This window comes from Peromyscus leucopus, chromosome 10 (assembly GCF_004664715.2).
Source record: "Peromyscus leucopus breed LL Stock chromosome 10, UCI_PerLeu_2.1, whole genome shotgun sequence".
Lineage (NCBI taxonomy): Eukaryota > Metazoa > Chordata > Mammalia > Rodentia > Cricetidae > Peromyscus > Peromyscus leucopus.
Window position 1 is genome coordinate 73,823,259 of NC_051071.1, and position 72,089 is coordinate 73,895,347.

The window sequence follows — 72,089 nt, forward strand, 5'->3', positions numbered from 1 at the left end:
TAGTAATTTGAATTATCAGTTTGTATGTGAATATTTAGTCTTTAACTTTTGATATGCATCATAACTATACTCTTCCACTCCAAACACATCTGCTAGGCCTAAACCTTCTTAGCCTTTCAACTTCTGTAGGTTTTATAAGTATCTTATGTAAATAATAACAATAATTTCAAAGTATCTTAAAGAAATGCCATGAGGAAATGCTACCTGAAAAATCTCAATATTAATTCTTGGACTTTATGTGCCCTGATAACAAAGGATAAAAGGCACTTCTCAGTCATTTTCTCAGCTTTAGTTCACAGGGTAAAATGACAACTTATTTGAAAAGTTTTATTATCATGCAAGATTGAAAATTACTGGGGTAAATATAATTAAGCACATTTCCTTATTATATATTCCTCATTATATGTTTGGTGAGTATATGTGTGTGTGTGTATGTGTGTGTGTATGTGTGTGTGTGTGTGTGTGTGTGTGTGTGTGTGGTGTGTGTTCTGAGCCTCTAAAATATCAAAAATCTTCATGAAAGGATACAAGACATACCATACAGAAGGAATATTTGGTTAAATTATGGTTTTCACAGAATATTCCCCAGTAGCATAGAAGATACAATTAGAAATCTAGTTTTCATATCCAAAACTTTCCTTGGTTTTAAAGGGGAGGCTTTCCTCTACCTTGTAGGTCATTTAGACACCAATAGCTGTTTTCTAATTATAACAATAAAAAATGTCTTCACATGTTTGCTCCCTGAGAAACAAAAAATCATACTTTGAGATATTACAGTAAAACCAACTTATAGCATAACCTGACAAAAATCATTTAGAATCTATAAAAGTTCTAATTATAATGAGTCTTGATTGCTTCTATGTAGACATTCACCAAAATTTCTTTATCTCAAGAACTTTCCTAAACTTTATTGCTGCTGATAAATCTTCTCTACAACAAGAATATTTTCCACTTCTACTAATCTGGTGTTGTGTGATTGTCTTACTCCGCAACTTCAGACTTAGGTTTTGGTTTTTTTTTTTTTTTTTTTTTTTGAACAGTGGAAGTGTAACATGTTTGGTGTATACAGTATCTGAAAAGAAAGTTTAAAATACAAGCCTAGTTCCCATCACCTCTAACATGATCTCATGCATGTCACTTGTGTGGGCCCTGCTTTTGCCTTTGGCTTTCTGAAGAGAATACAGAGGCCAGGAAAATCAACAAAACTACTGGAGTCACGATGACAGTCACCTAGCAACACATTACTTAAATAAAAAGAAATCTTGTGATTAAATACCTGACTCCTCACGATTGTGGGAATTTTATAGAAAGTTGGTTGGTACATATGAAATATTATCTATCCTCTCTCTCTCTCTCTCTCTCTCTCTCTCTCTCTCTCTCTCTTTCTCTCTCTCTCTCCTCTATCTATTGCTATTTTCTACTCGTGCACACAGACACATGTGAATACATGCACAAAATTATATATATATATATATATATATATATATATATATATATATATATATATATACTTTATACAAGATGCTAAATATTGAGTTCAATACTGAGGGCACAATGATAACAATTATTGGTGCACAGGGTGTTGAGCAAACTTTTCTCATCATAAATCTCTCATTATATCTCACAGAAATGATATAGATGATTACACAGTATTTCTTCTAAGGCTTTTGGTTTTTTTTCTATTTTAGATTCTCTCTCTGAAGCATATATTTAATTGCTTCTAAATTCCTGCCATCTCACATTAATGTGACGATTTATATCTTCCACAATATGACCAGAAACTACACAGAAATGGGTTTGTACTGTTCTCACCTTTTCTCATGAATGGAGACACAGAATGGTCCATCTCTTCTTTCTTCATAGTGCTGTAATTTGCACTAGGATTCTCCTTCATTACATCGAAAGAGCTGTGATAGAGGATTTTATTTACAATTTCTTCTGGTAGGTCTTTCTCTAGAAACTTTAATAATTTTTTAATTTCACACATTGGATCCTGAAATATTAAAGGGGTAAAATAATTTCAGTTAGATTTGGTCACAAAGAAAGGAATACACTTAATAAGGTTCTGTTTAAGCTTAACTAGTGGGACAGATATTTTAGGGGTTTTATGTAACTTTTAATGCATAAGACAAAACTCAAGCAATTATATTTATATTTTTTAAGAAGCAACTAAACTATTTGAAGACATGAGTGGGAATACACATTTTTATTTCAAAAGTATTATTGTCTTTGAATGGATAACACTAGCAGGATGGGGATTTGTATTAATTAGTACTGTAAGCCAGAACTAGAGTTCAAAATAAATTAGCCAAGTTTATAGACTAAGAAGAAAAGAGAGTAAGAGACAAAGAAGTTAAATTTTGGGTTTCTTAAAAATAAACTGAAATTTCTCCTTACTTCTTTCATATCTTCGTAAAACAGATAAAGGATACGGTAATCTTTTCTTTTCTCCCACCAGCCCTTCACATGATCATACCAGGAACCAAAACCCACTAAAGTTAAAGATAAAATGTAAAATTAAAAACTATTTACATGGAAATAGGAACTAGGTAATTATTGCTTTAAGTCGTGATTATCCGTCCAGATACAGTGATTTTTGTAGTTTAAGAAAAGGGGCCGTAAGAATAAGACAAAATCCATATGCTGACATGCCCATATTTCATATTTGATAATGAAAGTGTACTTAAAGAAAAGGTCCCTACAGAAGTAAGAAAATTAGTTCTTGACCAATGTCCTTACAGATAAAGGGGTTAAGACAGACCCACCAAGATGGAATGCCATGGAGGGAATAGGGTGAAGATACAGGCCTGCACAGTTTAAGGGGAAAGTCTATAGAAAAAAAAAAAAAAAAACACTGACAGCATTTTCTACTTGGATTTGTAGATTCTAAAAATGTAAAATAAAAATCTGTCATCTAAGCCATTCAATGTGATATTTTATGGGACTTTTTATAAACTAATATATCATTTGATAAATATAACTAAGACCACAAAAATAAGGGTGTAGACTCTGAACGTTTCAAACTGTGAAGTGATGTGGACGTTCACAGGAGAGGGAATAGTGAAGAAAGAAGATTACATAAAGGGGGGGGTCACAAAAGCCCTGTGGAAGACAGAGTGCGTTTCGTTCTAAGAAGCCTTTGGGCTTTGGCAGGGATAATGTCATTGACACCATGAGCAAATAACACTTCAAGCAATAAAGTGTGTTAAGTCGATGCCAGATGTCACCTACACACATTTGCTTCCAAGAGGGGTTTTATATGGGGACATGTTTATTGAGAATTTTTTCCTACAGTTACTATCATGAGTATGAAAGAAAGAGACTGTGTAACAGATTCTAAAGGGACAGCTGCTCAGGAGTTTTGAATGGCAAAGAAGAGATTCCAAAGAATAGACATACAATTAAAATAATCCAGCATAGACACTGAGATTTGAAAGAACTTAAATAAATTGCCAGTAGTCATTGACCACTAATGAAATGATGAAACCAAGGACCAGAAACATATATACCAGAAATTATCCAATAGTCCCCTCAAAGAAAAAAGGGCCTTGTATTCTTTCTCTTTAGTCTCCCTAACGTATTAGTAGATGGTTTTGTAAACATTAATTTTATAATAAACAAGATTTAGATTTTAAAATTTATGTTGCCTTGAAAAAAAATCTCTATTAGTTTTGAAAACATAATTAAAAGAACAGTTGGACTCACCTTGCCCAGCCATGAATTTATCAAGGAACTCCTCCCAGGTGCCAGGCTCTGGGTGCATTTTTGCCATTTGGTAGAAATAATAGTAAGAAACAGCCACGTCTTTGGCATTCCGTGCCACATAGACCATCTGTAGGGGCACAAACAGAAGGTTGGAATTTATTTTTGTAATTTAATAGTTTTTAACTATTGCTTACATTATCAGGATATTCATTTATCCTTTATAGTTCTCCAATCACGATATTTGTGGAATTATGCCCAACATAGTACATTCACAACTGTATATTGTTTTAATACCCAAAAGCTCATCTCCCATTTCTGACACATCTGCATCTTCTTTACCCTTTTAAAAGATTGTCTTTTCGAACATGAAAAATAACTACAATAAGAACTAGAGCATTCATTTCTACCCCTATGTTGTACTCTCTTTGGCGTGAGAAGGTACTCTGCAGGCTACAGAAAGAGAAACCTGGTCAGCAACCCAGTAACAAAAACCCTCTACCTATAATCTGTCCTGCCTACAGGATGTACTGGGGCAATGGTGATGCAGAACTTGTGCCAACCAATGTTGAAGCTCATGCCCTACACTTTCTGGATGGTCAAGAACCCTAGATTGAGTAGACCAGAGATGTAGGGTAGAACCAAACACAACTGGACAAAAGTAAATAAAATATAAATGAAACGATTCCTAATGATGTTCTGCTATACTCATATATTGGTTCCTTGTCTAGTTGTCATCAGAGAGGCTTTTGCCAGTGGCAGATTGGGAGCAAGTGTGCAGACCCACAGCCATACATTATCAGAGAGAGAGTCTAAATTACAGGTCTTCATCGGTCCCTCCCCTCAGAGATCAGGAACCCCATGGAAGAGTGGAAGGAAAGATTGATTGTAGGAGTCAGAGTGGATGGAGGACACCAGGAGAACATGGCCCACTGAATCAACTACACAGAGCTCATATGGGCTCACAGAGACTGAGGTGGTATGCACAGGGCTTGCATGGGTCTACATCAGGTTCTCTGCATATATGCTATGGCTGTTAGTTTGGTGTTTTGTGAGAATCCTAACTGTGGGTGCCAATGAGCCTCTGACACTTTTTGCCTGCTCTTGGTACTCATTTTCTCCTATTGGGTTGCCATGTTCAGCCTCGATATGAGGGCTTTTGCCTTGTATTTTTGTATCTTGTGTTGTCCTGTTTTGACTGTTGTCTCTTGGAGGTCTGCTCTTTTCTGGGTATGAAATGGAGGGAGAATGGATCTTGGGGAAAGGGGAGGTGAAGGGAGCCTAGGAGGAATGGAGCAAGGGGAATCTGTGATGGATATGTATTGTATAAGAGATGAATCTACTTTTAAATAAAAAAGTAAATAAAAGAAAGTTTGGAAAATACTAGACTATCAAATTAGGCAAGTAGCTTATATATTCTTAAATTTAGAACATTTACTTAAATTGGTAATTTAAATAAATTAAAACTACACAAAGGGATAGGAGAGAGCCAAGAGAGGGTAAGGATAACAGTATTCAGAATGCATATATACAAGCATGGAATTGTCAAGTACCAAAATTAATAAAATGAAATAAAAAATTTTAAGCTGCAAAATATCTAAATTTTCACTGAAGAAAAATCATTACTAGGTAAATTTGGAGCCAGAAAAGATTAAAATCACTTATGCCATAAACCAAAGCTATGTAACAATATGTGTGGGATTAATTTTTTAATGTATCAAATTTTAAAGTCTGGATGAATGAAGGATTATTGCCCAACTAAAATTACTTTGGGGATGACAAGATAGCTCAAAGGGTAAAGACACATTCAAGACTGATAACTTAATTTTAATCCCTAGACTCCACATGATGAAGGAGGTAACTGAGTCCCACGAGTTGTCTTTTGACCTCCTTGAGGTAGGGAGGGAGAGAGGGAGGGAGGGAGGGAGGGAGGGAAGGAGGGAGAGAGGGAGAGAGGTGAGAGAGATGAGAGAAGGAATATGAGAGAGAGAGAGAGAGAGAGAGAGAGAGAGAGAGAGAGAGAGAGAGAGAGAGAGAGAGAGAGAGAGAGAGAGATGAGAGATGAGAGAAGGAATATGAGAGATGTGCCATGAGTCCTGGAGAACTCATTTTGTGGAGCGCATCTACTGACATACATGGGTCCTCCCCCTCATAGAAAGCAAAATTTAACACATTTGAAGCTTAGCCGTGCATGGAGTGAACACGTGTCCTAGGAAAATGAGTGCAGGAAGAATGAATAGAGGAAGAGACCTTCGTGTAGCCAGGATTAGATTTTGCATCTCACTCCAATGATGAAAAAATAGGAACTTTCATATCCCTAAATCAAAGACAGTGGCCTTGATAAGCTAGGAAATGGATGAGGATAAGGAGTAGACTGAAAGAGGTTTTTCAAGAGATGTAGTGTAGTTTTACTTCTAAATGTATTGAGGAAAACATTAAGCCCTGTAAACATTACTAGTTGTTTCTTACCTCACTATCAGGTGACTATGTCAATTAGCCCAAAGCATCCAGCAATAACATCCAGTTAAGCAATAACATCAGTAGCCTTTTTGCAGAATGTATTTGACTTATTTAGTGTAGAGAAGATGCTTTGAGGATGTTCCCACAAACTCCTGAAAGCAAACCATACCTCCTTCTGGCACTTTTATTCATTTTCCCCACTGAAATTTCTGTTTATCTATCTCTGTCTCTTTGTCTGTCTGTCTCTCTCTCTCTGTCTCTCTCTCTGTCTCTCTCTCTCTGTGTGAGTGAGTATGTGCGTGTGTGTGTGTGTGTGTGTGTGTGTGTGTGTGTGTGTGTGTAGTGAGAAAAAAGAAGCCATTATGTAAATGGTGCAGAAGAGATAACTCAGTGAAGCTATCCAAGTAGTCAATAGCCATAATAAAGGTCTTAACCTAATTAGTCAATAAGAAAGCAAAAAGAAATCCCTGAGTATCCACTGATGTGAATCAAATGAAATGTTTTACCTATATTTCATCGTAATGAAGACATGGAGCAACCTAGTTAACACTGTTCATCAAGACTCCAAATACTATTTTAAAATATCTACTAAACAAGTGAAAGGCATGCATAGTTTCAATAATTCTATCCCTAATCATGCATCCAAGAGAAGGTGTGCATACATAAACAAAAAGACAGAAAATATGCACAACATTATATCTGTTGCTGACAACTGGCAGGAACTCAACTATCTATCAGTAGTGCTATTCATAAGAAAGCTGTGAAGTGGTCACTTGTATATGATACTGTATGTTACTGGTCCTCAGACTTTAAAATTTGGACTTTTGTTCTTCATTCACATAATTTATGATACAAATAAAATCTGAATAAAATCTAAGAATTGCATGTATAGAGAGCTGATTAACCTCTTTCTGTAATACAACAGAACACATAAACTTATACAATAGGAATAGCTTTCACATGTATCTTGAGAGAAATGACAATTAATTGCATATTAAACACAGTTTGTAATTACAGAAAAACCAGGCAAAGTTACTTATGGTGAAAACACAGAAGTTACTAATGGAAGTTTGTTGGAACCGAACTTTTGGGGTGATGCAATACTTTGACTGGGTTTCCCAGGTATGCTTATTTCCTAAAAAATCATGAAGCTGTTTATTTAGTGTGCTGGACTTTTCTCCCCAAATGTTATGCTTGAAAAATTTATTAAAATAAAATCATGAAATGTATGAATGTATATAATTATATATCATTTATAATTAGTAAAATAATATGTATGTATTATACTAGATTGCTTATAGACTTATCATCTGCACATAATATTCAATTATAAATATTGATTGACTGGTTCATTTATATAATTACATATAACTGTCAATTCCTATAAGTTTCAATGAATCTGTTCTGGTATTATTTGAATATCAATTATTTAAAAATAATTGAATGGCAGGTAAAATGATTAAGAATGAAAGAAAAATCTGACAGTGATTCAAGAGTAGTGTCAACCCCTTTTTCATAATTGGTGACCAGTATTGTCATATTGACCCTTGACTATAACTGCCATTCTATTGTTTTGTAATGACTCATCCAGCATTCACAGTAACTTATCTTATAGTTAAAAACACACAGACACACCAATAACACTATACACACTGAGCAGGTTGTATATGTTGAGGAATATATATGTGTATTTTATATGTATGTATACACACATATATGTCATGCACACACATACAAATGTCAGCAATTAAAGGAAAAAAGCCTTGAATTTTAATGACAGCAAAAGGGAAGAATATATGGGTGGGGTGAGAGGGAGGAAATGGGAAGTGGAAATGATGTGATTATATTCTAACCTCAAAAAACAAAAATGAAAAGCTAGGGGGATTATTTTTCACTTGCTACCTTGCAGTCATTTTTCCAAAATGAGGAAGGAAGAAGTTGAACAGGTAGATGAGTTTTCACCAACCGAGGAGACGGCATGCTTTCCAACAGTTCAATACCTACAAGCATACCCATTAACAATCTGCATTATAAGTGTGGAATCACATGGCTTCTTTGCAATTCATCCTAAGACTTCCGAATCATTTAATGGCTCAGTAAGTTTTTTTTTTCTTTTTTCTGTTTTGTAGGCTATAAGGCTCAATAGATTCCTATGTTCCTAAAATCTCAAAGAATACAAACCATAGAAAGTCATGGCTAACTGACCTATTTTATCCTCTGTAAGTACAATAGTAAGTATAATTATCTTCACATTTGTCTATAAAAACAGTTCCTCATTTGAAATATCTTGATGGAGTAGAAAGAGCAGTTATTAAACAGTCTCTAGGTTTTCTCTTCACCCTTTTATCTTGCTTATAGCATGAAAATATTTCAAAGTCCTTGTCAATCTCTCTCATATTCACATTCTATGATAGAATTATGTCATAATATTCATTTCTATTTTTTCAAGATTTAAAATAAAAAAGCAATGTATTCCCATATTTTTATTGAGTTTATAATTATTATATTAATAATATACATATATGTTTAAACTAACTAGTCACATAATTTTGTTGGATTAAATATTGAATTTCCTTGATATAATATGATACACTAGTTAAATAACAAAGACTTCCATATAGTAAGAGATTGAAGCTAGATCAAGATCTCTACATATGTAGATGTTATCTTTGAGGAAATAGGGCCTTACCAAATTCTAACTCCTCTAGACACCGATTTCATAGTGCTTGTTCTTTGCGTATTATTGTTGCCCTTGACTCCTTCACATATACAAAGAACAAGGTAGATTTATTCCTATAATGAAAGGGAATTTTCAGAAAAATAATACCATTTGACAATCCAGGAATTATAAGCTCCATGAAAGGCACTCGCTTATAGATTGCATCCCGTTTACACTTCTCTGCATCCCCGTTGTTATAGATCAAATCCAGTATTTCGCTGATCCAGGTTGTCCCTAAGGAGAAAATGGAAGAAATTAAACATCTTGGTTGAAAATAACATGAGAAACTCAAGAGAGGCAGAGGTGTTTTGTAATATCTGAAATAAGCAAGCAAACAAACAATATGTGGTTTTTATTTCCACTTCTATTTTTTCTCTTACTCCTTCCCAGGAAATGTTCTTCTTTGTTTGTTTGTTTGTTTGTTTGGGGGTTTTGTGGGTTTTTTCTTTTGTTTTTTTGGTTTTTGTTTTGTTTTGTTTTTGTTTTTTTCAAGACATGGTTTCTCTGTGTAGCCCTGGCTGTTCTGAAACTCACTCTGTAGATCAGGCTGGCCTCAAAGTTAGAGATCCACCTGCCTCTGCCTCCCAAGTGCTGGGATCAAAGGCGTGCACCACTACACATGACAGGAAATGCTCTCACCTATCAGGGATGCAGACATATTTATTAAATGAAATCTAACTTTAAAAGCCTCAAAAAGTAAATAAACAAAGGTGTGTACGAAACAGTGAACAAGTAATGATAGCACAGTCCCTTCCCCTCCCCAATACTCCTTGGTTAAAATGGTTTGATTTAAATCAAAAAATTCTAAAATACATTTGAGTTGGATTTTGAGTAGAATGGGCAGAGAAAATAGCCAACTTTGTTATTATAGCTTTGAATTGAAGAGACTATCAGATAACGATGATCAACATATAGTGGAGGTGTGAAAAAATACAAAGAACGTTTGCCTGTAACAATCAAGATGCTATATACAATAGGACCCATTTGAGCTCAGAATAGTGATTCACTCTGAATAATATGATATAGTGTCTCACAAGTCCTTTGAAAAAAGCGCCTATGTCACGTGAGAACATGGTCTGCTCAATTGCCTATATCCTTTGATTATCAGGTGAGTGAGGAATTTCTATTGAAAGAATATAACAAGGAAGAAAAAATACCTTTTTAGCTGTTCGTATAATAGTAACTGAAACACTGAAATGTATTATTTAATTAATCTGTGTGGATAACATTTTAATGAATGAAACATGAATGTTTACATTTTTGGATTGTTTCCAGACACTAGAAATGATATACATGTAAGGCAATGTCACAATCAAACCCAATATTTTGTCTGATAACTTGGGAAATTAATTAAAATAAAAGTAAATGAGAGAGAATGAGAAACATTTGGCCCAAACCACCTTGTTTTCCATACCTACAATGTCTTATGGTACATTTGTTCACTTCTAAAGACCCTGGAATCATGTGGGTTTTGTGTGATTTTGTTAGATCAGAATATCTTAAATTCTACTTTGTTTGTCTGTCTGTTTGTTTGTTTGTCTGTTTGTTTGTTTGTTTGTTTTTCCCATTAGGGAATATAAAGGAGAGTTGATATTAGAGTATTTATTAGGTAGGAAGTTGGACTGACTGTGGATCCAAGTAAATTCATAGGATACTTACTGGAATTTCAGAAATGGACATGAATCTATCTAATCTGAGGCAATATTGTCCCAGCTAACCACAATACTCCTTTAACATGTTAGAAAAACTCAGCTTGAATTAGACAAGTATCTGCAGGCAAGAAAGTTCCCGAGTGTATGGATCATTATCTAACTGCCTAGAGTGAATAAATTAAAAGTTCTTACCAGATTTGGGATAGGTGGAGATCAAAAGATCATCAGGCCGGGCCTCAAATGACTCCACTTGGGACCACTGCTCAGCAATGCTCCAGAAGAGAGGGACACCTTGAACATCCACTAGCTCCCTCCTGAAGATATCCAGCTTCTGATCCATTGGGAGAGACTAGATTTTAACAATGGTTAGCATCAATCAGCTTTAAAATGTTACTAATTCCCACCGGCAGCCCGGGTCTGAGCTGATGTCTGTGGTTCCTGTCACCACCAACGGCTGTGCTTATGGATGTTGGGATTCTGGACAGCTGAGACCATGTTGGTGTCCAAGGGCCTTGCTGTTGCCTGGGCCATACTGATCTGGGTGTCCTGTGCTGCCACCGGGCCATAGTGATGTCCAGGCCTGAGCTGCTGCCGAAGGAAATGTCTTGGTCTGTGTTGCTGCCCCGGCTGGGGTCTGTGATGATGTCCTTGGCTCAAGTAGCCACCAGAGTCATAGGAGCCATTTAAAGGCAATGCTGAGCCAGTCCTGCCCCTCACTGGACTGGAGATGGTTGTCCCTGCCCCTCACCAGACACTACAGCATGAGAGCTCACCCTTCCCCCCATGGAAGAGCTGCCCCACACACACTCAGAAGAGAGGGCCTCATCCCTTACAATAAGCATGGGAAAGTTGGCCATGATGGCATGGGTCTAGGAGATCTGGCTCTGCCCCTCACCTGAGGGGGCGTGGTCCAGACAAACTAGCTCAGCTACCACCCACACCCACATCTTAGGCCTTGGGTTGGCCCACCCTAACATCTACCCTATCTATGACCGGCTGGAGTACATGAAGGAACTGGTCCTGCTAAATGATAACTGTAGGATCTTTGTGATTCAGAGCAACAGCAGGATATCCAAGATGAGTTTTGGTGAGGGTTCAGCAATGATGGTGTGCCAAAGGCCAGAGGCCTTGAACCAGACCAATGACTCATTGCAATGATTATTTTGTGGCTGGGACTGATTAGACAAAAGGGTACACTGTGTGACACACTGTTGCACCCAATGCCACTATGATGAATGAAGAGGTGTTAGAAAGATGGAAGTGAGAGATGGGTTTTTTTGTTTGTTTTGTTTTGTTTTTAATTGATTTTGGGGGGTTATCTTTTGGGAGGGGGATGCAGCAGGGGTTAGAGGAGGATATGGAGCTACCAGGAGGTAAACAGAATTGGCTTGTATGATGTGAAATTTCTAAAGAATCAATAAAGAATTATGTTATTAAAAATGTTACTAATGTAATAGTAATATGATTTCTCAAACTTCAGAGACATGAACTCAGTTCATGTGTGTTATGATCAAGAGAAGAAAAGAAATTGAACAAATAGAGTCTTGTGCATTTATTTCCATTTATTCTATTCATACACAACATAATGTTACCATACTTCATTTGTGTATCAATACCATGTGCCAATGTCAAGATGCATGGTAAAGTTACTACATTTCAATTTAGGAGAAGACTGTAAGTCATGAGGCTATCAGTTCACTGCAAGTTCTGAAATGGCAAAGCCCTCCTTATAACAAAAATCAAACACAGCCTAAATTATAATGCCCTTCCTTTAAATTTCTTTTTTATGAATTTTCAAAATTCTTTTTACATACCAACCACAGTTTCCCCTCCCTTCCATCCCCTCCACACCACCCCCATCCACTCCTCAGAAAAGGTAAGGCCTCCCATGGGGAGTCAGCTAAGCCTGGCACATCAAGTTGAGGCAGGACCAAGCCTCTCCCACAGTGCATCAAAGCTGAGTAACGCATCCCACCATAGGGAATGGGCTCCTAACATCTTTAAATTTCAAGGTAAACTGGTAAGTTATTTTAATTATATATGGCAGGCTACAAATTAAGAGAAAATGTATGTGTGAGGTGTGGACAAGATTTAGCAGAGGAAATAGAAAGCATAAGTAAGACACAAATGGGCATGCCGAAATGCATGAGAAAAAACTCACGAGGTCTCATCCCTGCACAAAGATCTATAGCCAAGTGAGTAAAGCTGGGAGTGAGAGGTGGCCCTTTCTTGGGAAGAGCACACTGTTTGTCTAATGCCAAATGGTTACCCCTGAAAACATACCATGCAAGTATTATATGACTCAACCAGTTATATTTAAGAATATATATGTATATGTCAATTATTATATGCATGCAATAACAATTGAGGAAAAGAGAGCCATTGTTTTGAAAGACAGTAGAGAAGGGTTTAAGTGAGGGTGTAAAAGTAGGAGAAGGAAAAAGTGTTGCAATTAAAATAAAATATCAAAAATAACAACAAAAGGATAAAAAAAGAAATAAGCTTGAAGTTAGACAACTCTTGAGTATACATACATACATATCTTCCACTAAAATCCCTTGAAACACTTGTCATGATGACCCCAGTTTATTTTATATTTTCAGCAAGGTTATAGATAAAGGCACTTCTGTTTGTCTCTTACCTGTTATGGGTAAGGAGAGAACTTAAAATATCCCATCAATTGTACTTCAGAATCTACCTGCCTTTGCGTTTAGCTTGAACTGAAGGATTCTTTTACTTCCTCTAAAAATGTAGCTTTAAAGTTTTTGCAAAACTGAGACTTTGTATGAAGCTGTTAAGAAGATTCCCACTAATAAGTATCAACTACTTGCCAACACAATTCAAAGCCAGATAGATGTCATTGATCAAAATAAGCAGGCAAAAAAAAAACCCAGCTCTCTCTCTGTATCTGTAAATTTTACATGAGCAGAATCAACCACCTGTGCATTGCAAATGTTTACAGATAGTTTCCTTCTATTATATCATAAAAATATGATATAGCAACTGTGTGCATAACATTTATATATTAGGCATTATAAGTAATATAGACATGGTTCAAACTTTTGACAGGATATAAGTAAGATGTATGCAACTATTGGGCCATTATGTAAAGAACCTTAGCATCTGAACATTTTGAATCTTGGGATCTGGGAACCAATTTGTGTTGAATATTAAGAGACTTACACCCAGATTGTGTTTGAATTACAATTTTTTATCCTCTTTGTGCCTTCAAATTCTCTCAAATCCATCCCTAACTGACATCAACTGGATATATTTTTTTAAGGCACGTGGTGCAAAGTGTTGAACAGTTTGTTTCCAATTAAACATTTTACAATATGAGATTTCATAAAATGATTCAAGCTTATGCAAAACAACTCCAATTTATAACACACACAACATAAATTTTTGTGTTGGCACCTGGGTTGTGTTTCCCATCAACACTATCTTCTCTCCCTACCAACAAATAAGGCTTGGAAAACAAGGCATAGCTTTAGTGTTGGGAGCTGTGCAGCCTCATTTCGGAATCAGCATACAAATGTCCAATGGGTCTCCATGAGGCAAGACCATGGAAGATGGTCTCTAACTTGGCAAGGGCCAGTGAACTATGGGGCAGCGCAGGACTTTGCTGAATCCATAGAGCTTGCAGGCTCTTTTCTCTCTCGCTATATTGTTGATTCTTTGGGTGGTTTTCAGTTTTACTTTGTCAGTCACAGAGGCAACAGCCATAATTTTCCCTGGAAATTCTGTGCTTTCTCAAATGTTTTCTCCTTAGAATCAGCAGAGGACTAATGCTCCTCAAATTTCTTATCTGGAATTATTAATTACAACCCCTCATCCTGGGAGCTTCTCTAACTCAATTGAGATAGGTAGGTACATATGAGAAAGCAACATTTGGAACATTAGCCATGTCTCACAGTTCGGGAAAGGAAAGTAAGGCATGAGTACAGAGGAAAAAAGCCTTAGGAGTACAAATAGTACCAACTGTTTAGAGAAAGTTTCCTGGACACCACGCATATAGAATCAATGATAGGATCTAGTATGATCCAATGTGGAAAACGCATTGGGGAAAATGTTGAATGGATAGATCCATCTTTACCATACACAGGAGCTTATATTGTTGAGAGACGTATGGTATAGTGAGATGGGGAAACAGTGCCTTATCAAAGTATGCCTTTTACAGAGAGATTGAGAGATGGACCGTCTTGTAGAAAAAGGATCTGTATAAAAAATATATCTTGCCAGCATGAAAGAATTGCTTAGGTTTGATATTGTTGACCTTAAAGCACTGTACCCATGTCTATTACTTTTTAACTTTGTAACTACAAGTAGCTGCTGACTGACATAAGTACTAAAAAAGCAGGGTGTGTCTGGCTAAGTATTTAGTTAAGCCTTGCAAAAATGCTGAACTTTATGTCCAGAATAAGGTTATGTAGGGAATGAAAAAATACATTTGGGAAAACACAAAATTGAACAATGGGGGCTTTTATAATGACTATGATGTATTTCTCAAAATATGATGTATCTTAAAAGCCAAAAATAGGAGCCAATATTAAAGCTGTTCATGTAATCTTAGCAAAAACAAACAAACAAACAAAAAACACTGTTAAAGTAAAAATAAAGATGGCTTGAGCTGTTTGGGGCGCGAGTGCAATCCACTTGGTGGTCAGAATTTTTCCTTGTGCTGATGTCCCTTTCCCATCTTAGGACCTGAACCTGAGCCGAGGCTGAACCCCAGCACTATGATGTTTTTAAAAATCATAATCTGATTGCTTTCAGTGTCCCAGTTGTTTTCCCTTGCTATTTCCAAGTTATTCACAGCTTACTCTATGCCCAAGAAATAGAGTCATATGCCAATTAAAATAGGGGACAGTTTGAGTGACTCATTAGTTGATTTTGTCACTGTGAAAGAAGTATTAGCGTGCACTTACCCAAACTAAGACAGCTGCAAGCAATGTCCTTGGGAAAGCAAGTACAGTCACTTTGGAAATCAGTCTGGAAGTTTCCCCAGAGGACTGGAAACAGAACCGTCATATGACCCAGCTATACTACAAAGGACATTTATTCAATATCCTACCACAGAGACATTGCATATCTGCATTTGTTGCTGCTCTAGTCACAATAGCTGGGAAATTGAATCAATCTAGGTTTTCATCAGCAGATGGATGAACGAGAAAATGTGGCACATATACACAATGATATATTACTCAGCAATATAGAAAAATGAAATTTGCAGGGAAGGGGATGCAAATGGAAAAAAAAATTATGTTGAGTAATGCCACTTAGGCCCAGAAAGGAAAAACTAAGTTCTCTTTCATAAGTGGATCCTAACTTCAAATGTTTTGTTTTGAGTGCTTAATTTGGAGCACATGAGGAAACCAGAAATCTAGAAATAAACAAATAAAAAGGAGTTTGAAAAGATTTACTCTGCATGGCGAACAATGTTGCTCTCAGAAAACAAGTTATTAAATGAAAAATTGCAGTGCAAGGCATAGGATTTCTACCTATGTTCTGTTGGTCACATAGGTCTCAGACATCTCCAGACAACACGAGTACTACCCTTGTTTTTGGTCACTCACCATAGAAGCATGGCAAGGCCTTATTCCTGAAGATAGCACACATGTGTATTATAGGATATAGAGAATTCAGTCTCAACTGACTGGGAACAGTTACTCCTTACTGGTTAGTTTTTTTTGAGGCCAGAAGGGGCTACACAGGCTTTTGGGGAAGAAAAGACATTTATGGTCTTACCTAGCATGGTACCTTGAATGCTACAATAATGACCTGCCAGGCAAGCTGTATCATTGGTGCAATGGTGGGATGACTGTATTGGGGTAACTGATTGCTTCAGATTAGATTTGAGGTCTGTGCCACAAGGAAGAATCTCACACACAGTACTGTAACTCTGGTTCAAAAGGCCATAGCAGAAGAGGTCACAGGCCCCAGGATAGAACCTGATACTATTAATTGGGTAAATGGCCATGTTTTCAAAGTTCTTCCTAATTATTTGTTTACACCCATAGACTGAGGCTGCACTCAGTTGTGGTCAGAAGTCAGTGGAGAGAGAGTCATAACTGATTAAAGTGCTAAGACTAATAGACTGAGTACTCAGCCCTCAAATGAGACATCTATATCAACTCTCTCCCCTCTAGACTCAGGGAACATCACTGAAAAGAAGGCAGAACAAATGTAATAGCCAGAGGATTGAGAGGAGTGCTAAACATTCTTAGGTCTTTGAAATTTTATGTATAAATTTAAGATTACACATTTGAAATATCTATTCCTTAAAAACTCACAGCCAACATAGTCTCGGAAGAAATACAGTCAAATTTGGCTTACCTTTAAGTCCTGAGAGGTTTAAATGAATTGGCCCAGATGAAGAGTCAGAGCCAAAAAAATCATTAAAAGAATGATGCCTCTGGATAGCACACAACTTAATATGAGAAAGAAATTAAGTTGTTGTAAGCTCAGGAAATGTTGAGCGATGTTGGTTTCCCTAAGGCCACTTCTGTGTTTACTTACCTAAAAATGTCCCTTGAATATAACTTCCCCAGGGGGGTAATTAAAAGGCTTTAGAAACATCTCAATGTTTTGTACATTGATAACAGTCACTACTACTCAGTTATTAACTATGGTTTGTGGACTTTCCAACCTACTGCTGAATTAAAATAATCAGTAGTAAAGCGGAAGATATTTTGTGCCTTAGACATTAAAGTGAATATCAAACTCATGACAATCAATACATTATTCTCCTAGAAAGTGATGTCTTGATAGTTAACAAATCCTTTGTACGAAACAAGAATTTATCAGTCAGTGTTTCTATACAGTGGAAAACCTAAAATAATGATAGAGATAGTATGGCTAAGTCTCTCTGAGAATGACGTTATGAAACTGGAGGAGGCAGTTGTTTCTGGTTCTTCCATAAACCAATAGTATTTTCCTGAGATACATTTTTTTCATATTCCTGATCTATATTACTTGTCAAAACAGGAACTATTAAAAAATGGTCACTCCAATTTGTTTTATTTCTAACTTTACACTTAGTTAAGCTAATGTTCTTTGAATAACAGATTACATGCTTTTATAAATCATAGAAGCAGAAACAAGAAAACCATGAATACATAATCAGAATTCTCTTACATTTTTAAAAAATTTCTTCAGAGTGCAAATAATTAAAATGCTAGCTAGCTAAGTTATAACAACTCAGCAATAACATTTATGAAAGTTAGTTTATATAAATTTAAGCAGTCCGATTCCTAATTTTCTGAGAAACCGCCATACTGATTTCCCACCAAGTTTACATTCCCACCAACAGTGGAGGAGTTTTCCCTTTGCTCCACATCCTCTCCAACATTGGTTGTCATTGGTATTTTTGATCGTAGCCATTCTAACAGGTGTAAGGTGGTATCTCAGAGTAGTTTTGATTTGCATTTCTCTGATAATTAAGGATGTTGAGCATTTCTTTAAATGTCTTTCAGCCATTTGTAGTTCTTGTTTTGTGAATTCTCTGTTTAGCTCTTTAGCCCATTTTTTAATTGAACTATTCAGTACTTTGATGTCTAGTTTCTTGTGTTCTTTATATATTGTGGAGATCAATCCTCTGTCAGATGTGGGGTTGGTGAAGATCTTTTCCCAGAAAGACAGTCATGATATGTACTCACTCATAGGTGGATTCTAGATATAAAAAAAAAAGAACAATCAAACCACAACCCATAGAACCATAGAGGCTATATATATAGCATGGAGGTCCCTAGGACGACTGTGGCTTATAATAAATTTCACTTTTACTCAATTATTGAAAAAAATAGCCAAATGAAATGAATGGAAACACATGAACTATGAACCAAAGGTTGAGGGGCCCCCAGCTGGATCAGGCCCTCTGAATAGGTGAGACAATTGATTGGCTTGATCAGTTTGGGAGGCAACTAGGCAGTGGGACCAAGTCCTGTGCTCATTGCATGAGTTGGCTGTTTGAAACCTGGAGCTTATGCAGGGACACTTGCCTCAGTCTGGGAGGAAGGGACTGGACCTGCCTGGACTGAATCTACAAGGTTGATCGCAGTCCTCGGGGGAGGACTTGTCCTGGAGGAGGTGGGAATGGGGGGTAGGCTGGGGGTAAGGGAAGGGGGGGAAGGGGGAGAATAGGGGAACCCATGGCTGATATGTAGAACTGAATGGTATTGTAAAATAAAATAAAATAAAATATATATATAAAAAATTAAAAAAATAAAAAAATTAAACAGTCATCACCCTGAATTTATGTAACATTTAACATTTCATCACTGTGTAAAAATGACACAATTATCCTGCTATGACAATTGTTTTTTATATGTAAGAACAAATCCATGTTTCTTTCTACTATATTTTACAAAAATATCTTAATTAAAATTATAATCACTAAATTTCCATCAGAGAAATGGAGTTACAAAATACTATGAAATCATCTTACTCTAATTATATTGGCTATTTTCACACACACAAAAAAAAATAATGCCAGAGAGGATATATAGGAAAAAATGCACTCATATACTTAGGGTTCTATAGGAAATATAAATTAATATATTCATTATGGAAAATATGAAAGGCTCCCTTTAAAAACTAAAAGATAATGTTTACATATGATTTACTGGATGTATATCCCAAGGAGAAAAATCAACATGTTAAAGAGCTACCTGCCTTGACATGTTTGGCAGTAGTTAAAATACGGACTCAACCTAGATAGTCAACAAAGAATAAGGAAAATTGTGTGTATGGGCATGTGTGTATACAAAAGAATATCACTAATCTTTACAAAATAATAAAATACTATCAGTTGTAGGGAATGAACAGAATAGAATTGATGAGTATGGAATAGTTGTAACAGGAGATTGGAAAGCTGGTAGACACAAGTAATATAAGATATTTGAATAACAGGTATTAAAACACAGAGAGAATTAAGTCCAGGTGTTCTACATCCCAATGGGCCATAATATCTTATTGCATATTTCACAAAATCTAAAAACCCAAAGAGTAGTAAGGAAAAAGAAAATGTTATCTCTGTAATTGGATCATGGCACAAACCATGCAGGTATCAAAATAGCACATGCCATTTTATTTCTGTGAATAATTAATACATATTTCATTAATAATGAGACAATAATTGAAACATGTTATCAGATTTAATTGGAATAAAGCACCAAGATACATCAAGGCAAGAGCTAGAATAAAACTATTTTTTTCATGAAACAACACAGTCTACAGTTTGAATATATCTTATCTCCATTTACTATTTTTTCTGTCAAATACTGGCATTTGAGACAATTCCTGTGTGTGGATATCTGTAGCCCTCACTACTGGCTTATGACACATTGGCAGATATTTTTATTCAGGTACCACTAATCGAAGGGTCTCAGTGATTTTTTTTTAGTTAGGGTTGCTGTTGCTGTGATAAAGCACCAGGACCAAAAGCGACTTAGAGAGGAAAAGTTTTATTTTATCTTTTAGCCTGTAGTCTACCACCAAAGGGAGTTAGAGTGGGTGTTCAGGGCAGGAACCTGGAGACAGAAACTAATGCAGAGAATAGAGAGAAGTGCTGCTTATTGGCTTGCTCCTCATAGCTTGTACAGGCTGCTAAGAGTTCTCAGGAACCATCAGCCCAAGGGTGGCACAACCTACAAGTTGGGCCATCAATCAAAATGCAGCACAGGTTGACCCATAGTCGGATCTACTGCTTTCTTAATTGAAGTTCTTCACAGGTAAGTCTGCTTGGTCATGTTGACAAAACCATCGGCAGAGTGAAGTCCACTACTTTCTTTAAGGAGAATCTCAAGAAGGCCAGTTGTTCATGGCTACTTACAAGTTTATGTTAAACATTTACCGTGATTTAGAGCCATAAATATACCTCAAATATGAAAATCAAACAGAATTGCTTTCAATCTCTTTGTTTCTGTTTTCTTTTTAACTGCATCAGGGAAACACAGTTTAAGTTTCAGTAGGTAGACAGACGCTTACAGTCATTGCATTGATGTTTAATAATTAAATGAACTATAAGTAAATATAATTGACATTTCCATGGCATATATTCATAAAAGTTGATGTGTTGATAATTCGTTTATAATTACTACTTGAGAATTATCCGGATTGAAAAATCTGGAAATGCCAAACTGCCCAGTCTCCTCTGCCTGACATTTATGACAGTCTAATAATTCTGCATTTAATTCTTTGCCCAGAATTCAATAAAATGATATACATGCACTGCAAGTAATAAAAATGGTCTTTGGTTTCTCAGAGAAAGAGAGAATTGCCCTGTGCAAACACTTGTGTTTGCAACAGTCTGAAACATATAGATTTTAATGAGGCACAAGACCTTGCCATTTTGTTCAAGACTTTTGAGAGCAACTTCTAAGCAACATTTGAATTTAGTGGCAAAGGCTCTTTTTGAATTATGTGTGTCAGTTTTTAGAGAACAAGACTAAGTTGCTCTTACTTTCAAAGAACAAAGATAAATTTGCTAAAATCCCTGGGAGAATGGGACCAGGGAGAAGGGTCAGTGGTTAAAAATACTTGTTACTCTTGCACAGGACTCAGGTTCACTGCCTAGCACCCATGGGGTAGCTCACAAATTTCTGTAACTGCTATTCCAGGGGATCCAATGCCATCTTCTGGCCATCAGGTGCATGCTTAGTACACAGACATATATGTAGACAAAAGTCACCATATATATTAAATAAATAAATTACATATATAATTCATATATGTGTATATACAGTTGGCTATAATAAAATGAGAGGAGGTTTATGAAGATTAAAAAAGATATGAGCCCTTTAAAAACTACATTAAAAATCTTTGGTAGCTGGAAATGTAGATATTACAAGACAGTACTAAATGACTTTAAAATAATATTATCCTATCATCTTGATGTTAAGTTGGAGATGCAGTGATTAAAATTTCATGGTAGCTAATAAATGCCAATAGCGGACATATTTAAATTCCATGACAAATAAGAATGTAATTTCAGACAATTATCAGAAAACTGATTTCAAATTTTCAAATGTATAAATTTTCATATGACTGAGGAAAATAATTGTACCTTTTTTTGAAAAATGGTAATTGTGAAACATTTACCCACAGCCCCCCAAAATTATTATTATTAACTCCAAAACATACATTGATTTACTATACTTGCTTTACTTTCTCGTATTTTTGTTTTAAAATGCATCTAACCTCTTACATTTATTCAAACAATAAACATTCCCATGACTACATCACATGTCTCTTCATCTACCAGAAAGATTTTGCTTTGTGTGAACTTGTTACCATAGTGCTTTGGTATTAAACTGAAGCCAAGGAGACAGAAAGTAGTAAAAAGAACATTCTAACGGAAGAATCTTTCCAGTGACAGCAGCGGCGAGGGGCACTTAAAATCAAACACGAATATCCTTTAGAAAGTAACAAATCTCCAGAAATTTAAGAACAATTACCATAGTGGCTTTTTATTTTATGACAAAATAAACTATACGTAAAAACATCAAATAGCCAAGATATTCTAGAAAAGCAACATGAATTAGCTATCAGTGGCAAATGTGCTTGACTAATATTGGCATGGTTCTTCATTGTGGAGAGATGGGAGAATCCCACAGAAACAAGCTCATTTTGATTACCTTTCCCTCACTCTTGAATTTATGGTTCCTGATCACAGATTACAGGACGCAGTCTCTGAATATTCCCCTATAATGAACAGAAATACTGAAGAGAAGAAAAGTAATATTTAATGTTACTCTAATTTATACCTTTAATATTACTTTCATCTTTACAAACCTAAAACTTAGCAGAGTAGACTAAGTCAATAAATCTTTAAATGTTAATCTTTTGTTCTTACTGGTAAGAAATCCAGAATTTAATTATGAGAATGATTTGAGATTTAGTTTCTTGTTTCTCAGTTCTAGAATGTACTGTTATTCAAATGATAGACTTTATAAATTGCTTACCAAGTACTTGCTATAAAGAACTGGAGGTCGAGACTGTGTTTGTAGAGACACTATTTAATAGAAGCCTCCTTCTCTGAGTTGTTTTGAACAGTAAAGCCTGAATACTAATGATTTGCTTAAAGCTGTGTACTACACTTTACAAAGCCAGTTGCTGTTTTATGTTTAAAAAGCTCAAGAGAGCTTTGGATGGTGGTTAAAATAGTAGGTAGAATAAAATACAATAAAAGAATATATCTATTCTGAACTTACTGCTCTAAAATAGTTGGGATCAACAGTGAAAGCCCTTTGTTTTCACTGTCAAAGCTCCTGGTTGGGAAAGAAAAGTAAACTACAGAGGCTGCTGGAAGGCTCCACAACCCTAGGAGTCAATCCCAGGAACCATGGCTGAGCTCCACAACAGCAAAGGCAAGAGCATGTTTCCTGTAAGGGAGAAAGAAGAGGGGAAATGTGACCAAGAAAACACTGAGCAAATTCTACTCCTTAAATGGTGCTGTACCAGCCCCAGACAAGTCAAAATATCTACCACCACTACACACCTGCAATTGGTAACAATGTCAACTTCCAAATAAAAGCAGCCAGAGAGTCTTTTAATTTCTCCCATTGCCAAAATGCATGCTAGGATGTGCTTCCTGCTTCTGTTCCTAAATTTCACATCTGATTGTTGATGTGACAGAATAAGTTGATGTTAAAGCCTCCCATTTTGCAATATATGGAGGATATAACTTTTTTTTTATTCTATGTGAATATCTCAAGCACACATATTGTTTGATTCAGATGAAAGACATTGACTGGAGATTCTTATTTCAGTCTGTTTCAGGGACAAGGCCCAGTACAGTCCAAATGGCCTGTTTCTATAGGAAACAGTCACAGCACATAAAGCACCCAGAGGCAGTTAAACATTTGAAAAGATCAGTGCAATAAACAAAGAAAAAAGATTCGCAGATTGCCTCCTTACGTCTTGTAGCCAGCAAGTGATCGATAGCCTTTAAACATGCTCCCATGTTTCCCTGCTACAGGAGACTGAAGATTTTTGTTCTAGTAAAATTGTATTATGGAATTATTGCTTACAATCATAGGACAAAGCTGAAACAAATGTGTGTATACATATACATGTACATATGTATGTATGTATAAACAGAGAAATTAGAAGACAAATCATATCCTGTTCTTTTCACTGAAGTGCAGACCACTAAGCTTGGTCTCCTGAAAATGAACCAGGGAATTCAACAACAATCAACTTGATTTCACATTCCTCTTTGCTTTCTCTCTCCTGCCAAGTAGAAACTGAAGGTACCAGGCAATATAATCCATAAACATTATCCTCCCAGTCCAAGAACCAACATGGAGAAAAGAAGTCTTAACTGAAAAAAGCCAACACAGTACCTTAGAGGATTTTCAGAGGTGTTACTTTCATTAATTCTAGTTACAATTGTTATTTTTAAGCTATTGCCAAATTGACTGCTGAAAATCATTTAAAAATGTTTTATAGAAATAAATATATAATAAATAATTACTAGTGAAAAATTTATGGATTGGTAGACTCTGTATCTATGATGTGTGACTGTAAATACATTTGGAACACATAAACAAACACCACTATACAGACAGTGTATGGACAAAAGTGAAAAAAAATATGACTTTCATTATACATGACAAAAAATATGGGTTTGGAGAAGGATGTGATCTGAGTGGTTATCACTATTACTAAGGCTCTGGCAATACTAGACCTAAAAAGAAAGTATATACACCCCATTTCTTTTAATCATCATATATATATATATATATATATATATATATATATATATATATGCAATTTTAAAGTGTGAATTTTGGTTTTACCAGGCACAGGCATCCCGAATACGTTAAATCTTCATAATGTTAGAGGCCTTATGAAAAGCATCCATGTGATAAATTCAGCATCTCTACAGGAAGTACATGAAAGGAAATAAAAAAGACAGTGTTCTAGGTATGGCAGAAGGTTAAGAGCAACATTCAGAAGCACTAGAACTTTTGAGAGCCTAGCTATTCTTGAAGGACATCAATGCAGCCAATGACTCAGATTATAAACGCCTGTAGAGCAATAGGAGTTGAGTCTATAAATGTTACCAAATAGTTCTGTCACAAAAAGCCAGGAATCAGGTGGCTCCACAAAGTAAACTGTGCATGGAATAACCATGTGTTTTTGTAGATGTAAGAAAGCTGAGATCTTTAGATTCATCAGCAGAAATGACTAGCAGGTCTTTCTGAAGTCTTCATCAAGAACAATCACTAAATTGGCATGCTGGTGCACGCCTTTAATCCCAGCACTTGGGAGGCAGAAGCAGGCAGAGCTCCAGTCCAGCCTGGTCCATAGATTGAGCTCCAGGTCAGTCAGAACTACACAGAGAAACTCTGTCTCAAAACAACAACAACAACAAAAACAACAAGCAAATAAACAAAAATTACTAATGGAGACTTTTAAATTTAGTATTTTACCTATGAGTAATTTTCATCAATACGTACATTAGAAATTCTCTTCCTTCAATACAACTTCAGTCTTACATTTGAGATTTAGGACAAAATGATTGAATATTTCAGTTAAAATAAAAGCTTGATATTTTAAGAGATAATACAAATGATAGAAATATCAGGTTATTTGAAGCATACTTAGAGACTTCTAGAATTGGCTATTATTAAAGGTGAGTCAGAGATTCACCTCACCCCTTTATTGATTAATCAATTATTTTAGAACTCTAGTATGCAAGGCTATTATTCTATGTGCTTGACTTATGTCAGTGAGTAAGAGTCAGTTGCCTACAAACATGGAGTTTAATTTTATTTGATGTGAAAACAAACTGAAAATAAATATTACATCCTTCACCACTTGATCAAGCTACAATCTGACTGACACTTACTTTGCTTCACAGTTTGAATCTTTGCAAATGGCTACTATTTTCTAGTGAGATGTACCTAGTCCCTGCAAATACACCACCACACAATAGTAAGTAAGGTACTGCAGAATGATCATCCCTAAAGGGAGCAGATATCACTCATCCTCCCTTCCAGGTTCAGGGATCATTGGGAGCAGAATGTAAAAGCCAGAGGTATTTAGTGAGTACAAGGAAGCATTGAATTCTTCACAAAGAAGGGGGTGGCAAATATGAACTCATAGATATTATGACAATATGCATAAACCTCCCACAAGTCTGAGCCAGGCCAAATTCTAGCATGGAGAGGGAATTGGGCCCATGATACCATTCTGAGCCCTGGAAACATGGTAATTGTTAGCTGCTGGGAGAATTGGGTGCAATTGTCTCTAAGAGTGTAGCCCCGGCAAGCAGACCACGCTACAGTGGAAGAATTAAAGAATATCTAGGCACTACAAATTGGTCTTGAAGAGTCTCAAAAGGAAATAAAACATTAAAAGTTGAGTGGTAAGGAAGAGAAGAGAATCTGGGAAGAATTGGTGGACTGGTGGAAGCAGCTGAGCATGATCCAAACATGTAAGAAACTCTCAAACAATTACTATGAGCTAAAAAAAAATCTGATCCACTGCCATCTGGCCTGCTTCATTCATAAATGGCTTATGTTTATAACTGTATTACTCAACTAGTCCTTTATTGGGAAATCACCTGTTGTGTGATATTTTGATTGTGTACTGACAAATAAAGCTTCATTGGAGTCAGAGGTCAGAGATAGCATCGAGCTGACCAAACTTAACCATAGAGGTTTGGAGGAATATAGACAGATAGGAAATAGGAAGTAGTAAGGCAAGAATGAGAAGATCTCAGCCCTTTTGGAAGAAGGGACAGTGAGATAAGAGGTGACTGGTGGCTGCTCCCCTGCTTCTCTGATCTTTCAGGTTCTTACCCCAATATCTCATTCCTGGTTTTTTATTGACAAAGAATAATTAGGTAAGACTTCATCTGGTGCCCAGCATTTGGGCCTTGCTAGAACACATAAGAGTGTGTCCAGCCAGCACAGTTGCTCTGTGGTCCAGCAGAAGCTGCTGCCATCCCAGGCATGGACTCTTGATCCGCTGCTGCCCTCTCAGATCAGCTCTGCTTGGCTTGCACAGGCCCTGGGGCAAGTTTTGGTTCCACCACCTTCTGTGTTTGCACTGTGTTGCTCTCCAAGCCCAGAGCAGGAGAGCACTAGAGAAAAATCTAGTGCAGCCTGCAACAGCCCTCTCAAACCACTTCGGCTCAGTGGGGACAAGTGCTGGACCAGAGTCTGGTGTTGGCTTGGGTGTGCTGAGGCAGCTGCCTTGGTGCTGCATCTGTTCCACCTGCTGGTCAAACATCATCGCTGCACCTGAATACCTTTGCACCACCCAACCTTCTGAGGATCATCATGACAACTGGTAAGACATTTGGGAACTTTTAAGGGGTAAACTTGGCTATGAAAGAAAGAAAGAAAGAAAGAAAGAAAGAAAGAAAGAAAGAAAGAAAGAAGGAAGGAAGGAAGGAAGGAAGGAAGGAAGGAAGGAAGGAAGGAAGGAAGGAAAAAGAGTGAGAGAAAGAAAGAAAAGAAAGAAAGAAAGAAAGAAAGAAAGAAAGAAAGAAAGAAAGAAAGAAAGAAAAGAGAGATTGATTTATATATAATTTATATGGATGATATGTTACTAGCTAATTTAAATGTAGACACCTTAGAGAAAATGTTTGAAGAAGTAAAGAAAAATTTTCCTTGTTGAGGATTACAAATTGCTCCTGAAAAAAAAAATATAAAGAGGAGATCCTATTAATTACCTAGAATACAAAATAGGTTTACAAAAAATTCAACCACAGAACATATAAATCAGTAGAGATCAATTATGAATTCTTAATGATTTTCAAAAATAGCTGGGAGACATTAACTGGCTATGGCCCACAATTGAATTAACAGCTCAAGAACTAAGTAATTTATTTCAAATGTTACAAGGTAATAAGGACTTAAATAGTCCAAGAATTATCATCTGAGGCTGAAAGAGAATTGACTTTGGTAGAACAGAGTTAAAAAAATTAAAGACCTATGTAGAAAAGTCTTCTGAGTTGATTCTGAAAGGAAAATTAACATTTAATGAATTAGCAGGAATAGAGCCAGTAGAAATTGTACTACCTTTTACTAATGCTGAAATTTTCTCATTATAGATAAAAAAGGAACATTGTCAAAGAGCTTCCAATAATTTTTTGGTAAAGATTAGCAACAAATATCCCAAAAGAAAGAGAATTCACTTTATAAAGTGAACTAACTAGATCCTTCCTCACATTGTACGGGGAACACCAATTTCTGGAGCCCCTACCTTCTATACTGATGCAAACAAATCAGGAAAGAAAAGTTATAAGTCAGGAAATTTAAGTAAAGTAGCTCAAAGTCCTTATGATTCTGCTCAAAAGTCAGAATTATATGCTATTCTCATAGTATTATTAGATTTTCCAGAACCTGTTAAAATTACTGAATCTCAATATGCAGAAAAAGTCGTTTTACATATTGAAATGAAACTGATGAACTTATTCCAGATGATTCAGAATTGACTTTGTTATTTATTCAATTACAAGAAAAAGTCAGAAATAGAAATCATCCCTTATATATAAAACACATGTCAGATCCCATATGGGTCTTCCAGGCCCTCTAGCACAAGGTAATGATGAAATTGATCAAATATTGCTAGCAAATGTGCTAGACGCCTCAGAATATCATAAGAAACATCATGATAATAGCAACAGTTTGAAAAAAGATTTTTCCATTACTTGGGAACAAGCCAAGGAACTTACAAGGAAATGTCCTACTTGTCCCTTGGGTAACCAAACTCTACTACCTGCAGGAAGTAACCCAAGGCATACTCAAAGAAATGAGATTTGGCAAACAGATGTGTTTCATTTTGCAGAGTTTAGAAAATTAAAATATGTACACCATACCATAGATACATATTCAAGATTTCATCGGGCAACTGCTTTGGTTGTAAGAAGGCTGATTCTGCAATTACACATTTATTAGAAGTTATGGCCATCATGGGAATACCTGTACAAATTAAGACTGACAATGTACCAGCATATGTCTCTAGTAAAATGAAACAGCTTTTTACATAATACAACATAAAGCATATTACAGGTATGCTACATGTTCCTATAGGCCAAGCAGATATAGAAAGACCAAAACGAACTCTAAAAGATATGCTTAATAAATAGGAAGGGGTAATAAAGACCTCCAGAGTTAGACTGCACAATGCTTTATTAACTTTACATTTTCTAAATGCTAATGAGAAAGCAACAACAGCTGCAGAGAGACATTGGATAATAGAAAAAAAACTGTTGAATTAAATCAGCCTGTATACATTGAAGATATGTTGACCTTAGAATGGAAACCAGGATATGTGTTACATTGAGGAAGAGGTTTTGCCTTTGTTTCCACAGGAGAAGAAAAACTATGTATATCATCAAAATAGATAAAGATTAGACTCAAACAAGAGAGACCTCTTTCATCAAACATTATGACCATTGAATCTAAACTAACTTACAAATGCTTTTCATTTGATCAGATATAACTTGCCACAAGGGAAACTCTCCAAAGTTATAGTTGGGGCAGGGTTTTGATTTTGTCTTTCCAGGAGAATGAAGACATCCAGCTAAGGAATCTGAAGACTTTGGACAAGCGAGAGATCTGAAGAAAAATGAAGAATCGTCCAGAGAAAATATTGCAAGTAAAAGAGTAAATTAACCTATTGATATATCACATTTCCAAAAGGAAAATTTTCATCAATCCTTCCAAATGTTTGTTTCTGCTGTTCTTATAGACATATAATGCAAATAGTCTTTTTGTAGCTGGCTTTGGAGTTGGAGCGAGGCTCTCTCCTTTTCTAAACCCAAGCATGATTGTTAAAGGAAAATCCAAAATCTCTGTCTCATGTCAGAAGAGCCACCTGATATGGATCAGAAGAAAAATCAAATTTAAGGGACTATTCTATTGCCAATAATTTCATAATTCTTTGGTTTTATTTTAACTCTTTATAACTTTTTTTAAGGTACAAATATTATCTAAAATTTTATAATATATATATATATATATATATATATATATATATTAAACTTTTATCACAATATTAATAATGGTCCTATAGAGAACTAACTAATTCTGGAAAAAGACTTCATCTGTCTTCCTGTATAGGATTTTGGGTTTGAGTCTCTACCACATAACTAGGAATTAAGTTTTTGTACTCTTAATGTATATCACAAATTATGGTCCTTTAACATCTTTGAGATATGCTGCATAAGACATTTAAAATGTTTAAGTTTTCTGCAGTGAACCATGACCATGCCTAACAGAAGTCTCCAAAAGGAGCATGGGGACCCATAATAATAGTTCCACCTGGATAAGCAGGCAACATCACAGAAAGATCATCTTTGGACTAGAAACTCCTCAGGACAATTTCAAGGTGGCTAGCTGAGATGGTCCAGCCTTAGAGACTACTCTAGCCAGGACATGAGATAAGCCCTGCACTTTTCCATTACACAGACACCGGACAGCAAATGATACAGCTAGCTCTCCCAGGACTTGACAGTTGTCACATTTTCTCAGGGTCCCCTAAAGATGCCATTGCCCCTAGACAACAGGAAGTAATTTTAACAACACAATGCCTATATTCCTAAGAGGCATGGTGGTAGGTTTTGGGTCATTCAGTGGGTTAGGATATTTGTCACTGTTTATGGGCGTTGGTTACAAGTTGTTATTGGCAATGGTCAGGAAAAAAGCTGAGCAAAGGAGATTAGATTCAAGGATCTTATTCTAAAAAGAAAAAGGGGATATAAAAAATTGATAGGATAAAAGGGTAGATTACTGAATCTACTTTTAAACCAAAAAAAAATAATTGCTAGTCTTAAATATTTTACATTGGTATGGATTTTTGTATACGATACAAATTTCAAGTTACTTTTGTTATACTATTCATATGTTTCTACTCTTGTTTAAGATGTTTTTGTATATTAATACAAATTTAATGTTATTTTGTTAGAATCTACTGTGCATATGTTTCTACTGTTTTTCAAGGTATTGTACCTATACAACTCATTTAAGAATGTAATGTAATTTCTAGTCCTTGAAAGTTATTATTATAAACTATTTAGGATAGTAAAGAAATGCAAGCTAATAGTTAGTCATCTATTACAATCAAAGTTGTAGTCATATTAGGTACATTTTCAAGGTCAAAAAAGATATATTTTAGATAGACAGGTGGTCTTCAATCACTTCAGAGCTCTACAAAATATGGCATTTAAGATGTTTTAATAACATAAGATTTTTTTTTTATGAAATTGAGACATGTCTCCAATCTACTTCAGAGAGATGATGGTCATTGAAGAAACTCCTTATAGAGTTTTCTTTCGTTGTGGCAAAACTTAGCCACTGCCCAAGAAAGTGCCCTTGCCTCAACTGCTGACAGTATTCTGCTGTGGTATGTCTTTCTGTATGCTGTGAATATGTGTTGCTATCATAGATTGATAAACAAAGCTGTTTGGCCAATGGCAAGTCAGAATAAGCTTAGGTAGTACACTCAAACTGAAGATGGAGATGGAGAAACGAGGAGTCAGAGCACATGCTGCAAGCCACCCAAGAAGCAAGATGTGAAAGAACTTGTAAGCCATGGGCCATTAGTGATTAACTGATATATTAATACATAGATTAATAGAAATGGGTTAATTTAAGTATAAGAGCTAGCTAGTAATAAGCCTGAGCCATCAGCCAAACATTTATGATTAATAAAAGCCTCTGAGTGATTGTTTTAATAGTGGCTACAGGACAGGGCAGGGTAGAAAAGCCTCTGGTTGAATATGGTAACCAACATTTGGCAACTCAATTCAAATAAAACCTGAGAAAGCTTTTTAAAAGGTTCCAAAACAGAGCCAAGAGCGGCTTCCTAGTTCACATCTCTCACACAGGCTGCTGTACAGAGATGTGTCCCTTGGCCACAGCATGGTAGAGCTACAACATGGTAGTTTTCTGCTGGCTCATATGGGTTGTGGTACAAGTGTATGCTGTGTGGAGGGTTTAAGGCTTTTGCTCAGACAGATAAAAAGGGTAAAAGATACACAGTATAAAGAGGTCCAGACAGAAAAACCTCTAAACAGGTTCCAGTATGTTGTACAATGTGCATAGACTTAAGAGAGAAATAAACAGGGTATAGACAGTTATAGAAAGGAATAAATAATTTAAAAAATAATATAATAAAGTCTTTAAAGAAAGAAGTAAAATATTAAAAAAGAATAAGCCATGAAGAGATGGAAAATACACAGGGAGTCTGAATCCTGTATATTGTTGTGTTGATTTGGAATTTTTGATAGCTGATGAGCAAGAGACAGCCACTGGGAGACATGGTATTGAAAGAAAGACTGATGAAATATAGCAACTTAAATATTTTAAGAATGCCTTAACTTTAAAGCAGAAGTTAAAAAAATGTATTTGTAAAATGGAACTTAAAAGGTTCATTGCTTTAGAGAAGCAGTTTTGCTTTTGTTTCCACAGGAAACAAGAAGCTGTGGTTTTGTTCTAGGTTAAGATAGGCCAGGTTTTATCAAGCAAGACTTCCTGAATCTTGACAGGTGATTCCTATCAACAAAGGTTATAGATGGTCTCCCCAGGAATTGGCCATTATCTCAAAATTTCTCAGGATCCTTATAAGATTGCCAGTGCCCCCAATCAACAGGAAGTCATCTAAATAACTATGCTCAAACTCCCAGAATATTGTTTATGAATGTTTGTTTTCATTTAAGGGGGGGTTGGTTATCAAAAAATAGTAAATTATTGAATCTACTTTAATCCAAGTGACAACTGTTAACCTCAAAATATTTTGACAATGGTATGGATTTTGGTTTATTGAATCAAATTTAAAGTCAATTTTATTATACTGTTTATATATATATATTTCTACTCTTGTTTAAGGCATTATGCTTATGCAGCTCATTTAAAAATGTAATGGATAATGAAAATACAGATTAATAGTTAATCATCTATAATAGTCAAACTTATAGCCATATTAGTTATGTTTTCTAGGTATACAGAAATATATGTGAATTAGATAGATAGTCTTCAAACTTCAAAGACCTACAGAATATGGCATTTAAAATGTTTTAAGAACTTATACTTCTCTCGACAGTGAGAGATATCTGCTCCTGGCAGTACCAATTACTTCAAAGAAGATGATGGACATCAAAGAAACTCCTTATGGAGTTTGCTTTTAATGTGACAAAGCTAGACATTTGGACAAGAAACTACTCTTGCCCAGAAACTACTGCTTGACAGTATGCTGTATAAACTGGACATGCAGAACCCACAGGAAAGTGACTGCAAAACTTTGCCCAAACAAGGTGAGATGGTCCTTCAGTTGCCTGCTTCACAAAAGAAACTGCCAGACATTCTGCAGGACAGAGGGGAAAGCAACTTATGGACTTTGCCAAAATAAGCAGGACAATCCTTCAAATTTCCTGCTTCACTGAAAAGTTTGCTGGATACTCTAGGTCTATAGGCTGAAGATGGAGATCCCAATGTTACAGTAGAACATTATGTGATTGTCCAGGCAGCCAGATGTCTCTGTCATTTCTAGAGTTTTGTAAGTTGCTTGCAATTCACTTCTTGTTTATTCAGGTAATATTATATCCTTCTTGGGTCTTTGATGGAGTTGAAGACTAGATAAGTATAATTACAGTTTTCCTGAGTTGTGATAAAAAAGTTAAATTAAATATAAAACTTTTAACTCACCAGGATAGGATAGATAACTAAATATATTCTTTAATTTTGTCAAATACAAATATACTAGATACTGTAACTGTAATTCTTACTTGATAACTGTTTTGTTATATGCAATTTTACTATGTTAAAAAGAAAACCTTCTGCCAGGTGGTGGTGGCACACACCTTTAGTCCCAGAACTCAGGAGGCAGAACCAGGAGGATCTCTATGAGTTTGAGGCCAGCCTGGGCTACAGAGTGAGTTCCAGGAAAGGCGCAAAGCTACACAAAGAAACCCTGTCTCAAAAAATCAAAAAAAGAAAAAAAGAAAGAAAGAGAGAGAGAGAGAAAGAAAGAAAGAAAGAAAAGAAAAGAAAAGAAAAAATCTTCCTTTTTAATTAGACAGAATGTGAGATGTCTTTTTGTATGTTGTGAATATGTGTTACTCTCATTGGTTGATAAATAAAGCTGTTTGGTCAATCGTGAGGCAGAATAAGGTTAGGCAGTACACTCAAACTGACGATGGAGATGAAGAAGGGCAGAGTCAGAGCAGACACTGCAAGCTATCCAAGAAGCAAGATGTGAAAGAATGGGTAAGCCACGGGCCATGTGACAATACATAGATTAATAGAAATGGGTTAATTTAAATGTAAGAGCAAGCTAGTAACAGGCCTGAGCCATCAGCCAAACATTTATAATTAATATAAGCCTCTGAGTGATTATTTTTAAAGTAGCTGCAGGACCATGCAGGACAGAAAACACTCTGGTTATAGTATAATGCCTAATTGGACAAGGAGGACACAAAAGAAAATGTCTGCTGAACTTTTCCAAAATTCCTGCTTCACAGAAAAGTTTGTCAGATACTCTTGGCCTATAGGCCAAAGATGGATGCCCCAAAGTTACAGAAGAACAATGGATGACTGTCTCGTCAGCCAGTTGTTTCTGTAACTTCGTAGGTTTGGAAGTTGTTTGTTCTGCACTTCCTGTTTACTCAATAATATATCCTTCTCAGATGTCTGATGTAGTTGAAGACTAGATAGTTATAGATATACATTTCCTTGTTACCAAATTCAGAAAAGAAACTCACAAAAGAGATGTAAAGTGTATTTATTTAGACAAAAAGGGGGAAATGATGTGTGATATTTTGCTTGTGTTCTGACAAATAAAGCTTGCTTAGACTCAGAGGGCAGAGCTGGCCACTAGCTGATCAAAATTAACCATAGAGATTTAGAAGACTGTAGACAGATAGGAGATAGGAAGGGTTATGGAGGGCTGAGAGAGGATCTCGGCCCTTGTGGAGGAAGGGACGGAAGTGGTAGGAGGCAACTGGTAGCTGCTCCCCTGCTTCTCTGATCTTTCAGGTTCTTACCCCGATATCTAACTCCTGATATTTTATTGACAAAGAATAATTAGTTAGGGCTTCAGTCACCAACTTCCAGCTGATATAAGTCTTGCATGATTCTACATAACAGTGATGGCAATCTATAATTCTGTACTCCATCAGCTTGGACTTAAGGCTTAAAACATAAGAAAACACATTTATTTCAGTTTAACTATTTTTTTTTATTTGTGAGTCTTTAGGTGTTATCTTCAGTGACCTCATAATTCTTAGAATTGCTTTAATTTCTTCATATAGTTTTGTATATATCCAAACACAATCAAAAGGTTACCTACTTGCCAATCTCAAAGCATCTTTATATTTGTTGATCTTTGAACCACCAAGAAAACATTTATATTGTAATATGAATATCTAAATATGGAGACATCAAATTATTTTTATTAGAGATCTTTGAATACTATAACAGGACAATGCTTATGTTATATATAAGAAAAATGTTGTTTTGCTGTCAAAATAATTTGCTGTCAGAAATTAAATTGATATGGAAGTTTAAAAAAAGAGAGAAAGAAATTAAATCTCAGCATTCAAAAGACGTCTACTTCTACTGACAGGCAAACCAGCAGAAACTGGAGGATAAATTGAAGAATGTTCCAATTTCAGATACAAGAAAAGGAAGCATCTCAGAGCTCTTCTCTAAACTTGAGGGTGCATTCCTTCATTTGCTGCTCATAGTGCTCATCAAATTTCTCCCTCAGTGCTACTGTGAAGTGGTTCTTCCAGTCCCCTACGATTCCTGTAATGAAACAGGTAGAAGTCAGGAGTGTAAACTCTTTGAGCCAGAATCATCAGATTTTTCTATCCTCTGTATCTTTCATAAATAATGTGAAATTTCCTCCTAATATTCAGTTTTCCCAATAAAAGATATAAGTATCACACTGTTTTATTTCACAAAAATATATTTGTCTTTATTGTCTTGACAATTTGTCTTTAAAATTCCTATTGACACATTTTCTCCTCCCTGAACTACTTCAAATGAGCTTTCTTCTTTGATTTTTCTCTGTTATAGTGGGTTTTCTATAATGAGATTAATGGTATAATGACTATCAAATTATTGAATATCATCTTTGCCCTAATACATCTCTCAAATCTAGACTTAGGCATTCCTATCCTATTACTTACATGACATTACTACCTGGATACTATATAAAAATCCTTAATTTGAGATATACAAGTTGACTATATCCCACCAGGTAGTGCTTCTATTTAAATAAGTAAAATTTCCTTTCATTGTGTTTTGATATTATTGGTAAATAGAATTGTGATTGAATTCCTACCTTAGTTATTTACTTTTCAAAACTTTCTGTCACTTATACAAGGAAAATATGACTGACTTTTCTGAACTCGTTTTTCATCTCAAAATGCGAGAGTAAATTCATTTTCCTATTTAGAAATCATAACCTATGGAGATAATATGTAAAAGGCATATGGTATACACCCAAGAGACAAAGACCTAGTTAATGACAGCTGGTGCACTATGATATCATTACTGATGCTGAGACTAAGGTGTCAGCCATATGCTCAAAATAATACGCTTCTCAAATGGAAGAAACAAGTAACAGAAATTCATTATTAGTAAATATGGTCTTGAATATATTAATAGTGTTTAATGCCTCTGCACAATTTACAATTCAATAATAATATTCATGATAAAAGAGTTGTAAAGAAAACATATGTTAATTATTCAGGGTAAATAAAATTGACTAGACTTAAGTCATGGCAACTTAGACCTTTTAACCAAAAGCCATGTGACTTTCTCACCTTTTCTCATGAAAGTCGAAACTTTGTGAGTCATCATGTCCTCTGGCATTGTTGTATAATTGGTAGATGGATTGTTCCTCATCTCCTGGAATGAAGTGTGATGAATGATCTTATCTATGAGCTCCTCTGAGGGCTTCTTCCCTAGGAATTCTATCAATTTTATCACTTCTCTTCTGATATCCTATGGAGAAATAAAGTGATTTAAAAATCAAGTTGACAAAATTGGTGAAGGTATTAGGCTAAAAATGAAAGAGAATATTACATTGCATCTGGTCACATTGGAATTAAATTTATAATGAAGAAAACAAACTATTCTAAGCAATTCTTCCTCATCCAGAAATAGATGCAAGACACTTCAAAAGTTGTTAGGCCTAAATGAGAGGACTTGTAAAGTGTTGATTGTAGTTCTTTCAAATTTCTTTCTTTCTGTTTATTTATTCTTCCATAGATAGTACATGTATGTGTTTTGTGCAAGCAAGTTTGCATAAAAGCAGATAAGTCTGCATACACTTGTATTTGAGTGTGTGAAAACCAGAAAATTGTAGTTATATGACTTCTTCTATAGCTGTCCACTTTATTTTTCTGAGGCAGAATATCACCCTCAACACAGAGCTAACTTTTCTGTAAGTTCACCCTGTGTGTTTGACTCTGGTAACCTCTATTTCCATAGCACTAAGAATAGGTGCAGGCTTCCATACAGATCTGATTTTATTTAAGTGCCAGGTATCTGAACTCCAGTCCTTAAGCTTACATAGCAATGACTTATCCACTGACATCTCCCCGGGGAATTTTTTAAAGTTATTTTTATTCTTTTTGAGGCAAGCCTTGATATTCTGCTCAAACATGGCTTGAATTCCTAACTACCTGTCTCAGTCTCATAAATTCTGGAATTACAGCTATAAGCTACCATGCCTAGATATTATATTCTCATACATGGTATATGTACAGTGAATTTCATATATAAAAGTTATAAATCCTAAGACTACAGTGTCTAGTGAAAGATGAAGCTTAGTAATTATCAATTCAATCAATTCTTTTTGCAAATTTTATCTTTAGAAAATTTTTGACTCTTGCCTTAAAATGTATTTGTTCACTAACCATTTTTACTTACTAGATTCAAGTTTGACTTAATCAAAGTAGAATATCATGTTTTTCCTTTTATATTTCTGAAAGTGGTTGCTGTTATGTTTCTAGTGATAGTATTGTATCCAGAGTATTGTCAGACGCTAAGAGTATATTAAAAACTACTAGAATGCTCATGTGTCTTCCATTTCTTACCTCTATCATGTCTTCATAAAACACAAATAATATACGTGAATTCTTACTTTTTTTCCACCAAGATTTTACGTGATCATACCACGAACCATACAAAACTGAAATTAGAAGAAACAAATGTACAGATATTACATCATCATTTTGCAACTTGATAGAAGTATTCAAATTGTTAGGACAAAATGATCGTAGAATGAGAGCTAACAGGCAATTACACTTATTAAGAAGAGTTCTGTTCAGTAATGATGCAAAAATTGTTGAATAATTTACAGAAACATGTTGTTAGTTTTAGCATCATGATATGTATTATGATAAGGAGAAAAGATAAGAAAGCAACTCAATTTAGAGCAATGAGAGCATAGGTTAAACTGGTGTGTGTGTGTGTGTGTGTATGTGTGTGTGTGTGTGTGTGTGTGTGTGTGTACATCTGTGTGTGAGATACACACACACAGTGGGGGAGAATGTAGTAATTATTACAACAGTGGCAATTTGGATTGTGAAAGTGTTCTCATAGAGACAATTTCTGTCTCTCTTCCATAAAGTTAGATTTTAGATACCATGAGATATGACAAATGCTGTCTCTTCCCTTTTCTTCTCTTACCCTCACAGAACAACTTTATCAAATCCAAGGCTAACAGAGTGGTACAAACATGTATGAGTGGCCACTAGATGTGGCATTGACCTATGGTGTACTTTCCTGTGTTTGATGCCACAATCAAAGTTTCTTAAGAGAAGACCCACAGTAATTTTAATAACAATCTAGTTCATCCTCTTTTTAAAGATATACATTATTTTTCTCTTTATTTCATAGAGAAACTTAACAATCTTGAGGCATATATTTTATTCATAGTGTCCTAGAATACATTTTTTTCTGCAAATCACAAATATCCAATGAACAACATTATCTCATATGGATATAAAGTGTTTTTCTTTCAGCTGTCCCTATACAATTCACATAGCTTATTTAATGAGGGGTAAACCCTTTGTTGCCCCTTCATCTTCAAATGTAAACACTCAGTTGCTTTAGTCAGAATGTCAATGGAATGATAAAATTTCCATAATATGTGCTCAGATAACTCTTCATTGTTCAGGGAAATTAAAATGAAAGTGTTCAGTCTACATGCCTAGTGAAATAAGTAAGAGCTTTATAGGTATTTAGAGTATTTGTAAATACCTACATCAGGCTTCATTTAATCCCCTGGCATTTTAATTGGAAAGGAATGAATCATGCTTTTATCCCCTCACATGCTTTTTGTTCAACCATATTACAACAACATGTTCTAAAACATTTGGAAAACATAAAAATGTATGTTAGAGATGGAACATGCTAACTCACAGACTTATAGAGGGGAAACTACCACCCCTAACCCAAAAAACTTGATCAATGCATTTACTTATTGGCATTATAATGAAATTACTAGAGTCTCTAATTTTCCATCCTCCTCACATACACAAATCTACCATCACTCTAAGCATCAGTGCTTTTAGAATTTGGGTAATATTATATCCCTTAGAAACCTTATATTCTACTTCTGTGTGTGTGTGTGTGTGTGTGTGTGTGTGTGTGTATACATATATATGTATGTATGTGTGTTATTTAAACATATCATATTCCTGCTTATATGTATTTGTATCATCTTATAATCATATTATATTTTATTTATGTTACATTCTATTTCTGTTTACTCATATTGCATTAATCTGTTGTACATATTTATATATTTATTTATATTACATTTCTCTTTATATATGTTTATATTATATCACATTCTATCTCTGTTTATGTATACTATATTATAGTTCTGTTTTTACATATTTATATTATTTCTGCTTATATTAATTCATTTATTTTCCTTCATGCAGAATAGTATTTTTCTTGTTTGTTTATTTGTTTTTTGGAACAGCATTTGTTTTGTCCTGCTTTTGGGGAAAGTAATCCAAAGAAGACAAGTTTCTCTTACCTTGTCCTTGCATAAATTTTTCCACAAATTCTGAAAAGGATTCAGGATTTGGATAGCTCACTATCATTAGGAAAAAGTAATAATAAGAAACCACCACATCCTTGGCATTCCGGCAAATATAGATCATCTAGAGGACAAAATAAGGTGTTAAATCGCTGACTGGATTTTCAAAACTACCTTGTCATCAAGTTTTAAAGATTCATGTTTCCAACAACTAACATAATATAAATCCATTGTGGAAAAAAGATTCAAATATGAACATTTGACAGAAAAAACAGACCATAGTATTTTAAGTTGAGGCAGCGTCTGCTCTGTGTCCTGGCTTGCCTTTAGTCTTACCCTGCTAGGAAATGTATTCCATGGTCTGAGGTAGCAGCACCGTTTCCAGTGTTGTTCAATGTCTGCTCCTGCTTTTTATTTGTATGACATAACCACTGTCAAAAAAATTGAGCCAACCAGATGCTTTCCCCAATTTTATAAATAAAATAATGAAACTTAAATTGATTCAAGTATAGTAGTATTGAAAATAAATCAATGCAAATAAGGAAGTTGATAGATCACTCAGTCAAAAGTTCAATTTTCTGTTCTTTAGACTGTATTACAATTTAGATCCTAAGACAAAACACCCTGTAGCTTCATCACTTGCACTTAGAAAAATGCAATTATGTTTACATATTTGTATTTAAATCCATATCTCAAAGTTCTCTACTTTCTCTATCTAGGCCCACCTTGAGGTAATCCCCTTCATTGTTTGATAATAAAAGTGACCACTCCTGCCCCTGAGGAATGTGATTAGAGGAAAGTACAATCTGTATCTTGACTCACTGACTTTCCATTCTTACATAGCAGATAAACACCAGGGGATGGGCAAATCAGGAAGCTGCGGTGTTAGCTGTTGTTTCTAGAGTTAACACAACAAAACTTTATCCTGCAAAGGCCTCATCTCTTTGTACTCCAATATTTTCACCACTGGCACAGCCATATCTGAATGGAATGGCAGAAGTCATAAAGCCACCACATCTGCTTGTCAAATATCCAGCAGAGCTGAGCCCCGTGATGGCTGCCATTCCACCTTTGGTTTTCATCTCCACCTGTTACATACTTGGGGTACTTTTAATATTTGTACAATTTGAAGATGTTGAATTGATGGAAAATTCCTTATGAATCATTTATGCCTTCTCCCAGGAATGCTGCTTATCCAGGAAAGTCCTAAACATACTGTTCCCCCACTTTGAGGGAGATACCCTTATCTACTTGAAGGTCTTCCTTACGCCTTGGAGGTTGTGATACATAAAGAAGAAACCAGAGGTCTCTTCATGAGGCTATGAGGCATTCTTGTAACATCTGTCCCTCTACTTACACTGGAACAAGACATTCAAAACAAAATAAACTTAAAAAGGTCAACAAGATTCAGTGGGCTAGAGGAATTGTCCACAGTTCAGATTACAAGCTTCTTCCCACTGTACACTCAGACAATAACTTGGCATACAACTCTGCCCTACATAGAGACATATTGATGAGCAAAGTATGGAGTGGAAAGATGATGAAAGTATGAGATGTTAGGACCTCCCTCTCTTAGAAGTTAGCTCATGTAGAGCCACTATAATGTCATAAGACCAAAGAACAACAGAATGCGAGGATTAGACATATAGACAAATTCTATAAGGATATAAATGTGAACATTGATTGTATTATGCCAGAATTTAAATAACTGCAGCACTTTTAGCCTGAGGATTTTTCCTGGGCACTCTGACCACTAAGAGTTAATAATACATTGCTTGAGACACGGCAAAATGCCCAGGGTAGTTGAAGATTTTGTTTTGGTCTACTGTGCTTGAAGCAACCAAAGCAACCAGCCTGAGCACAGGCTGTTATATGCCTCTAGATTCTCAAAACCTGGGTTATGAGGTTAATGAGTAAGAATGATAACTCTGTTTATTAATGATGTCAAAACCTGCGGGGAAATGATTGAAAATGATAACTCTGTTCTGTCATAGTTTGTTAATGATGACTAAAAGATGAGCAAAATGAAGTGAAACACATGTCCAAAAACAAAAATGATATGATCTATGTTTTGGAACATCATGAATGTATCCCTGCTAACTAAATTCTGTATAAATAAAGAAACACTCTGGGTGCTAGTCAGTTAGGCTGCGAGATTCTCCCAACCACCATGGCCTGGCTCACTTCCTTCTCCTGCTGAGTCCTTAAATCCTCTGCAGGACCCATCCACTGCCGGGAATGGCTGCTGGCACACCACTAAAGAAATAGAGCAAAGCATGTAGTCTCCTCCAGGTCTACAGTCTATACACCTCCCTCCAAACAACACCACAGCTTCAAATCCACTGTCCTTCAATACTTTTCTTATTCACCATCCTGCTCCCTTAAAAATCACTTTCTTTCCTTCATCACATTCTGCAGGTACATAGACTTCATTGTGAACATTGAACTTGATTGTGAATTTTGGAGGGTACAAATCATATTCAAACCTACCACTTCTTGTAAGGTGTAGAGACACATGACACAGATAATCATTGATTCCATGGAAATAGTCACTTAGAGAAAAAATAAGTAAACAGACTCTACAAGTAGTACTTAGATCATGTAAGAGGAGACTTCTAATTCAGATGAATGGTTTAAATGGCTAATGAGGGCTGGGTGGTGGTAGTTCACACCTTTAAACTCAGCACTTGGGAGGCAGAGGCAGGTGGATCTCTGAGTTAGAGGCCAGCCTGGTCTACAGAGCCAGTTCCAGGACAGCCAGGGCTACACAGAGAAACCCTGTCTTGAAAAAAAACAAAAACTTAAAGGGCTGAAAAGGAACTAGTCTATTCAAATAAAGAGACAATTTCAGGAGATATCTGTAACCAATTCAACTTTTCTGGTATAATTACAATCTAGACTTGGGTTATGTTAAAAATAATTCACATTTTTGAAAATATATGTGTTAAATGAAAAGAGTAATACTATATATATATATATATAAAATACTATATAAATGCATATACATATACATACACAGAGTGTGTGTATGCGTGTGTGTGTGTGTGTGTGTGTGTGTGTGTGTGTGTGTGTGTGTGATGCCTTTTAGGTAATATCTGAGTCCATAAAGTCTAAGAAAATCATATTCTGGTTACCTTGCAGTTCTTTTCCCAAAATGATGCTGGAAGAAGCTTGGGTGGCAGGTGAGTTTTCACTATTCTGGGAGATTCCTTCTCTTTTAGTTGTCTTACTCCTGAGTTGAAAAATAGACAATTTAAAATGTGTTCATATAAATTTAAATGAGCATTTTCAAATAGGTTATTTAAGATTCTGAATAATACAATCTCACTGTAAAGGAAATTATTAATTAAATAAATTGTAAAGCAAGATCAAAAGTTTTCATCAATTGATGTGAAGAATTTTTCACATGTTGTTAAGCAAACTTTCATGAATACATTTTTGATTATCCTTGAAATTCAGTGAATAGTTTCCTAGTGTTTAAAATATTTTCAGCTTCAGGAAACTGAGAAATAAATGCTGACATATTATAAGACTCTCCTGAATACATATAATAGTTAGGATTATTCAGTATTCCAGGCATATATCATTGTATAAGACTACTCTAAATTTAAAGTTTCAGAATTTCCTACAGAGGTGAGAGAATATTAATTGCCTATGTTACTAAAAATATCTTTGTATTGCAATATAGTCATATCTTTATCATCTATCTATAATATATTAAAATGGGTGCATGCATCTTTAAAATTAATTTAAAAATTACCATTTATTAACTCTTCATCTCTGCATTCCAGATAAGGTACTCTATTAAAAATCGTATCCTCCTTGCATTTTTCCACATCACCTTCTTTATAGATCATATATACAATTTCACTAACCCATGTGGTACCTGTAAAAATTAAATATACCTTATTCACCAATGGCCCTGTATGGCTGATAACAGTATTATTTTAATAGTGTTTGATGTCATCCAAACTCAAACAATGTTTACTTGAATATTTAAATTTACACTACCCCAAATATCTTCAACAAATATGGATGTATATTGTCATGAATAATAACTGGTCAATGTGTCCAGGCCTTTCCATGATGAACTGTGATATTATGAAAATTAATAACACTGATAACTTCAATTGTTATGAATAAGAAGTAAGGAGACATGAATAAAAAGGGAAGCATGAGCAACACATACAAGCATACTTTCTGCTATAGACTTTACTGGTATCTTTGTGCCTACACTGAGGCCTTATGCAGAGAATATAGAAAAGTATGAATTCCCTTTCTGACTTTTGATGATAATCAGAAAAAGAAAAAAGAAAATCAGTAATAACAAAGTACAGTTTTCTTTCTTAAGATGTTGTAATGCAGATAAGAATAGAAAGCTTCAAGATGTATGAAGAAACCATATATGCTGTGTGCTACTGCCACTGCTCCTGATTCTAGGATGTTCAAAGAGACGGTCCCCCAGGAGACCAGAGCAATGGTTAAGGCACTTGTTGCCCAACCGGAGGACCTGATTTTTGGCTTCCAACATCAGCATGGCAGCTCAAAGAATCCATCACCCCAGTTCTAAGGAAACCAGCATCTTATTCTTTGTTTTCCTGTGGACATTAAACATGTATTCATACATGCAGGTAAAACCCTGATATGCATAAAATAAAAATGAATCTTATAAACAATGAAGTTCCCTGATGAAGAGAAAACCATTGAGCTTAGGCTTCATAATTGCCAGTGTGATTTCACCATTTGTATAAGATAGGGAAGAGCCCTCTGAGGCAGCAGCATAAGACCCCTTTTTCAGCATCGGGCATCTAAGAATTGTGTAGTGGTGGGAAAAAAAGAATTATTTATTTTAGGGAGTATCAAAGTTATACAGTAATATCATAAAAAGGTGTTTGTAAAGAAATCTATTGAGAGAGTAAATACAGTGGTGCAAAGAAGATGAGATATCCAGTAAGATGACAATTGTGAGGCGTAACTACTAGAATGAGCAGGCGAAACATTTTGATGAATAGTTGTGGATATTTATAAACAAGGGTTGAAACTAGCGTTGCCCTGTGCTCTTTCTTCAGATGACAGTGCTGCCATTTAGCTGAGCCAAGAAGAGAAATAAAGGAATAGTTTCAGGGAAGAGTTGCCCAAGACATAGCGGCTCTCTCTCATAGTGTATACTCTTGAAATATATATAATTGTGTGTGTGTGTGTGTGTGTGTGTGTGTGTGTGTGTGTGTGATTCTGTTTCATTGAGACAGAGTCCCTCAGTGTAGCTATGACTCATCTCAAAGTCATGATTCTCATGTTTCCTAAGTACTGGAATTATAAGATCATATGGTCATAAATAATGACTGATTCATTTTTAAGTGTCAAATGTTAATAAGCAAACAAAGAATACAAGATTGGGCTTTGTTGGCTTTTAAAGTATACAGTTTTAAGACTCTAGAACTGCTTATAGCAGTAGAGATAACCTCAGAAAAAAGGAATTGCATCTGTGAATATATGGAATGAAATTAAAGTTTTTGAGTATATACAATGAAAAGGAGGTGGTTGCCTGAAAAAGAGTTTTTGACTACCTTTGAAAGCATTTATAATCCACATACACAGCTATAATATAAATGCAGTAGTTTTAAACATTCATTATGCAATGCATGTCTCAAAATGACTTATCTGTATTAAATAAGATAATTGCATGATAATTTCCACTTATCAGTGACTTAATGGTGTTACTAATTGTGTCCCTGGAAATTGAGATTGTGGAATAGAGTTGATAATGTGCAATTTATTACTATTTTGAAACTAAAATTAATACAACTGTCCTTAATATGAAAAATGAGTTTGAGTCAGGTAAACATTTTAATATTGATGATTCAAAGTAGGTTTATTTATAATTTTTATATGTCAAAACAACATCCTTTCATAGCAAGGACACTTACCAGATTTAGGATAAGTAGCAATGACAATATCATCTGGCCTTGCCAAGAATGTTTCAACATCATCCCAATATTTGGTGAACCGTCTATCCATTAGAACTCCATGGAACTCAACAAAGATTTCATAATCCTCAGGTCTCGAAGTCCCCATCTCAAAGTGGCTGCTGGGGGAAAAAAGAGATGTTTTACAGTTTTTATATACTTTGCAATGCTTTCACATTAAAAATAACTATGTATATAAAAGCCAGTTAAATATCTACTCCTTACCTGCAACATGGGTGAAACATTGCTTAATATTAGTGCAGGGAGGGGAAACTATAGTCAGGATAATATTGTATGAGAAAAGAATCTGTATTCAATTAAAAATGCAAAAAGAATATATATATATGGATATGGATATGGATATATTCTTAGTGTTTAAGTACTTTCTACTCTTATTAGAAACATAAGTCATTTAACTTTAATATAAACAGTAAAGCTATGCAAGACAGTGTAGAGTATAATTTAGATGCTATACAATAGTGTAGGGGATATACCTATATTTATATATTTATATAAGCATAAGATTCTATGATGAATGGAAAAATAATATTCAATTTTGTTAAAATTGATGATGCATATGGAAAGCCTAAGAAGTCTTAAAATGAACCATATTTCAGCAGAGACTTCATTGTGTCTGCATTAAATAATAAAGATGGACTGCATTCTTTATAAAGGTATTGTCTGGTATCTAACCCAAATCTATTCCCAAATATATGTCATTGAATGAAAGGCTTTCAAATGTTTGATAAATGTATTTAAAGGGAAGTAGAATTAAGATGCTGCAAAATCTATGCCTGAAACAGGGAATGCTGAGGTTATAGAAAAGCCCTTTGGAGTCATTGACCTTGATTTTACTTTTCTCATTCTCAAAAATAATTGACCTTCTTAATGAATGATTTGCTCCAAAGTGACAAGCCTCAGCAGAACTGTTCTCATTCACTCCCTGGTCAAAATTTTAAACTATGTGCTAGGAAATGCCTCAGTGGGTCAAGGTAAATGTCATGGTAACAATTGTTCATCCATGGAAAGCATGTGCTGTTAACAATTTCCAAGGACACACTTCATAAATTCAAAGATCCTAGAAAAATTAATAATTAATACTTTGTTTACTCACTTTAATAACCACTGTTGTGTTTCCTGGCATTTATTCTCTGAATGTCTCTAAGACAACCCACCCAAGATGCTATTCATATCAATACATCTCTAGATGACAGACTGGAAGACATCAAGTGATACCCTTGTCATTGGTTGGCTGTTATTCAAAGAACAGCTTCTATGTGTTATGAATCCACAAAATATTATCAGTCATGTCTATTCTTCCCAAAGGGGAAAAAAATCCCAGTCCCTGCAATTATAACTTTGAAAAGTCACCTAGACTTAACAATTTGAAAATATTATTTCTATTCCCCAAACAGAAATTAGCCATCAGGTTATTTTCAGAATTGTCTCCTGGCTTAGTGAAAATAGGTATTTACAAGAAAGAAATGTCCATTTTTAAAAAGAACTATAATAGTCAACACTTACCTTATTCATTTGCTTATTTGGGTGAATTGGATTTTGTGGGTTGAGCCACATTTCTAAGAATTGGTTTGCCTTTAGTTGGAAGTGGTTAACCCACCACTAAGTGGGAGCCTGACATGAAGCTGTCACTTTGTAATTAACTAGGTCTCCTAGATAAAGCATTGCCATTAAAAGGCCTCTTTCCTACCCTCATTGTTTTCATACATTGACTAAAACTATAACACAGAGATTCACTCACTCACTGCATGTGTGTTTTCCCTCAACATGTATATTTCAGCCAGAAACTGTCGACATTATTTCCTAAGGGGAATAGGCACCCGTTGTAGAGAAACAGCAGCATGAACTGTCTAAAATGATAGCATTTCCTCTCATACCTCCCAACCAGCTGCCTTCTCTGTGTGATTGCCGTCCCTTCTTACTATGAGGAGTGCTGGAGATTTTGGCCAAGTTCTCAGTTTTCATCTAGATTTGAATAAAGTGGCCAAAAGTAGAAGCTGTCTTTTTGTATATATTTCTGCCACAGCACTGTGACACAAAGAAGATTCTGAGAAAGGTTTATTATTCTAGTTATTAGACTATATTTTTGATTGGATAGCTTCCACAATCAAAAATTCTATCAAAATTGAACAGCAGCTTGCAAATTAAGTATACATGAACGATTTATCAATAAACCTACACTTTTGCTGTATTGTCTAAGTTGTTTACCTAAGAAGATATTTTCAAGATCCTTTATAGCAATTGCATTCAGTACTTTCCAGGTATATATGATACTTAAATTTTATTTGAAAATCTTTAAACATCAAAGCATATCTAAAAAATGTTTTTGTGACAAACAATTTTAAGAGGCTTTAAATTATTCATGTTATAAATTAGGCATAGTATCAATATAGATTTTATTGCCCCTGTATTTTTAACAACTTAGTAAATGACACAAATTTTGTATTTTCAATATTTAAAATCTATTAATATCAAAAATAAAAAGTACAACCTGTCCAGATGATCCCGTGAAAGAAATGAAATGATCTGGTTTAGTTCTCTTCAAATGGCAGCACAAGTTTTAAGCTGAAAAAAAAATGAGAACTGTTTGTACACTTGGAAGGTTTCTTGTGAGCTTTTGTTCTAACAGCCAGAGAAGCAGGCAGAGACTAACTTGTAGGGCTGGGCTACAATGCAATGGATTGAGAGAAATACCTGCAGTGGTATTTAATCATCTGATAAGGTTCATTCACTCAGATGGCCTCTACTCCTGCCCCATCCCATATGTAAATCTTAAATTATCCTAATTATATCTTTCATTAAATTGCCCATTTATACAGGAGTGAGAAGAAGTGAACAAGGAGATGAGAGGAGGCCTGGAGGAAAACAGGAGAAAGTGTGAAGTGAGAAAATCTTTTACTTGCTGCTGAATAAACAATAAAGGTAAAGAGGTTATTGTAAACAACAAGCTTAAATAAATAATAAGAAAAAGCTAGCAAGGAGGAACATAAATAGTCATGACTGTGGATCAAGAGACCAGCAAAAGAAAGCTTTGTAGAGCTTAACCATGTCCTAACAAGACAATGGGGAAGTACATTCTTTTTGAAATTGTTGCCTATACAACTTAAGATTCTGGAAGCAGAAGAAGCAGTGCTCCACAGGGAACAGCATGCCAATTGGTGGACCAATGCGTAATGGACAGCCCTGAAAACATACATAAAAACATTATACATACTGAAAGATTATGTTGGGAATATATGTACATATATAATAAACATATATATATATATATATATATATATATATATATATATATGTTTATAGATATACATGTATCCACGCAATAGCAATTAGAGGCCATGAATTTGAAAGGGGTAGGTATATACAGGAGTGTTTGGAGGGAGGAAAGGAATGGAGGAATGTTGTAACTACATTATAATCTCAGGAAACAAGTGTTGCCTATAATTCTAAAACAGCCTATAATATAGAAGAATATATACACTTCTAGAAAAAATAAATTTAATAAACAACACTCCCTTTGGGGTAACATTTGGGGAAACCCTAGTCCACTCTCTTCCAAATCCAAGTTGTAGAGCACTCAGGTTCCAGACAAAAGTCACTGTCATTTCTGTAATTAAGCAGGAAAAAAATGAACCCAGGGCTGTGGGCTCCAATAGTGCTTCATCTTTGTGTGTATCTGCTTTAGGTCTAGGGAAGGAGATTGTCAATTGTTCCTACCACTTCAGCTCCATCAGTACGGCAAGGTAGATGCATTTTCAAATTAAGTTGTCCTCTTTTGAGAGATATTAAAACTTAGATATCTCTCAAATGACTTCAAGTACATTTACTTTTATGTAGGATCCGCTCAACTATGTCACAATCAAGCTTCATTATTAAACCACATCTAACTCAAAAGCAGGGTCATACTCTTCAATTAGATACTGCCCTGTATCCAGCAGAATAAGCATTGGGGAAGTAATTCTTGAATGAAATTTCCTGATTTCTTTTATAAAAGTTGATGGAAGCAATCCTAAACAGTCTATAAGTAAATAATATCTATGCAGTAAGTACAGTAGTTTCTGAAAAACTTAACCTCATGAAATTAAATCAGTAAACCAATAGTAAAAGTAGCCTTGAAACTTCATGCTTATCAATGAATGATGGATACAAGAAGAGTACACAACGTTTGAATCAATTCTGACCTTTTCTCCTTTGTACCTTTAAACAAGAAAAATATCTTAGAAAAAATACTATTATTTTTAATATTTGTCTTTATCCCTAGAATTTTTCAGATGTCTTTCTCATATTATATTCCAAAATACTGAGAGAAACTGTAAGGCAGGCATGAATCAGTGCAGAAAATGTTCCCAAGACCATCATTTCCTCTTATTTGTGACTAGTGAGCTTTTCCTTTTTCTTTCTGTCATAGAAATTTCTCATTTAAGGATCTTAGAATTTGCTTTACAAATGATATTATTATTAGGGGTATGAGAATATTTTGCATACTAATTCAACAGACTGAGCAGATAAAAGGGCATGGGTTTGCATAGCTCTTACATGGTTTCCTCCTCGCCTTTGGCATATTGTGATAGTGTAGTACAAAAGAGCAAATATTACTTTTAACTAAAATTTGCAATATACTTTAAATTTCATAGACAATAATAATTGAATAATGTCATAATCCACTATTATAGAAGCTCCCATAACACTTTCAGCATTTCAAAACTTCCTTTCCCTCAACCCACAAAGCCTGTTTCGCCTTTCCTGAGTGCCTAGCAACCAGTGGTCCTTATACTCCCTGTAGATTTACTTGATTCAAAATGTTCTTTAGCTGGAGTCAAAGAGTGGGTAACTTTCCAATATAGGCTTCTTCAACTAATTCAAACTGTTTCTTGTTTTTTTTTTGGTGGCTGGATGACTCCTTTTTATTACTAAACGATATCCTGTGGGTATAGCATACTGTCCATTTTTTTTGGAAAAGAAACCATCTATAAACACCCATGCTCAAGATTTTATGGAAACAGCTTTTGTTAGATTTGTGTTACCATCTCTGTGTATTAAATTTGAACTGTATTATTACATAGTTATATATGAGAAATTGACAAACCATTTTGCAAATAGATTTGCACCATCACAGATTACAATCAGTTATGAATAAAAGTTCCAGTTGATCTACATTCTGATCTGTATTTCATATTGTCTGATTGCTAGATATTAGCTCATGCTGATTAGGCTATATTTTTTTAATTTTATTTTTCTACCAAAGAAACACAAGACGGTTCAAGTTTCTCTCATTTCCCTGTCTTGGTTTCCTCTGTTGCTTTTAGGTTTTTCCTAGAAATTCCTTGATAAATCGCATCTTATCCTTATAGGTCTTTCAGCTGTAAGTGCTATTGAACCTTGATGGTGAATTGAGGGTGTGAGGGGAAGGACAATGTCAACAGTCCTATGAGTGATTCTGTCCTTTCATGATTCTGTGGTTGCCTGGGACATTCCCTTGCGACTCACAGTCCCACCTAAGCACTAGAAGCCTGGAGTGGCCAATATTAGAATATTTATACCCTCCAAAGTCAAATAAAATGCTCAGAAAATATTTTCCTTTAGTAGGCAGCTAGTTGTTTCAAAATACCATATTTGTTTCAAAGTTCCTTCCTTCATTTGAATCAAATACTTATTTTTTTCTAATTCTTCAACTTAATGGTGAGACATGAGTGAGCAAAAAATTTGAACAGAAAGTAGACAGTATGTTTGAACATTAGCAATGTACATCCTATAACTAAAGGATTTTATTTAGACTTTTGGGTACAAAGAGAAACTCTTGGTCATTACACTTGATCCTTGACTTTAATCAACTAGCTTTTTCTTTTATAACTTTGTCCAGTGATCTTAGGATATCAGTCAATCTCATTACAGTCTTAATTTCAAAAAAAATGCACAAAGTACTATAAAATATCACTTCACTCCTTACTCCTAGTAAATGGTTGTTAAGAATTTCCAGTGCTGAGAAATACAGAAGGAGAAAGGAGGGTAAAATAACAGTAAGGATTTGAAAAAGTGATGAGGAACCATCCTATTAACTATTTATCTTTCTAAATATATATCTAGGTCTATGTACAAATATGCATATATAGTTAAATAAAATTGTCACATCTGGGCTGATGATGCTCCCTCCAAGAGCCAAAGTCACCTAACAAATTTCCCAAACCAGACATGAGAAGCCCTCTCTTGAGTTGTTGGTCAGGGTTGGGCAAGAGACTCCCAAACCTTACAAACTGGCTGTTGCCTTGATTGTCCTTGGGAAGTGGAAGGTAAATCCCTGTTCCTGAACTTACCATACATTTCAGACACAGAGCTCACAGGCCCCTGATCGTGAATTGACTTGAATGCCTTCCCCCCAGGACTAGCTTTCATGGTATCAGAAGTTGCTATACAAAATTATAAAGGAGAAAAATCAACTAACAGTCATGACACCTGTGAATCACAACGACCACCAGAATTGTATGATAACTCTAAGAGAGTGCAATAGAGAAATGCCTGGTACTGGACACTACCCAGGGCTAGTGAAGCTATGGATCTTGGAGGAGAACTTAAAACAACCACTCTACTAAACAAGTTCAATTACTAGCTATTCTCTAAACATTTGTTCTTATACTCACAGAGAAGTGTAGTCCTCACCTTCATCAAGGCAACTTTGCAATTGATGAAGATCATTACAGAAAGCCAAAACCAATTAACGTACAGAGATGTGGGCCAAAGTCCCAATGGATATATCTACAACACAACTCCCACACCCTGACCTGGACCAATACCATCAATGACAAGTATCTGAGAAGAAGGACGAAGGGTTCAGAAAATATTAAGACAGAAAAATTGGGGTTAGGGACTCTTGCACAAGCTATGTCTTATGCCAAGCAATCTTATTAAGCAACATGGCATTTTATATACAGCTTGCAGAAGAAAAAATGAAACAGAGTTAGCAGAAATTCATTGTATAATGATAATGAGTTGAGGTCAACAGAAAACTAATCAATAAATGTAGCACAAAGGAAACACAGAGTATCTCAAATGTGTCATAGACTGATTACACAGTGGCCTTGGGACTGCTAACCATAGCCTATGGGGGGTATGTGTCCTAGATCTTAAGATCCCAAACTGAAGCTCCCCCAAGGCCCTGGCCCCAGGCCATTAGTGGCCATGACAATCATGCCTTGGCTATTAACAAGGAACTAAGTTCCTTCTTCATACCTCCATGTATCTGGGGCTCAGGGAAAGTCCTGGCTCCCACCAATTCTAACTCTCTTGAGATCACCCAGCCAAATTTCAGCCAATTCCAAAGGCAGTAAGACAAAACTGTAGTATAATTCTAATCCCTTTAAACATTTCTGTCTCCAAGAATTGAGACTCAGGCATAATTTCCATATTCTAATTATTCTCCAAATATTAGATCGTACAATGCCTAGGGTCTGGGGCTCACTTTGAAGATCTGAAACCTTGTAATTAGCTAATATAAATTTTGATCCTCTATAATGATACATCTTTTCCATGATTTCTACCTTAGAGGAACCCTGTTTTCTGTTATTTTAACCATCATTTAGAAAGTGATTTCCTCATTAATTTATTTAAAAATTTTTTTACTGAAAATAGATCCTTGTCTCATACAGCACATCCTGACCACAGTTTCCCCTCTCCACTCCTTCTAGAACACTCATCTCTCTCTCTCTCTCTCCCCCATATCCATTCTCTCTCCATTTCCTCTCCAGAAAAGAGCAGGCCTCCAAGAGACTACAGTCAAACAAGACAAAACAAGATACAAGAAGACAAGGCAACAATTCTCATATCAAGGCTGAACAAGGCAACCCAATAAGAGGAAGAGTCCAAAGAGCAGACAAAAGATTAGAGATTCACTTGATCCCACTTTTAAGAGTCCCACAAAAATACCCACCCACTCCCACCTACCTTCAGAGGAAGACTCTCTGATGAGACCTGGACATGGAACTGAATATCATTAGGAACCATATCATTGATTCCTCTTTTTCAGTTGTGTTTGGTTCTACCCTAGGTCCCTGGGCCATCCAGCTTCTAGTTCCTAGACATCTAGACAGTATAAAGCATGGGTTTCCTCTCACGGAGTGGCCTTAAGTTAAACTAAACATGGGTTGGCCACTCCTACAAGTTCTGTGCTAACATTTCCCTTGTACATCTTAGAAGATGTAAGATATCCCCTGAAGAATAGATTATAGGTAGAGGTTTATGTGGCTTGATTTATGTCCGGGTTTCTCTTTTGGTAGCCTGTAGAGTACCTTAACATGCCAAAGAGACTAGAAAATAGGGGCAAAAGCTCCATGCAAGTACCAGCTCAACCTCGCCACATTCAATGAGTTGAATGAGTATCTTCAGCTATGGTGTCCCCACTATCACTTTTGAGGAAACAACCTTCTGTCCTAGTATCAACCTGGGTTGTTTAGAGGTCTCCAAGGGACCTTGGCAGCCTACAACACAACTGAATGCAACCCAGTCCTACCACTGGAAGCCTTGCCTGGATTTAAAAAAATGACCAGTTCAGACTACATATTCTCACTTACTAGGAGTCCTTCACTAGGGTCACTTGTGGTGATATTTTGATTGTGCTCTAACAAATAAAGCTTGTCTAGACATCAGAGTGTGGAGCTAGCCACTAGTTAACCATAGAAGCCAGACAGTGGTGGCACACACTTTTCATCCCAGCACTTAGGATCTCATGCCTTTGATCCCAGTACTTGGCAGGCACACACCTTTAATCACAGTACTAGGGAAGAGGAAACAGGGAGTGATATGGCTGGGCAGAGAGAGGAATATAAGGTGGGCTGAGAAAGGAGCTTGGGCCCCCACCTTTCAGGCTGAGGAGTTGGCAAGATCAGAGGTGGCTGTGGCTTGCTCCTTTGTCTCTCTGATCTTGCAGCATTTACCCTAAATATGGCTCCAGGTTTTTATTTTTAAGACCAATTAGGATCTGTGTTATAGTCACCCTCATAGAGTCTAGGGAGTTTCCACTGCACTAGGTTTCCATACCACTTCCCCAACTCTTCCTCCCCAATTTCAGCTGTCTTCCCTACAGTCTCTCCCTCATCTCTTCCCCCAACACTAGATTCTGCCTGCTCCTATACCCACCCACCCCAATCTACCCACAATTTATATTCTATTTCCCTTCCTAGGAAGGTCATTTGTGCCCACCTAAAACCCTTCTCTTTACCTAAGCTTTCTGGGTCTGTGGGTTGTAGTTTGATTATCATTTGCTTAATAGCTAATATCCATTGTTAAGTGAATACATATCATATTTGTCTTTCTGGATCTGGGGTACCTCATTTGGGAATTTTTTCTAGTTCTATTCATTTGTCTGCAAATTTCATGATACCATGCTTTTTTTTTTTTTGGTTTTTCGAGACAGGGTTTCTCTGCGTAGCTTTGCGCCTCTTTCCTGGAACTCACTTGGTAGTCCAGGCTGGCCTCGAACTCACAGAGATCCGCCTGCCTCTGCCTGCCGAGTGCTGGGATTAAAGGCGTGCGCCACCACCGCCCAGCCTATACCATGTTTTTTAATAGCTGAGTAATATTCAATTGTGTAAATGTACCACGTTTTCTTTATCCATTCTTCAGTTGAGGGACATCTAGGTTGTTTCCAGTTTCTGGCTATTTTGAATAAAGCCACAATGAACATAGTTGAGTAAGTATCAGTGTGGTAGGATACAGCATCCTTTGGGTATGTGCCCAAGAGTGGTTTAGATGGGTCTTAAGGTAGATCAATTCCCAATTTTCTGAGGAACCACCAAAATATATCAAGAATTCAAGAAATTAGATATCAAAACACCACATAATCCAATTAAAATATGTGGTATAATTCTAAACAGAGAATTCTCAATAAAGGAATCTCAAATGGCTGAGAAACACTAAAAGAAATGTTCAACATCTTAGCCATCAGGAAAATGCAAATAAAAACTACTTTGAGATTCCATCTTATACCTGTCAGAATGGCTAAGATCAATAACACAAGTGAGAGCTCATGCTGGTGAGGATGTGGAGCAATGGAAACATTTTACCCTTACTGGTGGGAGTGCAAACTTATACTGCCACTATGCAAATCCCTTTTTAATTTCAACCAATCAATGATTAAGCTTCTTTAACTTCAAAGTTAATTTTAGTCTGTGACCATAAAAGCAGAGGCAAAGATAAACAACAAGCAGTGATTATTGATTTATAGGATTTGTCTTTGCCTGAAGTAAGTTGTAATGGATTCCCAAAAGATACATTAAAGTTCTAACCTAATAAAATTAGTGTCATACATCCATGATTAGCAAGAAGTGAAGGTATTAAACTTGCCCAACAACTGTGGTGACATTGTGTCCCCAATATATTATGCACCCAAATAACTTACCTGGAGTCAGACAACAGAACAGCCACTAGGTAGACATAGAGGCCAGGTGTGGTGGCACGTGCCTTAAATTCCAACACTAGTTAACCATGGAGGTATGGAGGTCTGTACAGACAGATAAGAAGTGACAGAGCTGGGCAGGAAGAGGAAGTGATGTAGCTGGACAGAGAAAGCAAATCAGATGGCAGAATAGCAAAGCATATAGGCATGGGTAGACAGCAAGTCGCTTGCATTCAGAAACTGCGGAACTGGTGAGGTAAGGTTAGCTATGGTTTTCCCTATTTCCCTGGTCTGTAAGGTTTTCACCCCATATATCTGGCTCCATGTTTTTTTTTTTTTATTTAATAAGACCATTTAGAGAGCCTTTAAATGCTGAGGCAATAAACACTACCAAGAGCAAGAAAAAGGCTCCCAATAACTTTCCATACATTAGTTTAAATAATCTTTTGATTGTCTATAGTTCCTAACATAATGTGAATGCTACATAAGTAATAATTATAATATACTGTTTGGGTAAAAATGATAAAGTGAAATCTGTCTATTTCAGTATTAACAGTACCATTGCAGGCCTAATGATACTCTCCGTAACAGTGTATGCTTCAACAAGGAATGCTAGAGAGACACTAGATGTCTCCAGCTACAGTAGCTTGCCCACACATTATTCCATCCATGTGAGATTCATTTTTGTGCTCAGTGTACAAAGTATTTACTTTTGGTCTTTTGAAGTTTATGACATTTGAAAATGTCTTAAGTTCACTCTGAAAATGGTTGGAACAAATTTGTGTGTTACTACTCTACAACAATAACAAGTTAAAAAAAAGAAAATTGAGCTAAAGCACCTCATGCAAAGTAGTCTTTCCTGAGAACAATTTTCATCTAATAACCCAATACTGTGCTACAAACTAAACCAACCTTGCATGATTGTATATCAGGAGGCTTAATGAAACAAATTTATTGTCACAGATCTAGGGACTAAAAGTCCGACTTGAAGCACTGGGATAAACCATGCTCCCTCTGTTGGGAGGCATGTGGCCTCGTTTTGGACCAGTATCTGCATGCTTGTCCAACAGGTCTCCAGATGAAGCAAAAGCCCCTGGGGACTGTCTCACTCAGCAAGGACCAGTGGACTTTGGGACAACACAGAATACTGCTGGGACCCTGTGGCCTGCATACTCTCTTCTCCCTTGTAATACTGATGATTCTTTTGGAGGTTTTGGTGTCCTTTTGTCATCATGCATGGGATAGATGTGATCATTTCTAGAAACACAATTTTTTTCTCAAATATTTTCCCCCAAAATCTTTTGGGAGCTGATACTTTCCAGGTTTCTTGTCTGGGGATTACACCTGTCACTTCAGACCCCAGAGCTATTCTGATTCAGTGCTGACAGGATCAGAGGCAGATCACCCTATTTCTGTAAATGTGTTTTAAATGGGATTGTTGTTCTTGAAAATGTGTGCCTATGTCAATCACCTTTTAGTTTTGTAACAACAGGAATGTACCTGGATCTACATTTGACCAAACTAGGAAAATGTTAGGTTTGGATTTTGGTTTAAAGATGTTTTGATGTAAAAGTTAGGAGAAAACATATTTGATATATTTGTTTTTGCCCAAGATTAACATTGGAGGATGAGAAAAACTTGCTTGTTAGTATGGAAAAACTTGCTTGATTTTGATGTATAAAGATGGCTGGAGCTAATGGGGCTAGTCACTTGTGCAAAAGTCATCTGGTGGCCAGACAGTTCATTTCTTTGCGGCAACATCCCTTCCCCATCTCTGGACCTGAACCCAGGTTGTGGCAGGACCACAGTAGAAAATATTTCTTGGTATATTCCTATGTTTGCCCCTTCCACATAAGAAGCTTGAACATCTATGTGTTTTGGTGGTTCTGAAACCAGTTGCCTATGGACACCAAAGGATGACTGTGTATTTGAGTTTTAATTTGGTTATTTACTTTACACCATTATTTTACACTACTTTACACTAGAAAAAGAAGCTAAATGTTACTGAATCATCCAACAGAGAACAAATCTCATGAAAAATTTGTGATTGGCTTTGTCTCCAGATTCAAGTAAGAGAAACCACTACAGTATCTTGTCTGTTAATATTTAGAGACAATCCAATCCCACAACCACAGGGAATTATTGAGCAGTTCCAACCCTAACAGACTGACTCCAAAGTCCTTGGGAATTGCTCCTGCATTTTATGTTTCTGCGTAAAACAAGAGTCTAGTTAATGCAAACTCCCTTTTGTAAGATAGTTAGTCTTCTCCCATGTATACCACAGAAACTTACTAGTTTGTGATAAGTAAAATAAAATGCCATTTATAAGAAAGGTAGGTATAATTGTGTGTGTGTTACAAACAAATAATTTTCAGATTTTGTTTCCTGATTGCTGGGCTTCATTGTCTTAGGTATTGTTAGACCAGTATCTGTATTTCAAAGAACAAGGTTTTTTTTTTTTTTTTCCAGTTTCAAGGCAGATATCTCTCCACTAGGTTATTCGGGCATCAAATCAGGACTCAATATATCTGACTGAAGCTGAGGACCTGAAGTTGGGTAATGTTAGATATTTGCCCATGAGAACATTTGCAGACCTTGTGAAGGAACTGAAGTCTTTCCAAGCAGTATTAATTGATAAAGGACAAGGTCAGGGGTGAGGCCTGCTTGCCAAATAGTTCTCATCTTTCCTTCCTTTATGCCTTAGAGACCAACAGCACTCACAAAAAAGGAATTCGGGGAGGCATTGCTGAGAAATAATTATCATCTACTATTGTTTTCTTCTTAGTCTCTCCAGGAAAAGGCAAATAGGAAATGTATTGTACATTCTAATGGCTTGTCAGGGGATCTGAACATTGTTCTAGATTTCTTAGTTATAATTAAGTACAATTATTCTCATTTGCTCTCTATATTTCATAAGTTTTTAAATCTTAGCTAAGTCACTGTTTTGGAAAATAAGTGTATTCATTTATTTTTATTTTTTATTTTTGATATTATAATTACATCATTTCCCTCTTTCCTTTCCTTACTCTAAACCCCTTCAGATACTTTTCCTTGATTCTTTTCAAGTTCATAAGCTCTTTCATTAATTGCTGTTACATGCATATGTGTATGTACATAAATATATGTTCCTAAATATACCCTTTTCATTCTGAATAAAGAACATATATACAAGGTCACTTTTTGCTTAAACCTCAATCTTGCTTTTTATGTATATGTTGAGGATACAAACTCAGGTCCTCCTACTTGTGAAATTGTTAGTTAACAAACTAAGGCATCTCCCCAGGTCCTACATCTTACTCTGCTTCTCATTTTAGCCTCATAATAACCTCAAAATTAGTCTTTCTAGACCAGCTACTCATCCTCTTGCTCAAAGATGTGTCTTAAAGAAGCAATCCTCTAATTTGGGTCCTTAGGTCTTGATCTTGGTCCACTGTTGATGATTTAATTATGTGGGAGATACTTAAAACATAAATGCAGAGCCTTCATGAGGGTAATTTCATCATACTTGTTGGAAGGCCTGAGAGATACTTGTTCTTAGGGAATATTTTGCCACTTAGTATCTGGTGAAGTCAGCCACCTTGTTTAAAATGTAAACTAGAGATAGGAGAGATGGGTCGGTTGTTTAGTGCAGAAACCCTGAATTCAGTTCATTGCTCGTAGCCACCTATATCTTCAGTTCCAAGAGAGCTGATGCTTTCTTCTGGCCTTTCCAGACACCTGTACCCATATGAACACACCCTCACACAGTCATACACATACACAGAATTACAAAAACAAACAAAATAAAATGGTCCTAGCAGAAGCCTCTTTCTGGATAAAATGGAAGGAAAAATAAAATATCACTTGGGAGGCAGAGATCCATCTGGGCCATACTGGGCTACATGAGACTGATCCAGTATAGGAGAGAAACAGAGCCAGGCAGTGGTGGCACACACCTTTAATCTCAGCACTTGAGATTTCATGCCTTTGCTTGGGGAGCACACATGCCTTTAGTCCCAGGAAGTAATATGGCAGGGCAGGGAAAGATATATAAGGTGTGATGGAACAGGAACTCACTCTCTTTAGGCTGAGAATTTCATAGAGGTAAGAACTAGTGGCTGGCTGTTCTGCTTCTCTGATCTTTCAGCTTTCAACCTGATATCTGGCTCGGGTTTTTTTTTTTTTAATTATTAAAAGACTATCTAAAATTTGAACAACACACAAGTGTAGGTGTTTGCCTCTGGGTCTTTGGGTAGAATCTTCTGGTTTGAGGTAGCATGTTTTATTCTAGAGATAATGCATCTAGCTATTGACTCCCAGCATAATGATACATGAATCCTTGGGAATACCTGATAAGGTACTTTCTACTGAGGAACTAAATGGTTTTGCTGGTCATTCTTTCCATGTTTAAGGAGGACCTAGTCACCAAGGTCATGTAATCCTTGTAGTACCATCCTTTGGAGCATAACTTTGTCTCCATATCCTGTAGAACTCATTGGACTTGCTGTGGATTTATTATGTATTAAGTTATCTGATTGGCCTCAGAGTTTAAGGTAAGATCTACTGTGGGGAAGGGAAAATGTTTTTTTAATGGTCCTTGGAGTGTGTGACTGCTACTTTACTGGGTAGTCCAATAGACCTAGAATCTCTTATTTGTGTTTTATGGGCAAGACATTAGATGCTAATGTTCCTTCCTCTTTCCAAATGTCAGCATGGCCAGGTGAGCTTATGAAGGCATACTTTGAATCACTGTAAATATTAAACATATTTTATTTCACACGAATTAGTCCTTTGTAAGCACTATTTGTTTGGCCTTTGGGGAGGAGGTAGATGGGGTAGTAGGGAAGTTTCAAGTATTCCTGTTTGGCTGACCACTACATATCCTGCCTTGCCCTCTCCAATTAGGATTGAATTATTACTGTAGCTCCTCTGGTTGTCCAAGGACTGAGCAGTTATTTCAACTGATATAGGTGGAGAGATGATTTCAATACACACATGCCAGATTAAAATAAGTTTTTACGGGCATGAGTGAGGAAGATTTAGGATACCACAAGGGTGTTATTTTATTTTATTTTATTTTTTAGAAGGATTGTTTGATAGTTTTTAGTCTCTTTGACTTAATCACTCTAGTATGGTCTTATCTGCTGTCAAGTGAGAGCTTCTAATTCTTTTCCCAAAGATACCTTAAAACTTCTCTGAATTAGAAATTTTGTAGCTGTCATAGTTCTTAGGGGGAGGTAACTCCGAGGTTATAACATCTAATTTCTTTTAACAATATGTTGCTGGGCTCAGTTCTTTCCCTAGGTGTTTAGTCTATACCCACAGGAAAGATTTGTTATTGTTGCCACAAACATTGAGGATTTTTAATTATTTGGCATGCCCAGACATTTTTACTTTTCAGGAAAGAAAGAAGATAGGATTCATTTTAGCTTGGAGACAAATTTCTAAACAGTCTTGTTAAATAAGAAACAGAGCCAAATACAGCACATTTCAGCACAAATAAAATATCAACACATTTCCCCTTTTTATTCTAATAAAAAGGAAAGAAGTTATAACTAACATAAGAAAAACTATATACAATAAGTACAATAACTATATACAATATATACAAGCAATAAATACCTCAACAATGTCTGATCTATTTGCATTTGACAAACTCAGAGAAAATATTCCATTATCTATCTTATTTTGATAAGCCCAAAATGCACCTGATTGACTTTTTATCCTAACTTATAATACTAACAGAGAACTATCTTATCATGTCTTTCAAATCACTTGTAGCTCTGGCTCCTTTAAGCTCCAGCCACGAGAGTTGGTGATCTGGCTGCAAGTAGCTCCAGCTGAGTGCAGCCAGACCACTTGTAACTTTGGCCGGGCCTGGGGCCTATAAACTCTGGCTGAGCTGAGGTCTGTAACCTCTGGCCTGTAAGACCACCAACAGTTTAATGAATTCTTGCCACATGGGAGCCAAACGTAAACAAAATTTTTTTTAATTTTTTTCATTTTTCTTTATTAATGAATTTTCTACTCACTCTACATACCACCCACAAATCTCCCTTCCTCCCCCCTTCCACCCTCAAGACCTCCCTCCCAAGCCACCCCATATCCCCACATCCCCCAAATTAAGGTCTCCCATGGGGAGTCAACAGAGCCCAGCACACTGAGCCTAGGCAGGTCCAAGCCCCTCCCCACTGCACCAAGGCTGTGCAAGGTGTCACACCACAGTCACCAGGATCCCAAAAGCCTGCCCATGTACCAGGGACAGATTTCGATCCCCCTGCCTAGATGCCCCCCAAACAGTTCGAGCCAAACAACCTGTAAACGAATTTCTAAATAGTCTTATTAAGTAAGAAACACAGAGCCAAATACAGAGGCAATAGCCATGACTAGCCTTACCTTACCACCAGCAGTAGCTTCCGCAGATAGAGTTTCTTCCCATCTAACCTGTGCTTTTATTGCCTTCCTCTTCTGCCTTCTCATTGGCTCTAAGCCCAGCCACATGACTTCCTCGTCACTGCCTGTCTATACAGACCTCTAGGTCTCTATGGTTGGTACTGGGATTAAAGGCTTATGTCACCACACTTGGCTGTGTCCTTGACCATACAGAGATTCTGTCTGCCATGTGATCAGATTAAGGGCATGTGCTACCACCACCTGACTTCTGTTTATGGCTCTCTTTGACCTCTGATCTCCCGGCAAATTTATTTATTAACATACAAATAAAATATCACATTTCAGCACAAATAAAATATCACCACATTAGCTTGTTGTACTTTCAAGCCTCACTGCTATAATGGCTGACTCTTTAACCTTTTAGAACTTTGGAATGGAGCTCCAGACTTCCAACCTTGCCCTAACAGGGATTATTCCTGTAGCCAAAGTAACATAAGCCAGGAGACCCAGGAAGATATCAGGGTTCAAAACCACAGGCAAGGTCAGTAGGGAATGATGTCAGAATTCACCTTACAGTTTCCTCTCTTCTCACCTCCAGAGCAGGTCTCTGTGGATATTACCCCAGGTGTGAGAAAGGAACTGCAAAGAGCTGATGTAATAGCTGCGTTGGAGTCCTGTCTAGGACTCCTATCTCTGTGATCTTGGCAGGAATGCCATCTGGTGAGTGGAAGAAGGAAAGAAATGTGGAAAAGAAGATGAGGTTGTGAGAATGAATGTCAATGATACTAGAAATGCTATGGATACTTGTGGAGATACCGTGTCCCCCAATATATTGTGCACCCTAATAAACTTATCTGGGGTCAGAGAACAGAACAGCCACTAGATAGACATAGAGGCCAGAAAATGGTGGCACACATATCTTTAGTCCTATAACTTGAGAGGCAGAGATCCATCTGGATCTCTGTGAGTTCATGGCCACAATGGAAACAGTCAGGCAGTGATGGCATCTTCTCTGGGGAAGAGCACATCAATCACCAATTGGTTACCTAATACTAAGTGATCACATGCAAGTGTTATAGTATTATTGTACAGACTGACTGGGTTGATAGATACATACATATGTAATAACAATTTAAAAAAAAGAGGCCATGAAATTAAGAGAAAATGGAGGTGAGATAAATAGGGGAGGTAGGAGGGAGAAAAGAAAAGGTGGAAGTAATCTAATTATAATCTCATAGAGATGTCAAATATCCAGCCAACATTTAATTCGCTTGTAAAATCAAACAAGCATAGCAATTTCATTTATACACAAATTTTGCTTTCATTTTTGAATGGAAAGTAGACTTATATGTATAGAAAGAAATTGTTTCAGGGAAAATTTCTTTAAAATTTATTATCAGTAAACATTTGCTTTGTGTACCTATTTTATTTTGTGAAGCAAAAATATCTATGACCAAAAGAGTTAACATTTCAGAACAATTTAAGAAGTGATGGTTAGTGCATTGTTAATGATAGGCACCAAATAAAGAATCCTTTTTTGCTACAACAAAGGTATGAGTTTGAGTAGAACCTAACATTTTATAATGAAGATCTACAGAGTAATATTAAATGATAAGGAAGCACAGAATTTAGCTAAAATGACACCACCATCATGGAAACAGATGTAAAGCTGTTCTGTTAAGAGTTTCAACTCCATCCTAGTTTAGCAAGGCCATACAACTGACATTCCCTGGATTCAATTGTGTTCCAGGGCCTGCATTCTTGGATGCATACAGCCCCACAGCCCCAAGGTCCTGCAGCCAAGCATCTGAGATAGGTGATAGAGATAAGATAAACTGCAGCAATCTTCCTGAGTGGACTATGTTGACCTCTCAGCTTCAAACTTCCTACTTCAGCCTGAGTGCAGAGATCACAGGCATGAATGACTACATTTTCTAACTATCCAGCTTCTGTACCACATTATTATTTTTTTTTAAGATGATAATAAAATTGTATCATTTACCCCTTCCCTTTCCTCTCTTCAAACCCTACCATATATGACCGCATACTCTCTTGCAAATTCATGGCCTCTTTATCATTGTTGTTGATATAGTCACACACACACACACACACACACACACACACACACACACACACACATATATATATATATATATATATATATATATATATATATATATATATATATATAACATGAATCTTAGAAATAGAAATAGAAAAATAGAAAACCTGGAGCCAGACATGAGGTAAAAGCTGAAAGATCAGAGAAGCAGAACAAGCCAGCCACACTCTACAGAATCCTCCACCTCAAGAGAGAGACTTCCTGTTTACTCACATCTTCCATACCTTTCTGTTCCCTGTCATCTTACTTCCTTCCTAGTGCTGGGATTAAAGGTATGTCACACCTGGCTCTGTTCCCAGTGTGGCTTGAACTCACAGATATCTGGATGGATTTCTGCCTCCTGAATGCTAGGATTAAAGGCATTTGCTACCACTGCCTGACCTCTATGTTTAATATAATATCATTACATTTCCCCTTTTTTGTCTAAAATAATAAAAGGTTATAACTAATATAAGAAAAACTATATACAATAAGTACAATAACTATATACAATATATACAGGCAATAAATACATAACAATGTCTAGTCCATTTGCATTTGACAAATTCAGTGAAAATACTCCATTATTTGTCCTATTTTGGTGAGTCAAAAATGTACCTAGTTCACTTTCTATCCTAGCTTTTAATACCGACTGAAAACTATCTTTTGATGTCTTTCAAACTTATACACTTTACACCTCTTTAGAGAGTTTCTGTTCTGGATTTGTTAACAAAGAAAACTGTAACTATGACTATCTAATCTTCAACTCCCTCAGAGACCCAAGAAGGAAATAATATTAACTGAGTAAACAGAAAATACAAACAAATGACTTCCAAAAAATGTGAGAAATGGCAGAAACAGTTGGCTGCCTGAACAGTCACCCAATATTTCTCTGCAGCATTGGGGCATCCATCTTTGGCCTACTGGCCTAGCATATCTGACAGATTCATCTGTGAAGCAGGATTTTCTAAGGAGCCTTCCTACCTTGTCTTGGCAAGGATTGGCAGTCTTTTGTGTCCTGCTTGTCCATTTTGGACAGCATACTGTCAGCAGTTGAGGCAAAGGCTAACTTTTGCCACAGTGAAAATAAACTCTGTATGGAGTTTCTTAAATGCCCATCATCTTCTCTGAAGTAGAATGGTGCTGCCAGGAGCAGACATGTCTCATTGTCATGAAAAAAGAAAAAAAAATCTATGTTATGAAAATATCTTAAATGCCATATTCTGTAGATCTCTGAAGTGTTTGAAGATGACCTGTATATCTCTGTTTGATCTGGAAAACATACCTAACATAACTACAAGTTCGATTGTAACCACTAACTACTTTCATTTCTTTATAGCCTAATTAGTTGGTAATAATAACTTTCAAGGACTAGCAATTTGCATTACATTGTTAAATGAACTAGATAGGTGCAATACCTTGAACAAGATTAGAAATACATGTACAGTATTTTTAATACAATCACAAATTTGTAACAATATACATAATTTGCATACAATATATAAAAATCCAATCCAATGTAAAATATTTAAAACTAGTAACTGCCTTTTAAAAGTAGATTCAGTACTCTACCTTTTTACATTATCATATCTATATCCTCCCCTTTTTTTCTTTTCAGAGTAGATTCAATAATCTATTCTTTTATCCTATCATTTCTCCCTTTTTGGGGGGGAATAGATTCAGTAACCTACTTCTTATCTATATCCTCTTTTTTCTTTTTCTCTTTTTTCAAAATAAAAACCCTGAATCTAATCTCCTTTGTAATCAAACACCCTAAACAATGACAATTACCCATAACTCATTGAACTACCAAAAAATACCCACCCCACCTCTGGGGAATGTGGGCATTGTGTTCTTAAAATTACTTCCTGCTGACAGGGGTGGGGGGTGAAGACATCTTTAGGGAATCCTGAAAAGAAAATTTTGGATTAATTGTCAAGTCCTGGAAGAGGTAGCTGTATCATTTGTTGTCCAGTTTCTGCATAATGCAAAAATTCAGGGCTTGTCTCAAGTCCTTGCTTGAGTAGTCTATGAGGCTGGATCATCTCAGCTAGCCATCTCAAAATTGTACTAAGCAGTTTGTAGCCAAAGTCGATCTTTGCATAATGTTTGTCATCTTAGTGTTATTATCATCGTCCTCATGAAATCATCATTGTGGGGCCCCATCATCTTTTTGGAAACTTTGGAGATTGCACTAGGTCAGATTATTCCTTTTCTTGATAATTTTTCAGGGTAGTTCTTCCTTCTTCTTTGGATGCTTATTTGTCCAAAGGTCTTTAAATTCCCCAAGATCATTGTTTTTATTTTCCTGAAAGACAAAAATAAAACCCTTCCCCAAACCTAAATTTGGGGAGTTTCCAAATCTAATCTTGATCAATTTTGATTTATTGTTTCTTCTTAAATTTTTGTTTTATTTTATAAAGCTGTCCTATCATCCAGAGCAATCTGGTTTTTTATAATAGGCATTACGTTTTTTAATTGCTCTGGGAAGGAGTTTCTTCTATGATGACAGAAAAGTACTGAACAGAATTTGTCATGGGGGCCTGTGAGAGGCCCCTCAGGAAGTTTCCTGACAGCAAAAACAAAGGATTACCTTGTCTATCCCTTGTTGATCTACATTTGTTAGTCTGATGTCTACCTTTACCATACCTTCTATATAATCCAGAAGGGAGGGGTGTGCTGTTGGGATTATTCTTGAAAAAACATTGTTTCTAGGACCCTGTTTGCAGTCCCTTTTTTTGGTGACCTTGCTAACCACATTTGAAGCATCTGACATTACTAATTTTTTTCAAACCTCTCGAAATCACCTCTCCTATCCTAGTATCACCATAGTCATAAGATTCAATATTAATTGTATCTCAGACCCATTCCTCCAAGGGTGCTGATCTTGCCTTTAATGGCCTAATTATCCTTTTGCATTGTGCTTTAGCATTTTCAAAAGCCAGAGAGTCAATTATTATCTGTCTAGCTTTTGAATTTGGTATCATTCTACTTACTGCTGAAGTCATTCTTTGTAAGAAATCAGTGAAGGTTTCTTTTGGGCCCTGTATAACTTTTGTAAATGACTCAATTTTCTTCCCTACTTCTTCAATTCTGTCCCAAGCATTCAAGGCTGACATTCTGCATAAAAATTAGGGTGTGATCATCATATAAAGATTGTTTTTATATATCAGCATAATCATCTTCTCTAAGAAATTGATCTTGGGAAATTTTCATATCTCTAGCCCTACATTATTGTTCAATTACATTAGCCTCATCTTTCCACCAGGTCATCCATTGTAACTGTGGATCAGCTTCTAGGACAGCTGTAATGAACTCTTTCCAGTCTTGAGGGCTAAAAAAGCTTTTCTCTATGTCATAATGCTATACGCCTGTCCTTTGAAACTGTGAAGCAAAATCTATTCTTCCTTAAGGTGCTTTTTTCAAGATATGACATTGCATTGACTGGAAAATTAACTAAAACAAGGATTATAAGTAAGAATTAGTAAATGCCTCCTTGAAGTTTAGGGAACAGATACAATAAGGTTAGATAATATTTCTAAAGATATGGGAAATGTGGAAGTGACATGTAGAACATTACTATGTTGTTAGAATATTGTAATATTTAGAGTGAAAAACTGTGGAATAAGGAAGGCACACATTAGAAAGTAATTCAAGTAGCCAGGGAAGGAGGTGGAGCAGAGAATGTTGAAATCTGAGGAGGCATAATATGGCAAAAGGAAAAAAAAAAGTGTTTTAAATGTAAGTTGAGTAAATACCTTAAGAGTTTTGTAGAAAATGCTTTATGACTTTCATGTCCCCAGAGGAATACACAAGGAAATCATGTGCAAGGTTGTCATGGGTTAGTAGACCTAGAATTATTCACCAGAAGGCATCTTCTTAGGAAAGGCCACATAGGAAAATTTTTTGTGGAGATTCAAGTTAAAGATGAGCCAGACTTCAGAATCCTGGGAAAAGGGAGAAGTGGAACACAAGTTCATTTTTGAAATTTTTGTTTATTTATGAAAATGTTTTTCTTTTATTCATTTATAAACAATTTATTCCTATTGACTTTTAGGACAGCCCATTAAATTAACCATTTACTAGGCAAAGAAATGCAATTGGGAGGGGCTGAGTGAGGTTATATTATAGGTATTAAGCAAGGTATTTCCCATACTATGTAGAGAAGGGTACTTCCTTCCATTCTGTGCCATTTTCTGGCATACATAAAGGTAAAGAGATATTTTTTCATGTTTTCTATTTGTGTGATCACACAGATTAGACAAAATATAACATTATTCATTGTGTAATAGAATGTTCAATGTATTGATATGAGGAAGGAAGCATTTGTTAACCTTATTGGTTTACACTGTCCTTCTGAGAATACCAAACAAAAAGGAAGTAAATGATTACTGACTAATAACCTTGTCAATTTGCTTATCCTGAGATGAGTGAAATAGTTAATTATATTAATTAAACAATATTGATAACCTTATCTTTCACAAAGCAGGGTATTCCAAATATTAAGATGTTTCTAGGTTTTCTTGTCAATAGAGAAATCACATATGTTATGTCAACATTTGTAAGAGACACATTGGCTGGATAAATGAGCTCTGAGGTATGAAGAGCCAGGAAGTGTTCCATGTTCTCTCTGCTCCCTGAGGAGCATGTACTGCTTTCCCTGCCCAGTGCTTACCCACAAATTTGACTAAAGTAGGGAAGAATTTAGACAAGAAGTTTGAACTTACCAGAAACATGTAACTTTGAATTAATTCCCTTTGCCCCATACCTATCAAAATCTGTGATGAGGAAATATTTATGTAGGGTCCTTGAAGGGAGTCTTTTTTACTTCTTTTTCTAAATATTTAATATGATTATCATGGGACTAAGCTATGAAATCAGAGCTGTGGTTGTAGTTTGATTCCTTGTAATTTCCAGTAAGCCCCCACTCCCCACCCCCAGAGGAGCATAGTGGAATGGCTTAGAGTCCCAGCTCCACACAGAGGAAGATTTGAATTTGAAACCCAGGTCTGCCATTTAATCCCTGGGATTTGGAGTGATCTCTTTCAACTTCTCAGGGTGTTTACTGAGTTTATAGAGTAACTCTTACAACATTTCATGTTCAAAGAGGCTATCACACATATTCAAGGAATAAACATCTTTTTAGAAATTTCATCATTTTTTTTAATCTAAAACTGCTGGTGTTGACTTCTAGCCTTAGGAACATTTTGTAAAAGTGACTAATTTCCATTTAACACATGATTGAGGAAATAGGCATTCTCTCAAGCAGGTTTAACCAGTTGGAGCTAAGAATCTGTGTGTAGCCCTTATAGATTGTTTTAATTTAGTTTATTGAACATTCAAAGCAAGTCAGCCTCACAGTAGCCAAATTTCTTTTTAATTGAACAGAAAGGAAGACAGTCTCTGGCACAGACATAGAGAAGGCACAGATGTGAGGAAGACATGTACCTTGTGATGCTTCATGTGAATATACAGATGTTTCACCACTGGATTTCAGAGTATTCTCATGGCACAATTATTTGCTCAGTTTTAAAACCTGCATATTTCTACAATATAAATTTCAGTTACCTGTTCGTTATTTTATATTAAAAATGCAAAGCTATGTCACAGTAAGATTCAATGAAAAGGTAATGTTATGTATTGACTTAAGCATTTAGAGAATTTTCAGTAGAGTTAAGATTGTGCTGATTATTGTATGATGATTAAAAATAAAAGTGTTTGGAGACATTTAAGTTAGCAATGATTGGATTTACCTTGCCTTTAATTTCACATTTAATTATTAATGCAAAAAAAAATCTCCTGTTATCCTGGTTTTATCGATAAAATACCTTTCATGGATAACACAGGGTACGTGTGTGCTGTGTGCTTGTGTGTGTGTGTGTGTGTGTGTGTGTGTGCGCGCGCTTCAAATGATTTTTCTCTGAGTTTCTATGAAGACATACTACCATTCACATTTGTGAATAAAATAAGACATATCCATTTGCATAAAAATGTATATACCACTAGGACTTTTGTTGCTGTTGTTGGTTTTTGGTTTTTGGTTTCTTAAGATGAAGTTTCACTATGTAACAGTCCTGGCTGTCCTGGAACTAGCTTTGTAGACCAGACCAGCTCTAACTCACAGAGATCTGATTGCCTTTGCCCCCGATTGCTGGGATTAGAGGCATGAGCCACCAATGCCTGGCTGGACTTTTGTTTTAAAGTTTCAATAGCAGAAGTAACCATGGTGTTGATTGTAAAGTCATCTGTACAAAATCTAAATACTCTAGCCGAACTGCCATGGACTTATAGGTCAGTCATTATTTTATATACAGAGTCTAATTATTTTATTCCTTCCATTTTTATACACATTTTATATGTATTGTATTATGGATCAGAAAAGTTCTTCAAAAACCCATGGATGAAAGGGCCCAGGTTTGGTAGACAAGCTTATGTGGAGGAAGATTTGTGGCTATAATCACACCCGAGAAGAGGTGATTGACTTCATCTGTATCTGTTTTTCCTCTCTCACTTTGCAGCCACTGTGTGGTTCGCTTCATCTCCTACCCTCTCTTCTTGTCTAGATGCCATAGATAAAAATGTGAACAACCACAGACTTAAACATCTAACCATGCCCCCAAATAAAACACTCGTCGTTTCCAGTTGGCTATCTCAGTTATTATGTCGTGGCAAAGGATGCTGACTAATAAGTCCATAGACTATTTTTTATGCTGAATAGTAAGATTATTTTTAAAACAATTATAAATTGATATAATGAAAAATACCTCCACTGCCTTTGGCCACTATCTGCCTTCTCTTTTTCTCAGCCCCACTAAATAAACACTACTGTTGTTCTTATAAATAATGATGAACATTTTCACACGCCTCTTCCTGTGTACTTTAAAACTGAAATGTCTCCCATGGGCTTCTGTGTTGAGCACTTTCGTCTCAGTTTGCAGCAGTAATTTGAAAACTGAACTGCCTATAGGTGGTGAAGGGGTGTGCCTTTGAGGCTATTCCTGTCCCTAGTCCCATCTTGTCTCCCTTTCCTATGGCCTATCCTTATGAACAGACATATACATTTCACATAGTTTTTCCCCACAGCTTTCTGCCATGCCTTCTCTACATCTCAGGATGTACTGAAACTTATGAAATAAACACTTTTTCCTCCTTTGAAGTTGTTCCAGTTAGGCACTGTGGTCACCAAAAAGGGCATGTGAGCACATGATGCCTGTGCTGTATACATTGCTCTTTAAATGCTATTAATATCATACATAAAATGTTCTCATTATTAAAGCATATAGGACAATAAATTTAGGTTTTTTGGTAATACAATTGGAGCTTATAAGCAATCACACAAATAAATTATTCTACATGTTGTAAGCACATCTGTCAGATAATTTCTCAAGACTATAATGTCTAGTTCAACTGATACTAATTTTGATAGATATCAATCAATTGCTATAGATAGTATAATAATATGTTAATATTCCCATAGAAACACTATAATTTTTAAATGTTTGTTAGAAAATAGTACCAGAATAGTTTAAATTATCTCTAGATCTCCTTCTCTACATCATTTTCATAGCCATTGATAAGTTCGTTATTCAGTTGTTTGCCTTTTCTAACCCACACTTTTGAGGTATGTTGTACAGTGTCTATATTATTTCTTTAGTACTAAAGGTAGAATTGAGTGGCAGTGGGTCCA

The 72,089-nt window shown here is 36.0% G+C and overlaps 2 protein-coding genes across 2 annotated transcripts in view; both read right to left on the reverse strand.

Annotated features, from left to right (window-relative positions):
* LOC114689644 (sulfotransferase 1 family member D1) overlaps positions 1–10,873 on the reverse strand; it is an 11,039-nt gene extending 166 nt beyond the window's left edge. Inside the window, exons 1-6 of the mRNA XM_028864016.1 lie at positions 10,726–10,873; positions 8,990–9,115; positions 8,065–8,162; positions 3,706–3,832; positions 2,398–2,492; positions 1,813–1,993 (exon numbers count right to left, since the gene is read on the reverse strand). Of these exons, the coding sequence (XP_028719849.1) occupies positions 1,813–1,993; positions 2,398–2,492; positions 3,706–3,832; positions 8,065–8,162; positions 8,990–9,115; positions 10,726–10,873 (775 nt within the window). The remainder of the gene's footprint in view (positions 1–1,812; positions 1,994–2,397; positions 2,493–3,705; positions 3,833–8,064; positions 8,163–8,989; positions 9,116–10,725) is intronic.
* A 24,144-nt stretch (positions 10,874–35,017) lies between these two features.
* Positions 35,018–45,636, reverse strand: LOC114689639 (sulfotransferase 1E1). Its single transcript, XM_028864002.2, has 7 exons — positions 45,489–45,636; positions 43,322–43,447; positions 42,696–42,793; positions 39,559–39,685; positions 37,604–37,698; positions 36,326–36,506; positions 35,018–35,300 (listed from the first exon to the last, which is right to left on the reverse strand). Exons 1-7 carry the CDS (start codon positions 45,634–45,636, stop codon positions 35,188–35,190), a joined length of 888 nt encoding a protein of 295 aa, XP_028719835.1. The 3' UTR covers positions 35,018–35,187.
* Positions 45,637–72,089: the final 26,453 nt, after the last annotated feature.

What these genes read in the sequence shown, in the direction of transcription:
- LOC114689639 (XM_028864002.2), bottom strand. Translation starts at nt 45,636, where the DNA reads ATGGGGACTTCGAGACCTGAGGATTATGAAATCTTTGTTGAGTTCCAT. An exon ending in AGATGAAGAGTTAATAAATG is followed by an intron (nt 42,794 to 43,321) that starts GTAATTTTTAAA and finishes TTTTCAACTCAG; the next exon opens with GAGTAAGACAACTAAAAGAG. An exon ending in TTTATGAAGACATGATAGAG is followed by an intron (nt 36,507 to 37,603) that starts GTAAGAAATGGA and finishes ATTTCTCCATAG; the next exon opens with GATATCAGAAGAGAAGTGAT.